This window comes from Papio anubis, chromosome 19, assembly GCF_008728515.1.
Source record: "Papio anubis isolate 15944 chromosome 19, Panubis1.0, whole genome shotgun sequence".
In the NCBI taxonomy this organism is placed as follows: domain Eukaryota; kingdom Metazoa; phylum Chordata; class Mammalia; order Primates; family Cercopithecidae; genus Papio; species Papio anubis.
In genome coordinates, this window is record NC_044994.1 from 71,855,725 (window position 1) to 71,925,424 (window position 69,700).

The following is a 69,700-nucleotide window of genomic DNA, read 5'->3' on the forward strand; positions in this document are numbered from 1 at the left end:
CCGCCTCTGTCCCTGACCCCCCATGGAAGGGTTTCTGAGTGTGTGGTTCAAGGTCAGGTCACATCAGAATTCCCTGAGGGGCTTCTTTAAAAAGCCATTGCTGGACTTCACCCTACACCCACAGACTCAGAATCACAGATGCATTTTAGCACTCCAAGAGATTCTTGTAATAACTAAAATATAACAACAGTTCCTAACATCACGCCTCTCCTACTAAATAAGAAACAGCAAGAATTAATAAATGGCAGGCCAGACAGTCTTTTCCTTTACTCTTTACTCAAAGGAGTTATTTTAACCCAGCCTACTTTAGCATCTGTGAAAGAAAAGATAGCTTCAATGTTACTTTTACTCTTCATCAAAATGAATAACCGCTCAAATTACTTACGGAAAATTAATATGGCAAATACTTTATTAACACCCTAGTATTTGTGCCCTGTGCCCTATTGCTACAGCTGCAAACCCTAAATAAACGCCATCCTAAAATCGCTGTGAGGAACCACAGAAAGAGTGAAACCTGGTTATAAAATAGTGTCCCACAACTTTTATTGTCGGCAAGTAAGTGCCAAGACCACTGAATGTACTAATACTAGAAATTCAGAAAACTAGTTCTAACAAAGCATAGTTCTATTTTCTCCTGATGTTTCCTGCATCTTAATCACGCTAAGCTATAAATCACATGATTTACAAAAAGCGCGGTGGAAGAAAACACCAACAGAAAAACAGGATTTCTTATGCTATCAACATGAAGGTTCTGCTTTACACATACAACAAACAAGGCACCAAAAAAGGGCATCCTTTTAAATTAAGGATCTGCGCTCTCAAAACGTGCAAGTGTTATTTTGTTCACTGCACTGTAAGTTTGGGAAAAACGCCTTATCAACAGAAATAATGAATGCCTTCGAGGGGAGGGGGATCATAAACCCTTTAAAATGTGAACAACTACAGGAGCTCCCTGCAGAAAAAGGCGCGAAACGCCGGCACAGTCCCCGAGAGCGCTCGCCCGCAGCGCGGGAGGGAATCGCCCGGACCACGGCGCCGCGGCCCCTCCTCGGGGAACGGCTCGCGCCCCCAGGCGAGGCCGGCGGGGCAGAGGCGCGGGGCCGCTGCGGAAGCACAGCCAGCAGGGCGGGAGGGCCCGGCGCGCTACCTTCTCGGCGATGCTGTAGAGGACCTCGTCCATCTTCATGCAGGTGGGGTCCCAGTCGTGGCCGAAGCGGATGACGACCACGCGGTCCTCCTCGGAGAGAATGGCCTGGTCCACCTGCCAGCCGTTGTGCAGGTGCGGGAGCATGTACGACATGGCGACCCGCGCGCTCGCCGCCGCCCGAGGCGGGGCGCCAGGGAGGGCCCAGCGAGGTGGCGGGCTCAGCCGGCCCCTCACTCCCCGGCCCCCGCCGCCCCCGGGCCCACGGACGAAACGCGGTCCCACCCGCACCCGCAAGCTCCGCTGGCACTGCCGCCGGGCGGAACCTCTGGGCGCGCACGCACCGACGCCGTGCGTGCTGACGTCATGCGCACGGGCTGGCGCCGTGCGTGCTGACGTCACGCGCGTAAGACGCCGCGCTAGCTTGTCGTTGGCCGGCGGGAGCGGCGGCGACCTGGCCACGGCGGAGCGCGGTTGGTGCCCTCTTAGCAGGCGTCGGGGTTGGGGTTCCTCCCCAGCGTCCAGGCGGCCTGGTGGTCCCGAGAAGCCCCGGGCTCGCCGTGCCCTGCCCCGACGCACCCGCCCCGAGGCCGCCCGCCGCCGCCCGGGCTGTCCTCCAGCCACGGATGGGGACGTCTTCAGAAAGGGCCGGCATGCCCGGCACTGCGGCTCGTTTTTTTCCTTTCTGGTGTCTGTTTCGGGTCCTCGTTTGTGCTGTGTGTTAGCGAGACAGTTCGTGTGTGTCATTTGTGAAACTTGACCATAAAAATGTGTCGTTGTTGCCATACCCAGCCACGGCAGAGCCGAGCGGCGGGGTGGGGGGAAGCACTGGGCAGGCCGTCCTGGAGGAATGTCACCATCAGGCCGGCTGCTGAGCTGCCTGTTGTAAGCCGAAACCAGAGTTTTTATTTGTCTTTTTATAAAGAAAAAAGTTTGTTTGTTTTTTTTGAGACGTTGTCTCGTTCTGTCGCCCAGGCTGGAGTGCAGTGGCGTGATCTCGGCTCACTGCAGCCCCCGCCTCCCGGGTTCAAGCGCTTCTCCTGCCTCAGCCTCCCCGTAAACTGGGACTACAGGCGCCAGCCCGGCTAGTGTTTTTTGTACTTAGTAGAGACGGGGTTTAACCATGTTGGCCAGGCTGGTTTCGAACCCCTGACCTCAAGTGATCCGCCCGCTTCGGCCTCCCAAAGCGCTGAAATTACTGGAGGAAGCCACAGCGCCCGACCTGAAGCCAGTTTTATTCCATAGCTTCAGCATAACTTGCACCTCCAGGACTGATCTGACTCCCCTGGCTTCGCTCCCCAGTCAGAGCTCCCCAGACCCTTACTAGTGCCTATGAACTTTCTCCAAGAGAAGTAAGTTAGTATTTCTCTTTTTTTTTTTTTTTTTTTTTTTTTTTGAGACGGAGTCTCGCTCTGTCACCCAGGCTGCAGTGCTGTGGCTGGATCTCAGCTCACTGCAAGCTCCGCCTCCCGGGTTCACGCCATTCTCCTGCTTCAGCCTCCCGAGTAGCTGGGACTACAGGCGCCCGCCACCTTGCCCGGCTAGTTTTTTGTATTTTTTTAGTAGAGACGGGATTTCACTGTGTTCGCCAGGATGGTCTCGATCTCCTGACCTCGTGATCCGCCGGTCTCGGCCTCCCAAAGTGCTGGGATTACAGGCTTGAGCCACCGCGCCCGGCCGTAGTATTTCTCTTTTTAAAATAAAACCTCTAATCTCTGTTCTGAGAGAGCACTTTGGGTTCATGTTAGAGACTCCCCCTGGTTTGCAAACTGACATTGACAGTAAAACTCTTGTCTACTATCCAGCCATCCTCGTGGTCCTTTGGATGACAATTTTACAACAAATCATGCCCGGGCGCGGTGGCTCAGGCCTGTAATCCCGGCACTTTGGGAAGCCGAGGCCGGTGAATCGCCTGTGGTCGGGAGTTCAAGACCAGTCTGACCAACGTGGTGAAACCCCGTCTCTACTAAAAATACAAAAAATTACCCGGGCGTGGTGCCGCGCGCCTATAATCCCAGCTACTCGGGAGGCTGAGGCAGGAGAATCGCTTGAACCTGGGGGATGGAGTGAGCTGAGATCGCACCACTGCACTCCAGCCTGGGTGACAGAGTGAGACTCCATCTCAAAAACAATGACAACAAAAAATCACCATGCAGATGCTGTGGTGTCTCTCAGATGGGCTGTGGCACAGTGAGAACTGCAGTCTGAGGAGCCTGCTGGCCTGGGGATTGAAATGGGTTCCATGTTTGGTTTCCTCTGGGACACAGCACTATAAGGTGCTTTGATAATATGCACCCACAATTTAAATAGAATCACAAGTGCAGCTCACTGCCAGATTAAATTTTTACATAATACAGAATATTTCCCAATTATATACGAAATGCTTTCTTGTAATGAAACAAGAATTTCAGGTTGGTAGGATATTAGAGGTCATCTAAATCTCTCATTTTATAATTAAGTAAAGCAGAGAGGCACAGAATATAAGCATAGTGGTTAACAGTGAGGGTTTTAGTTACATAACGGTGTGTTCAGGTTCCTCTGTGCCTTGCATAAGTTATCTCAATAAACTTCAGTTTCCTCATCCGTGAGATGGGACGAAAAAACAAAATATTCTGTACTTCATTGGCACAAGGTACACGCCAGATAAATCGGAGCCCTTATTAAGGTCAGGCTATTGACTTCTAAAAAATTCCTTACTGTCATTTTGGAAGTCACTCATGTCAGATATAAACACAGTTGCTTAACACATCACAAGCATTTTATTCACAGGAGAGTTGTTCCAAGCTAAGGCATAAGACGCAAATGTCCCCAAATAATTTATTGAAACTCATTTTTTTTGTTATTTATAACAAGATTTATCACCTTAATGTTTAAGGACATTAAGTATATTCATACTATGCAACCATCACCACTCTCCATCTCCAGATAAATCTTTTCTTCAATAAAGTTTTTGTTGAGATCTAATCCATGTACTATAAAATTCACCAATTTAAGGTGAGGTGGTTTTTCAGTGTTGTGGAACCAATACCACAATCTAATTTTAGGAGAATGTTATCATCCCGAAAAGAAACCCTATACTCATAAACAGTCATTTCCCACTTCCATTCCCTCAGACCCTGGCAACCACTAATCTATTTTCTGCCTCTATAGATTTACCTGTTCTAGACGTTTCGTATGGATGGAAACACAAAACATGGAGTCATTTGTGACTGCTTTCATTTAACAATGTTCTCAAGGTCCACATTAGAGCAGACAGCAGCAGCTAGTTCTTTTTTATTGCTGATGAATATTTCATTAAATAAAACCAAAAAATTAACTATTCCATTATATGGGTATACTACATTTTATCCATCAGCTGATTGACATTTGGGTTGTTTGCATTTTTTGACTATTATGAGTGATGCTGCTATGAACATTCATGTACAAGCTTTTGTGTGGACTTCAGTTTTCATGTGGTAACTGTTTAACATTTTTAAGTATTGCCCAGTTGTTTTCCAAAGTGGCTACACCATTTTACATTCTCACCAGCAATGTATGAGGGTTTCAATTTTTCCACATTCTTGCCCTTACTTGTTTTTTATGTACCTTGTGAACCCTGAAAACCTGAGACAGGTCTTAATTTAGAAAGTTTATTTTTCCAAGGTTGAGGATGCACCCGTGACACTGCCCCAGGAGGTCCTGATAACACGCACCCAAGGTGGTCGGGGCACAGCTTCGTTTTATACATTTTAGGGAGACATGAGACATCAATCAATATATGTAAGAAGAACATTGGTTCAGTCTGGAAAGGCGGGACAACTTAAAGCAAGGGCAGGAAGACTCAAAGGGAAGGGGGCCTCCAGGTCACACATAGGTGAGAGATGAACAGTTGCATTCTTGTGAGTTTCTGATCAGCCTTTCCAAAGGAGGCAGTCAGCTGTGCATCTGTCTCGGTGAGCAGAGGGCTGACTTTGATGAGAATGGGAGGCAGGTTGAAGGGACCCCAGATACCTTCCTCTCACAGCCTTGTATTATGGTCATCCTGGTAGGTATAAAATGATATTGTGGTTTTGATTTGCATTTTCCTAATGGTTAGTGATTGTTTCTCAGTGGCCAGGCCTATACAAATCTGCTCCAAAGTCAGAGGAAGCTGAGAGGCCAAAGAAAGAGGCTGGCAAAACTAGTTCTTTAGAGAGAAACATTTAATAGGGACTTATGAACAGAAGCCACATCTGTGTGTCTGGCAGTGGTGATACAAGATAGTGGATTCCCAACCATCACCCTCAGGCCCAGGGCCCCCCTAGACCCAGGGCTCCCCCAGACCCAGGGCTTACATACTGTGAAAGGAAAGTAAATCTTGCCACCCCCAACTCATTAAGCCAAAGGGAAAAGTTAAGCTGGGAACTGGGTCAGGCAAACCTGCCTCCCCTTTTGGTTCCTAAACAAGAGGGCTACACGATGAAAACCTACACACCTCCCCCATATTTTGCCCACAAGGAAATTCCTGGTGAGCTCCAAGATTTCTACCCTAAGGTGTTTCTGTTAACATTTCGCCATGGTAATGTAAATCGATAGCTTATCTTTACAGGTGCAGTCATCCCCTGCCTACCGGATTCAAATGCATATCTGATTGTTCCCCTGCCCTTTTGTTATGTTTTGTCTATGTTACCTTCTGTAATAATGCAGATTCCTCTGCCCCATTTGTCTGTCATCTTATGTTAAAAAAAAAAAAAAATGCAGATTCACTGAACCAGACAAAGAAAATGGCTATTTTCCCCTACCCTCCTCTTATTTGAAATTTGTGTACTTCTCAATATCCCACCCTTTCCCCTTTACATTTGGAGCCCTCGAAATAATCTTTGGAGAAAGGTATAGACCTGTCTCCCAGGCACGAGTCCTTACCTTTGGCAAATAAGCCTCCTAAAATGATTGAGACTGGTCTCATCATTTTTCTCGACTGACATCTGGTAACCACTAAGGGAACCTGAGTGAAGGCGGCCCAGCCTGTAGCAGCTCTCCTATTGGTGCTTGACACTGGTCTGGGCACCTTGTAACCCAAACTAATAGGACAATTTGCTGAAGTCTGGGACCTCTTTTTTCCAGGGATCCCTGATCTTCCAGTGTTTTTCAGTTGGGGGTCAGAGGTTTATTTGCTCTTCAAAAAAAAAAAAAAATCTCCTTTTCTCCTGGGAGTTTCCAATCGCTTCCATCAAGGAAGGCAGCCTGTCTGCTTCTGCATCTGTGGAGAGCACTGTTCAGCTTGGGCTCCTATCACTAGGTAAGGAACTGGTTTGGGATTTTGTCTTACAAATTCTTTTTAAATGACTAAAGTTAGCATTAACAACCCGCTGTTGTTAATTTCTGCTTACGCTTGAGTGCTCAGAAATCATGTAAGTTGTGTGATCATTGTTAGTTTTGCTTAGCTGTTTCCGTCTTGTTGTGTGTGTGTGTTTCAATCCTTTCCGCTACCGGATTTGACCAATTCCAAACCCTCTAGCTTATGAGTGTGGAAGTTTCTAAGGAAATAAGAGCACTTTACTCCCCTCAGCCCTTCAGGGCATTCTCAGGTGACTGAGAGGAGGGTGTCTGGGAGGAAAGCTCCTTAGGACGTGCAGCAGCTTTGAGCCGGTGAGGACCGTATTTAAGGTCTAATCTCATCTGGTTTCCCTCAGAAGACCGTACTTAAGGTCTAATCTCATCTGGTTCCCTTAGAAGAAAGTACTTAAGGTCTAATTGCATCTGATTTCCCTCAGAAGAACGTACTTAAGGTCTAATCTCATCTGGTTCCCCTCAGAAGAATGTATTTAAGGTATAATCTCATCTGGTTTCCCTCAGAAGAACATACTTAAGGTCTAATCTCATCTGGTTCCCTCAGAAGAATGTACTTAAGGTCTAATCTCATCTAGTTTCCCCTCAGAAGAACATACTTAAGGTCTAATCTCATCTTGTTCCCCTCAGAAGAACGTACTTAAGGTCTAATCTCATCTGGTGGGTGCATATAAGGAGCTGACCCCTCCCACACCTGGAGCCCCTGACACACTTTACCAGGTAGCCGCGACAAGGGTGAACTGAACTGATTCAAGGAATAATGGCCCTGAAAAGCCAGGTCCCCAAGCAACACACTTTGGGTCTCACACACTTCCCAACTTGATTGAATCCGAAGGGGAACCTTAAATTATAGGGAATGAGGCCTCTAAATTAGCTAAAACCCCAGCAGCTGAGGAACATGAAGTTCCACCTTTAGAAACTCCGGCAGGGTACACGCAAAATACTTATGGCAAATCGTCATGCAAATATTTAACCAAGTGGACCACCACAACCAAAGGAGATTCCAAGTTACATAGGCCTAAATGGGGATCTTTTGAGATGCCCAATTTAGTGTGCCCACAAACCAGAATGGAAAACGTGGGCACAAAAACTAAGAAACCAGAATGGGAGAGCTACTTTCATGGTACCTGGAGAGTACCAAATCTCTCTATGCAAAGCTAAAGGATCTTTCCCCCGACTTGCTACTCTCTAGGTACCATGAAAGTAGCTACAGGAAGCCAACAAATAACTTAAACTGCCAATTAAGAACTCTCTATAATCTTTTATCTCTCTTAAAGAAATCCTCCAAATCCCTTCCCCCTTATTGCCTCCCCTACCTCCACCTACACCCCCACTCTACCCTTACCCCTCTGAACTTCCTGGACCAGACCTCTCCCCTCCTTTTCCTTCAGGTTCCAATTTACCATATTCTCCTCCTTGCCTGCCACTCACTGAACCGAAGGCAGTAGGGACTCTAACTTCCAAGACCCTACTTCCTGCCGATTCTCTGGTAACCCCAGTGGCAGCCTCTCATCTGGAAGATGTGGAAAAGGGGGACACCATAGGGACGTCTCTCATGATCAACCTGTTTCGGGAACAACCATTAACAGTTAGGGGAACCCCCGTGATTGTCTATGAACCCTGGTCAACGGCTGAGTTGCGAAGCACAAAGAATTTCCTGCCTCCCGTAAGATCCAGTTGGGTTTGCTCAAGAGTTTGAGCTGATTATCAGAACCTATGACCCAGGTCATTCAGACCTTTATCAGCTGGTCCACATACTGGTCTCAGAAGCTAAAGCTAAGTGGCTGGAAAAACACAGTGGTCAGACATTGTAGCAGACCTGACCCCTAAAGGGCCAGGAAGACCAAACGAACCAGCCTCCCAGAATCCTGAAGACAGGTGCAAAGATGCTCAGGAACTAACTACTGTTCTGTTAAATATCATTCCTTCAGTGTCCCAAAGGGTTGTGGATTGGAATAAAATCCAACAATGCTGCCAGAACCCAGATGAATCAGTTTTAGATTATTTCACATGTTTTGATAAAACCTTTAGACAATATTGCGGGATGTCAGCTGATTGCTATGAAAACAATACAAATGCTACATTATTAAATGCAAATTTCTTAGACTAGGTGATGATTTAGCCACCCTTATAAAATGTAACATGATAAATTGGGCCACAGCCAGAACTAATGAACTAGTTAACTTAGCTGACCAATTATCCTGCACTGTGATAAAAAGGAAAAACTAAAGATCACCCAAGTTATGCATTACAGTTAAAGTAATTAACTTTTCAAGCATCTCAGGCCCAGAAAGATTTTAAGCTCTTAGGTCTGAGGACTCTTCCCTCCCAGTCTGTTACTACTGTAAAAGACCAGGACACCTAAACAGGGATTGCATTAGGCTGAAATGAAAGAAAAGGCAAGAAAATGCAACTCAGGAAGACTAGGGATGCTCCCAGGAAGTACAGGGGTTTCACTGCTCCAAATATTCTACCCTGACAAATTGGGAGAGATTAATATAATATGTTTATCTTTATTATATTGTTTTATATTATATATATTATAAAAAACATGTTTATCATTATTAATATAACAATAAACCATGAGCTTCCAACTGCCTGAATTGACACAGGCAGTGACTATATCTATTATAAATCCCACCTAATTTAGAAACCCCGTACCTCAGAGTAATGAAAGAATGAACAAGGTGGTGTGTCTATAAAACTATCTCATGTTTTAAGTCTAAACCTAAAACTTCCCGTTTCTTTGGGTTCAGATCCCCCGCCCTGGGCTTCAAGTGTGACATGCTCAGTTGGTCCCTTGTGTTTCTAATGTGCCTGCAGCCCCTGTCAGTCTTTTGGGCTGTGATTTCCTCAACATCCATAATGCTCATATCTCTTTTTCATCAAAAGGTGAACTTTTTCTAGAATTAGAGCCAGGGACTAACAATATCAAATTAAAAAACATCCTGATAGCCAGACACAGTTGCTCATGCCTGTAACCCCAGCACTTTGGGAGGCCGAGGCAGATGGCTCACATGAGGTTAGGAGATCAGCCAGGCCAACATGGTGAAACCTCGTCTTTAGTGAAAATACAAAAATTAGCTGGGTATGGTGGCGCATGCCTGTAATCCCAGCTACTTGGGAGGCTGAGGCAGGAAAATCACTTGAACTCGGGAGGCAGAGGTTGCAGTAAGCCAAAGTTGTGCCACTGAACTCCAGCCTGGGCGACAGCAGGAGACTCCATCTCGAAAAGAAAAAACAAGTCCTGACAATGCACCACGATTTAGTACTAGTAATATTAAGACACCATCTTGTGACTGGGAAAGGGAAATGAGAGAGAAGGAAATACTAGAAGAGAAGAGAACATTGGAATACAGAGCAGAAAACAGTAAAACTTCTAGCTTCCCCAGTCTTCTGTTAATTCCAGAAGTGATGCATTTGCTTAAGGATGTCCCTTCCCACTTACAGTCTCAGTCAAATACAGATACAGGGAAAATATTCTGAGCCACTCCAATAAAGGTAGCGATAAACCCGAAGAAACCCCTCCCCAACCTTAAACAGTATCCTCTATGACGGGAAGTTATAGATGGAATCGCCCCTACCATACAAGATTAACTGAGAAGGAGACTCACTATTCCCTGCACAAGCCCCTGCAACAGCCCTATATTCTCTGTAAAAACAAAAACAAAAATAAACAAGCCAGAGGGGATGGACATTTATACAGGACTTGAGGACAGTAGGTAATATTGCAATACCCAGACACCCAATAATCCCCAACCCACATATCCTTCTATCAGCTAGACCCACTACCAGCCAGTATTTCTCAGTTGCAGATCTCTGCCGTGCCTTCTTTAGTATTCCTGTAGATCCAGACAGCCGGTATTTGTTTACCTTTACTTGGAAAGAAGGGCAATATATGTGGACTGTAATGCCTCAGGGGTATACAGAAAGTCCCACTTACTTTTCCCAAATATTAAAAGCTGATTTAGAGGGTTTAATTTTTCCCCAGGGCTCAACACTCATTCAGTATGTAGACGACCTTCTCCTTTGTTCAGACACACCATCTTCCTCCCATGAAGATAGTCTATATTTACTCAAACAGCCACCAAGGGACACAAAGTGTCCAAAGACAAACTTCAGCTATGCTTGCTGCAAGTTAAGTATTTGGGGGCATATTATCTCAGTCAAAGGACTGAGGATTAACCCTGACAGAGTGAGAGGAATTTTAGCTTTCCCAATGCCTGTCACAAACAACTTAGAGGATTCTGGGTCCTGCCTGGCTATTGTAGAAACTGGATACCAGTGGCCAGGCGCAGTGGCTCACACCTGTAATCCCAGCACTTTCGGAGGCCGAGGTGGGCAGATCACGAGGTCAGGAGATTGAAACCATCTTGGCTAACACAGTGAAACCCCATCTCTACTAAAAATACAAACAAACTAGCCAGGCATGGTGGCAGGCGCCTGTAGTCCCAGCTACTCAGGAGGCTGAGGCAGGAGAATGGTGTGGACCCAGGAGGTGGAGCTTGCAGTGAACTGGGATCGCACCACTGTACTCCAGCCTGAGCGACAGAGCAAGACTCCATCTCAAAACAAACAAACAAACAAACAAACAAACAAAAACTGGATACCAAATTTCTTCCTTATGGCTCAATCTCTGTAGGCATACCTAAAAAATGTACAACCTGATCCTTTCTTGTGGAGTCCTGAGGGACAATTAGCTGTACAACAAATAAAGGAAATTCTAACTAATGCCCCAGCCTTAGGGCACCCAAACTACAAACTGCCTTTCTCCCTTTTCATACACGAAACTGGAGGTACTGCCTCCAGGGTATTGATCCAGAAGCACGGTGATCATCAGAGACCTCTAGGCTATTACAGCCAACACCTGGACCCGGTGGCGCGAGGGTTGCCTCCTTGTGTGAGAGTAATAGCAACCATGGCCCTTCCGTACAAGTCTGTTGGAGAAATAATTATGGGTTCGCCCCTTACCATTTCTGTGCCACATTCTCTTGAGACCCTTCTAAACTCTCATCATACTCAACGTGTGTCTGTCAACCGGTTAGCTTCTTATCAAATTTTGCTTGTACTATCTTCCAATATTACTACTTCCCAGTATAATAATCTTAATCCGGCCACTCTCTTGCCAGGCCCTTCCCACAAGACCCCTCGTGACTGTGTTCTGATGACTGACTGACTTCTCACCTCCAGGACAGACCTGCAAGAGATGCCACTGGATAATGCTAAACTAGAATGGTATACAGATGGCTCTTATTGAAGAGGAGAGGATGGAAATTTTGGAGCAGGATATGCTGTGGTTTCCTCACATGAGGTCAGGAGTTCAAGACCAGCCTGGCCCACATGGTGAAACCCCGTCTCTACTAAAAATACAAAAATTAGCCAGGTGTGGTGGCGGGAGCCTGTAATCCCAGCTACTTGGGAGGCTGAGGCAGGAGAATTGCTTGTACCTGGGAGGTGGAGGTTGCAGTGAGCTGAGATTGTGCCACTGCACTCCAGCCTGGGTGACAAGAGTGAGACTCCATCTCAAAAAAAAAAAAACCTATTCAAAAACCAAAATAGTTGGCAACTGTAAAAATCCCACGTCACTGTAAATTAAACAACACAGAAGGTCAGGGTAACCAACTGGCTGACACCACAGCTAAAAGAGCAGCATTTGAACCAGCCCCAATCCAGGAAATGACCATAAAACCCAAAATGCTTAAAAACATGTGATAAGGTTTGGCTGTGTCCCACCCAAATCTTATCTGAAATTGTAGCTCCCATAACTCACATGTTGTGGGAGGGACCCAGTGGGAGATAATTGAATCATGGGGGCAGAGTCTCCCACGCTGTTCTCATGGTAGTGAATAAGTCTCATGAGATCTGATGACTTTATAAGGGAAACCCCTTTTGCTTGGCTCTCATTCTCTCTTGTCTGCTGTCATGTAAGATGTGCCTTTCCCCTTGCACCATGATTGTGAGGCCTCCCCAGCCATGTGAAACTGTGAGTCCATTAAACCTCTTTTTCTTGATAAATTACCCAGTCTTGGGTATGTCTTTATCAGTAGTGTGAAAATGGAGTAATACAGTAAATTGGTACCAGTAGAGTGAGGTGGTGTTGTAAATATACCCAAAAATGTGGAAGTAACTTTGGAACTGAGTAACAGGTAGAGGTTGGAACAGTTTGGGGGGTTCAGAAGAAGACAGGAAAATGTGGGAAAGTTTGGAACTCCCTAGAGACTTGTTGAATGGATTTGACCAAAATGCTGATAATGATGTGGACAATGAAATCCAGGCTGAGGTGGTCTCAGATGGAGATAAGGAACTTGTTGGGAACTAGAATAAAGGTAACTCTTGCTATGTTTTAGCAAAGAGACTGGTGGCATTTTGCCCTTGCCCTGGACATCTGTGAAACTCGAACTTGAGGGAGATGATTTAGATATCTGGCAGGAAATTTCTAAGCAAAGAAAAGCATTCAAGAGGTGGCTTGGGTGCTGTTAAAAGGATTAAGTTTTTGAAGAAAAACAGGGTGTAAAAGTTCAGAAAATTTGTAGTCTGACGATGAGATAGAAAAGGAAAACCCGGCTGGGTGCGGTAACTCACGCCCGTAATCCCAGCACTTTGGGAGGCCAAGGTGGGCAGATCATGAGGTCAGGAGATCAAGACCACGGTGAAACCCTGTCTCTACTAAGAAATACAAAAAATTAGCTAGGCGCGGTGGCGGGCGCCTGTAGTCCCAGCTACTTGGGAGGCTGAGGCAGGAGAATGGCGTGAATCCGGGAGGCGGAGCTTCCAGTGAGCCAAGATCACGCCACTGCATTCTAGCCTGGGTGACAGAGTGAGACTCCGTCTCAAAAAAAAAAAAAAAAAAAGGAAAACCCATTTTCTGTGGAGAAATTCAAGCCAGTTGCAGAAATTTGCATAAGTAATAAGGAGTCAAATTTTTTGTTTGTTTGTTTTTTGAGACAGAGTCTCCCTCTGTCACCCAGGCTGGAATGCAGTGGCTATGATCTCGGCTCACCACAACCTCCCCTCCTGGGTTCAAGTGATTCTCCTGCCTCAGCCTCCTGAGTGGCTGGGATTACAGGTGCCCAACTCCACTCCCAGCTAATTGTTGTATTTTTAGTAGAGACGGGGTTTCACCATGTTGGCCACGATGGTCTTGAACTCCTGACCTCAAGTGATCTGCCTGCCTCGGCCTCCCAAAGTGCTGGAATTACAGGCGTGAGCAAGGAGCCAAACGTTAGTCATCAAGACAATGAGAAAATGTCTCTAGGGCATGTCAGAGACATTCGTGGCAGCCCCTCCCATCACAGGCCTGGAGGCCTAGTAGGAAAAAATGTGTTTTTTTTGTGCCTGGCCCAGGGCCCCCCTGCTGTGTGCAGTCTAGGTAAGGACTTGGTGCCCTGTGTCCCAGCCACTCCAGCCGTGGCTAAAAGGGGCCAAGGTGCAGCTTGGGTTGTGGCTTCAAAGAATGCAAACCCTAAGCCTTGGCAGCTTCCATGGGATGTGGAGCCTCTGGGTGCACAGAGGTCAAGAACTGAGGTTTGGGAACCTCTGCCTAGATTTCAGAGGATGTATGGAAATGCCTGGATGTCCAGGCAGGAGTTTGCTGCAGGGGTAGAGCCCTCATGGAGAACCTCTGCTAGGGCAGTGCAGAAGAAAAATGTGAGGTTTAAGCCCCCACACAGAGTCCTCACTAGGGCACTGCCTAGTGGAGTTGTGAGGAAAAGGCCACTGTCCTCCAGACCCCAGACTGGTAGATCCATCAACAGCTTGCTCTATGGCCCTGGAAGAGCCACAGACACTCAACTCCAGCCCATGAAAGCAGCCAAGAGTGGGGTATACCCTGCAAAGCCACAGGGCAGAGTCCACGGCCATGGAAGCCCACTTTTGCATCAGTGTGACCTGGATGTGAGACATGGTGTCAAAGGAGATCATTTTGGAACGTCAAGGTTTAATGACTGCCCCACTGGATTTCAGACTTGCGGGGCCTTTAGTCCCTTCGTTTTGGCTAATTTCTCTAATTTCGAATGGCTGTATTTACCCAATCACTATACCCCCATTGTATCTAGGAACTAACTAACTTACTTTTGATTTTACAGACTCATAGGCAGAAGGGACTTGCTGTGTCTCAGATGAGACTTTGGACTGTGGACTTTTGAGTTAACGCTAAAAGGACTTTGGGGGACTGTTGGGAAGGCATTATTGCTTTTGAAATATGAGGACATGAGATTTGGGAGGGGCCAGGGATGGAATGGTATTGTTTGGCTGTGTCCCCACCCAAGTCTCATCTTGAATTATAGCTCTCATAATTTCCATATGTTTTGGGAGGGATCTGGAGATAACTGAATCATGGGGGCAGTTTTTCCCCATACTTTTCTCCTGGTAGTGAATAAATCTCCCAAGAGCTGATGGTTTTAGAACTGGAAACCCTTTCATGTGGCTCTCATTCTCTCTTACCTGCTACCATGTGACTGGAGAAGCCTCATAAAACATGCAAACAGTGCAGATTTCAACAATCCTGAACCAGCAAACAGATGGTCAAGCAATCTGCAAACCCTGTGGCACATCTTAATCTGTTAGGTCCTCGTGTCCAGGTGCATGCTGATGAGAATACTTTCCACCAAATCCGGGCTGCCCTCCTAGAGTGATGGGAAAGCAAAGGGGTTACGTATGGCACAACCTGCAGTTCCGTTCACCGGTAAAGATGTGAGTAAAATGCTAGAAACAGAAAGCCACTGAAGAGTTGCCTATAGAGTCCAAACTCAGTAGAAAAGGCCTTGTCCCTCAAGGCTTTCATTGTCAGCAACAAATCTGGTATTGAGATTGCCAAGAATGATTACTCAACCATTAATTTTGCAGAGTAAGAGGAACCAATTTTTAAAATGAGGCTGGGTGTATGGCAGCTCTGAGCATGCCCACATTTAGTATGAAAATGAATGGCACCCCCATTCTAGGAGACCTCCGCCTTTTCCCTAGAATACCACATGATTATGAAAATTGATGGCACCCCCATTCTAGGAGACCTTTGCCTTTTCCCTAGAAAACCACATGATTCTTAATTAGAAGAGCACATAAAGTTAGAAACCCAAATTCCTTTGGGCACGACTTCTGTCCTAAGTGTGTGCTTTCGCTTTGCAATAAAAGCTTCTGTTTTTTCACTTCATTGACTCGGTCCTGAATTCTTTCTCACCATGGTGCCAAAAACCCTGGACACCAGCTGTGGCTGGCATCTCACAGGCATCGGTAGACCTTCTTGAACCCTCCAGCAATAGGTGAGGGACAGGAAGATGGCAGGGAGGGAGGCCAGGATGTCCTCAGGGGAGTCCAAGTAGGAATGCCCACTGCTGGGAAGGGGGCCTATTGTCCAGTTGGTCACCCGTGAGCTGTCCTGGGAGATGGACATGTCTGTTCAGCTTCAGCCTGGCCAGGCTCGCGCACTGAGTGCTGCTTTCTTTGCTATCTTGGCCCCCGGGTGGTCGTCATATTTCATCCTCTATGGAGGACATTTCCTCAAGTCCAGCGCTGGGTGGCCTGGGATAGGCCTAGGATGTCCATCCAGTTGGCTATAGCATCCCTCAAGAGCCTATGGGCCCAGCAATGGTCTGAGGGGCACTTCAAAGTGTGTCCAGCACAGGTCCTGTGCAGTGTGACACCCCACCAGGTGACTTCAGGGTGTATGCCTGCGGCCTGGACCCTGAGGGCAAGCATGCGAAATGACAGCTCTCTCTTTGGGAACAAAAGGAGAAGCAGTTTTGGCATGACTTAGTTCCCAAGCTTAATTTTCCGTTTGGCATTGTGAGTTTGGGGTCTTGAGATTCTATTTTCCTTCCACAGCTTCTTTCTCTTTCCTCTTCCTTGTCTCTTCAGTTATAATTTTTTTATTGTTAATATTAACTGTCAGGAATTTCTGTTTCCAGAACTTGGCTGATTACATGGTCAGTGATTTCTAGGGCAGCAGGAGAAATATTTTAAAAGCTACTTTTAAGAAGCATTATTTTATTGGAGGTGGTGTATTAGCTCATTCTCATGCTGCTGTGAAGAAACACCTGAGAAGAGGTAATTCATAAAGGAAAGAGGTTTAAGTGACTCTTAAGAGGTTTAAGCTCCACATTGCTGGGGAGGCCTCAGGAAACTTACAATCAAGGCAGAAGGCAGGTCCCCTCTCCACAGGGCGGCAAGATGGAATGAATGCAAGCAGGAGAAATGCCAGACACAAAACCATCAGATCCCATGAGACTCACTCACTATCACAAGAACAGTGTGGGGGAGGCCGGGCGCGGTGGCTCACGCCTGTAATCCCAGCACTTTAGGAGGCCGAGGCGGGCGGATCACAAGGTCAGGAGATCGAGACCACGGTGAAACCTCGTCTCTACTAAAAATACAAAAAATTAGCCGGGCGCGGTTGTGGGCGCCTGTAGTCCCAGCTACTCGGGAGGCTGAGGCAGGAGAATGCCGGGAACCCGGGAGGCGGAGCTTGCAGTGAGCTGAGATCCGGCCACTGCACTCCAGCCTGGGGGAAAGAGCGAGACCCCGCCTCAAAAAAAAAAAAAAAAAAAAAAGAACAGTGTGGGGGAAAACCACGCCCATGATCCAGTCACCTCCTCTCGGTCCTGCTCTTGACACACGGGGATTACAATTCAAGATGAGATTTCGGGTGGGGACACAGCCAAACCATGTCAGATGGGTCACTGGTCTCAAAGTCCTGACTTCAAGAAATCCTTCCTCCTCATCCTCCCATATTTCTGGGCAGGCACGAGCCACCATAAGCTACTTAAAAAAAAAAAAAAAAAAAAAGCTTGGCAGTGTTGGCAGGACAGTTAAGGGATTCCTTGGGGGCACGGTTGGCAGGTAAGTAGAGGAATTCCGAGGCTTACGTTTCCCCCAGGGCTGTTGCCTGCCAGGTGTTTGATGTGCCTGCCCTGAGGGCAGCCTGAGGCCTGACACCACTACCCAAAGCCTGGACTCTGGGAGTGTGGCACGAACTCAGGGGCTCTGGGAGGGTGGCTCTCAGCGCACGAACTCAGGGAAACCCTCCCTTCAGAGAAAGGTGGGTAGAGGTGGGTGCCTGCTCCCACCTTACCTGTGGATGGGAAGGGGGCTGCATCTCTCAAGCCAGAAACCTGAAGCTGGCACCGGGTGCTCCCTGTCTCAGCCTGAGTGGAAGGGCAGAGACGTGTTCCTGAGAATTCCCAGCGATCTGGGGGAGGGATCCGCACTTCCTCTCAGTGGGAGCTCTGAGTTACTTTGCTGGTTGAAGAAAAAAGGAAGCGCCAGGCCCTCGCTTTGGCTTTGTGAAAGGGGTGGGTGGGCAGGTCAAGGTGGGCTGTGGAATTCTTCTGTGTACACATTGAATTTAGAACTTTAGTTTTGACCCATGCAGAAGTGAATGTGCATGCTCTGAGAACTCATGAGAAAATCACCAGAGAAAATGAGCCTTGAGCAGAGTCCCAAGAAACCACAAACAAAACATTGAGTGCACAGTGGCTGCCGGTCCTGAGATGATGAGACACAGAATAGGAATACGTCTGTGTTTAAAGGAATGAAAAGCAGTAAGGAGGAGAAAGCATCAGAACTGTTAGACAGTACAGAACAGAAGCCAGTGAAACTCCCAGAAATGAAAATCCGGATAACTAACATTAGAAACAGGATGAATTGGCTAAAAAGGTTAGACATAGCAAAGAGCTGCAGTGATAAGAGGGCTGGACTGAATGATCCCACTTACGTGAAGTTCAAACAAAGGCAAAGCCAAATGTGACCTAGAGACAGAGGCGTGCAGTAGAACCGTGAGGAAGGGCAAGGGACAGTTAACATGAGAGTCTCATGAGATTGTGATGATCTCCTGGGGAACCAGCATGCAGTGGGAAGGCCCTGGTGACACCTGAGGCCAGTGGGGCATTCTGGACTCGAAGGGTGTTGAGCAGCGGCCCTGGCCTCCACCCACCAGATGCCAGTGGTGGCCCCTCCCTGTGGTGATGACCCAGGCTGTCTGTGGACTTGGGAAGTTCCCCCGGGAGGAGAAAAATTGCCCCCAGATGACAGCCATTGAATTAGAGGTTAAGAGTGTTTCAATTGCTTATACTGTCTTTCTTAGGGTGGGCAGTGCATATGTAGGTATTAACTTTTTATTATTTAAAATGTCTACATATGCACCCTTTATTTTATGATACTTTTTCAGGAATAAAATAATAACATACATTCTCTGGCCTAGTAACAGAATCCTACTGGATAAATGAATATGGAAAATAGTTTTCCTGGGAGCTTATAGCAGGGCTTCTCAATGTTGTTATTTAACTCCATATGGAAAAATGTTGGCCGGGCACAGTGGCTCACATCTATAATCTCAACACTTTGGGAGGCTGAAGCGGGCAGATCACTTGAGGTCAGAAGTTCAAGACCAGCCTGGCCAACATGGCAAAACCCTGTCTCTACTAAAAGTACAAGAATTAGCCAGCATGATGGTGTGTGCCTGTAATCCCAGCTACTTGGGAGGCTGAGGCAGGAGAATTGCTTGAACCAGGAGGCAGAGGTTGCAGTTAGCCGAGATTGCACCACTGCACTCCAGCCTGGGAGACAGAGCAAGATTCTGTCTCAAAAAAGAAAAAAGAAAAAGAATAAGAAAAAAGAAAACTATCTAGGAAGAAGAACTTTCCAAAAACAGCTTTATCTAGTGTGGAGACACACTTTTGTAGTCCCAACAACTCAGGAGGCTGAGGCAGGAGGACGACTTGACCTTGGGGGTTTGAGGCCAGCCTGGGCAACATAGACCTTGTCTCTGAAAAATAAACAACAAGGTCAGGCACGGTGGCTCATGCCTGTAATCCCAGCACTTTGGGAGGCTAAGGCAGGTGGATCATGAGGTCAGGAGTTCAAGACCAGACTGGCTAATATGGTGAAACCCTGTCTCCACTAAAAGTACAAAAATTAGCCGGGTGTGGTAGTGTGCGCCTGTAGTCCCAGCTACTTGGGAGGCTGAGGCAGGAGAATCACTGGAACCCAGGAGGCAGAGGTTGCAGTGAGCCAAGATCATGCCATTGCACTCCAGCCTGGGCGATAGAGTGAAACTGTCTCAAAATAAAAAAAAAAGGGGGGGCTGGGCGCGGTGGCTCACGCCTGTAATCCCAGCACTTTGAGAGGCTGAGACGGGCGGATCACAAGGTCAGGAGATCGAGACCATCCTGGCTAACACGGTGAAACCCCGTCTCTACTAAAAGTACAAAAAACTAGCCAGGCGAGGTGGCGGCGCCTGTGGTCCCAGCTACTCGGGAGGCTGAGGCAGGAGAATGGCGTAAACCCAGAAGGCGGAGCTTGTAGTGAGCCGAGTTCGTGCCACTGCACTCCAGCCTGGGTGACAGAGCAAAGACTCCGTCTCAAAAAAAAAAAAAAAGGGAAGTATATTAGGAAGAACGCTGCAAAAGAGTGCAGCGTGGCACCTGAGACAGGACTGAGCGCCCGGTGGTGGATTTTCCTTAGGAGCATTTATGGACCTTAAGGTTGGAGCTCAGGGTTGTAAACTGAGTTTCAGCGTGGTATTCCAGAGATGTTTAGGAATTTTATTTACTTATAAAAGTTGAAAGAGGCCTGGAATTGAAGCGGTGTCATTTGTCTGCGGTAATACCCGAGGTTTGTTGCCTCACACCAAGGAAATTGAGGACGTAGACACACGAGTGAGTTTAAGAGCGGCAGTTTTATAGGCAAAAGAGAAAAGTTCCCTTATGCAGAGTGAGGGGGTTTCTGAGAGGATTTCCCGCTTCACAACGAGATGGTTTCATAGATGAGCTTGAGAAGGCGGTGTCTGGTTTACACAGGCCACAGAGGATTGGCTGGACCAGGTGTGTCGTTGACACAGCACTGGAAGAAGCCGGTCAACTCATCCTTTTATTATGCAAATCTTTTATGCAAATGGAGTCTCCACCTAGGAGCACCACGTTGCCTGCTTTTTTACTGCACATGTGACGACAAAGAAAAGGAAAGGGGGAAAAGAAGTTCCAGGGCCCGCGCTGGGAAAGGGGTGGGGGGACCAGGGGAAGACTCAGGGTGCGATGGCGGCGCAAATTCCAGTTGTGGCACCACTTCCACTCCCGGAACAGTCCGAACAGCAAGAAGAGGCCGGCCGGCCCTTCCCACGCCGGCAGCAGCCAGAAAGCAGAAAGCAGTGTCCGCCTCCAGCTTTGTGCAGGGTATCAGCATGGAAGCCAGGAGTGAGAATAAAGTGGTGCCCTCTGAGTTTAGCACAGGACCTGTGGAAAAAGCTGCCAAACCTTTGCCATTTAAGGATCCCAACTTTGTGCACTCTGGCCACGGTGGCGCAGTAGCTGCCAAGAACACGACCTGGAAGAACCTGAAACAAATCCTTGCTTCCCAAAGGGCACTGCCGTGGCAACTGAACGATCCCAACTACTTCAGTACTGATGCTCCTCCACCCTTTAAGCCAGCTAAGAAGTATTCTGATGTTCCGGGTCTGCTTGCCAACCACACAGACCCCCAGAGCAAACTGCGGCTGGGCACCGTTGAAGAGTTTTCCTACATTCGGAGGCTGCCCTCTGACCGGCCACCGGCCACCTGGCCCTGAGGAAGGCCTCGAGCATCCTTCCCTGAGCCCGAGAAAGGGAGATGAAGTGGAAAGCTGTTTCAAAAACAGACTCTGGACTCGTGAATTTGTTTCACGGAAACAAACTCGTTCTGCTGTCAATCTGAAAATGCCAGTGCCGTGCCTTGGAAAGAACGTTTGGCTTTAATTTAAGGGTTTTTTTGAGTGTGTGTTTTCCCTCCAAGTGTCATATTTCCCGCTGAATTAAATTATACGTCAGTTGTTGCCTCAAGGTGTTTGACAAGAAAATACAATAAAACTATTCATTTAAAAAAAAGAAAAAAGAAAAGGGAAGGGGAACTTGCATGTTGAACATACCTGGCTTCCAGCTATCCCTTTTCTATCCGCACAGCTGCCAGCATTCGCCTGTGCAGGCTTCCAGCTGGCTTCTCCGCGTCTGCAGCTCGATTTTACAGGCTGCTCTTTGTTGGAAAAGAAATAATTTGGGGGCTGCTTTGTGTTAAAAGGAAAGCCTCACTGAGGACTCTCTTACCCTAACTGCCTAAATGATTTCTTTTTAGTCCCTGTAACAGAATCAGATGCTGTCTTTAGATACTAGGGAAGTTCGATTACTTCTGAATTCCCCATATAATGAGTTTTGCCTCCAGATGGCCTGTTTGATGGTCACCAGGTGGTCTTTGCTCCCTTCTGAATTGCTCAGGTAAGAAGATTTGTCTCTGGAGCCTGTTCAACGGTCACCAGGTGATTTTTGCCCTCCTCACAGCCTGGGCAACATAGTGAGACCCCCATCTCTACAAAAAATACAAAATGGGCTGGGCATGGCAGTGCACACCTGTGGTCCCAGCTACTCAGAGGGGCTAAGACAGGAGGATCGCTTGAACCCAGGAGGTCTAGGTTGTAATGAACCATGATTGCACCTCTGCACTCCAGCCTGGGAGATGGAGTCTCAAAAAAAAAAAAGTTTTTCCGTGTGTTATGAATGTGCTCTCCAGCTGCAGTGTGACTTTGCTCGTTGGAGACTTGGGTATCCAAATTGTTTTTCAGATGTAAATGCTAGCAGCTCTCATGCATGGCAAGTTTATGGTCTGCTCTTTAAGTTCTATGGGGTTATCGTCACATCTGTGGCACAAGGCTGGTTAGTTTTACATTTGAGAAAAGTGCATCTGGGGAAGTGCCGCTGCCATCCATCCCACAGCAGGCAAGCAGCCTCCTCCACACTCTCCTCTTCCTCTTCTCAGGCCTGGTCCTCTCCTTTTGCCATCTTTTCTTCCCTCACCCCATCTTTATTGTATCTGTCTGTCTCTAAACTAAACAATATTTTAATTGGTTGCATTCTGTTCTTACGTTGCCTGTTTTTAATATTCGTGACATTCCCTTCCTCTCCCCCTTCCTGTCTTCTCCGCATTAAGTTCATGCTCTTTGTACTTTTACCCAAGTGCTTCCCCCACCCCGTTCTCCCCCACCCCACCCCACTTCAGGCAATTCTGAGTGGTGCAGAGGTGTCACGTCCATCTCCTGGGACTGTATAAGAGTCTGTCTCACTTTCTTTTGAAGGAAGCAGTTGGAAGTTCATTCTACTTTCTTTTTTTTTTTTTTGAGATGGAGTCTTGCTCTGTCACCCAGGCTGGGGTGCAGTGGCACCATCTGGGCTCACTGCAACCTCTGCCTCTCGAGTTCAAGCGGTTCTTCTGCCTCAGCCTCCCAAGTAGCTGGGATTACAGGCATGCGCCACCACACCTGGATTTTTTTTCTTTGTATTTATAGTAGAGACGGGGTTTCACCATGTTGGTCAGGCTGGTCTCGAACTCCTGACCTCGTGATCCACCCGCCTCAGTCTCCCAAAGTGCTGGGATTACAGGCGTGAGCCACCGCACCCAGCCTACTTCTGTTAAATATTATATAAGGGTCCAGGATTTCATGTGTGGGCATCTTTGGGAAGGACTGTATCAGTTCATTTTCATGCTGCTGATAAAGATGTACCTGAAACTAGGAACAACAACAACAAAAAAGGCTTAGTTAGACTTACATTTCCACATAGCCAGGCAGGTCTCAGAAACAGGGAAGGAGGTGAAAGGCACTTCTTACATGGTGGCAGCAAGAGAAAATGAGGAAGAAGCAAAAGCAGAAGCCCCTGATAAACCCATCAGATCTCAAGAGACTCATTCACTGTCGTGAGACTAGCACAGGAAAGACCAGCCTCCATGATTCAATCACCTCCCCCTGGGTCCTTCCCACAACATGTGGGAATTCTGGGAAATACAATTCGAGATTTCAGTGGGGACAGATCCAAGCCATATCATTCTTCCCTGGCCCCTCCAAATCTCATATCCTCACATTTCAAAACCAATCATGCCTTCCCAACAGTCCCCCAGAGTCTGAACTCATTTCAGCGTTAACCCAAAAGTCTGTACTCCAAAGTCTCATCGGAGACACAGCAAGTCCCTTCTGCCTATGAGCCTGTAAAATCAAAAGAAGCTAGTCACTTCCTCGATACAATGGGGTACAGGTATTGGGTAAATACAGCCATTCTAAATGGGAGAAACTGGCCAAAACAAAGGGGTTACAGGGCCCATGCAAGTCTGAAATCCAGCCAAGACGATCCAAATTTTAAAGCTCAAATGATCTCCTTTGACTCCAAAGTCCTCACATCCAGTCAGCTGATGCAAGAGGTGAGTTCCCATGGTCTTAGGCAGCTCTGTCCTAATGGCTTTGCAGAATTTTAGCCTCTCTCCGGCCGCTTTCTTTTTTTTTGAGGCGGAGTCTTGCTCTGTAGCCGGGCTGGGAGTGCAGTGGCAGGATCTCAGCTCACTGGGCGCTCAGCACCTCCGGGTTTCACGCCATTCTCCTGTCTCAGCCTCCGGAGTAAGCTGGACTACAGGCGCTCGCCACCTGGCCGAAGCTGGATTTTGTATTTTAAGTAGAGGCAGGGTTTCGCAGCGTTAGCCGGATGAGTCTCGATCTCGACCTCGTGAATCCAGCCGTCGGCCTCCCAAAGTGCTGCTGGGATTACGGGCTTGCAGGAACTGCACAGCCGGCTGCAGGCGGCACCATGGGCTGGCATTGAGTGTCTGCCTAAAGCGTGCACGTTTGGTTTCCAGGTGCCGCGGTACCCAGACTGTGGGGTGGATTTCTACCATTCTGAGGTCCTGGAGGATTGTGGCCCTCTTCTCACAGCTCCCGCTAGGCGAGGTGCCCAGCAATAGTGGGGGCCCTGATCCCATATTTCCCTTCTGCTGCCCTAGCAGAGGTTCTCCACGCGAAGACCCTGCCACGTAGCAGACTTCTGTCTGGGCATCCGGGCATTTCCACTCCACGTCTTCCGGAAATCTAGGCGAGGCTCCCAAACCTCACTTCTTGACTTCTGTGCCACAGGCTCAGCACCACATGGAGCTGCTGCCAAGGTTTACTTGGCTTCCAGCCTCCTAGAGGGAATCACAGCGAGAGCTGTAGCATTTGGCCCCTCTGCCACAGCTGGGTAGAGGCTGGGACCGCAGGCACCAAGTCCCTGGAGACCTGCACACAATAAGGAGACCCTGGGCCCAGCCCTCAAAACCATTTTTTCCTCTCAGGCTTCTGGGTCTGTGATGGGAGGGGCCACCATGAGATAGCTATACCCTGGAGACATTTCCCCCATTGTCTTGAGGACTAACATTTTGGCTCCCTCGTTACTTATACAGATTTCTACAGCCAAGCTTGATATCTCCTCAAACAAATGGATTTTTTCTTGCTTTCTATTTCATTTGTCAGGCTGCAAATTTTCCTGAACCTTTGTGCTCTGTTCCCTTTTAAAACAAAATCGCGGCGAGAGTGGCTCAAACCTGTAATCCAGCAGCACTTTGGGAGAAGGAGATGGGGCGGATCAAGGTCAGGAGATCGAGACCATCCTAGCTATGGTGGCTCCTATCTCTACTAAAAATACAAAAAACTAGCGAGGCAGTGCGTGAGCGCCTGTAGTCTAGCTACTCCGGGGAGGCTGGGGCAGGAAAATAGAGGCGTAAACCCGGGAGGTGGGAACGCAGTGGAGGCTGAGATCCAGCCACTGCACTTAGCCTAAAATGACAGGCGAGACTCCGTCTCAAAAAAAAAAAAGAAATTTCTTCCATAGGCCGGGTGCAGTGGCTCAAGCCTGCATCCCAGCACTTTGGGAGGCAGAGATAAGTGAGGATCCGCGAGGTCAGGGTCTGAGACCATCCCTGGCCTAACACAGGTGGAAACCCCCTCTCACTAAAATACAAAAACTGAAAAGCAAGAAGTGGCCAGAGCCTGTAGTCAGCAGCTGCACCGGGAGCTGAGGCAGGAGGGAGTGGCATAAACCTGGGAGACAGAGCTTGCAGTGGAGGCTGAGATCAAGCCACTGCTCAGCCTGGGTGACAGGGAATGAGACTCCGTCTCAAAAAAAAAGAAATTTCTTCCATGAATACCCAAAATCATCTCTCTTGAGTTAAAAGTTCCACAATTCTCTCTAGGGCAGGGGCAAATGATACCGCAATCTCTTTGCTAAAACATAACAAGAGTCACCTTTGCTCCAGTTCCCTACAAATTCCTCATCTTCATCTGAAATCACCTCTGCCTGAATTTTATTCTCCCTTCTACCTTCAGAATTACCCAGGGCTCCTGGATGGCCAGCTTGTCCGGAACCACTGGAGCCAGGGAATTGATCCCTGGGACCCGTTAGTCTACTTGGGAGACTGGTTCTGGACCCAGTGACCTATGTCTCTGGGAACAGTTTGACTTCCAGTGGTTTCCACCACAGGCTGGACAGGCTTGAGGTGGCTGCTGCTTGACGTCTGGGCAATCCCTTTTGAAGTGCCTTGGTTTGCCACATTGGTAGCAATTAGCAGATGCATCTTGAGGGTTCTGGATTTTATAAGTCTGTAATGCAGCCACTAAAACCTCTGTTTTTGTCTCATAGTTCCTCTCCTTCTCCTGGGCCTCCTCCAGGGTTTTATTGTAAAAGACTGAAGTAGCCGCTTTGAAGAGGTTCTTTAGAAAAGGTTCCATTTGAACCTGTGGCCAGTTTTTGCAATTTTCTTTCGATATTAGGGGCTGCCTGAGTACTAATTTGTTTTTTAACATTAACTGTCTGTTAACAGAATCAGGAGGTAGGGAGGTGTTTTATAAGCCTTTTCGTATGCACATCAGAAAGCATTTTTCCCCTCTGCTCATTTATAGAATTGTTGGGATTCCAATTGGAATTTTCAAGGGGTACCGCCTCCCTCCCTATTGGGAATGGAGGTTCTGCTATCTGCTCACCCTTCTTTCTTTTAGACTTCTTCCTTTAAGACTTTTAGACTAGCTATAGGAGATGTGGTTATCTCCAAATGTTTCTGCTGCCTGTAAGACTGCTTTTTTCCCCCCTCAACAGTTAGGTTTTGGCTTAAAAGTAGCATAGCATCTTTTTAAGTTAGATTAAACACTTGCACTAAATTTTGGAAAGCTTCTATATATTAATTAGGGTTATTAGAGAACCTCCCCAGGTCCCCCTTTATTTGTTTAAGGTCCTGCAATGAGCAGGAAACTTGAACTCTAGTAGCACCATTGGGCATTTCCTGCAGGGGCAACAGCAAAGTTGGGAGTTTCTTGAAGGGCACTACCAGGGGAGCTAATGATCCGGCTATTGTGGGGCAGGCAGGGCACCCAGAAGTTGTGTTTGAGGGTTCCCCAAGGGTTTTTCTTGACTCTGGGGAACCATCCTTTGCAGGCTTGCCTGACGTGGCTGCCAAGAGGGCAAGGTTAACTGTACAATGCTTATAAAGATTTAGGATATCTTGCAAGGCAAAGAAAACCTGTACACTGGGAACCTTGGACCATTTGCCCTTTTGCCTACGGAAGAGTTTTAGTTGTTGATAGTATAGGAATCAAGACTTTCCTTGGGCCAAGTTTGTTTGTTCCCAAGATGGTAACAAGGCCAGCGCCCGTGTAACAGAATATACGCCACTTTCTCTTTAGAGTCTTAAGATAGGCAGCAAGGCCGCCCTGTGTAACAGAGCCTCATACACTTTCTCTTTAGAGTCTTAGATGGTAACAAGGCCACGCCCTGTGTAACAGAATATACGCCACTTTCTCTTTAGAGTCTTAGATGGTAACAAGGCCGCGCCCGTGTAACAGAATATACGCCACTTTCTCTTTAGAGTCTTAGGGTTAAAGGAATTCCAGTGATTTAGAATGCATTCAAGGGGAGTACAGAATGCAGATGGTTTGTTACCCATCTAGAAAGAGTGGGAGACAAGGCACTCCTTAGTCCCCTTCCTCCCTTTGGCGTGACCAAGTGTGGAAGGAAATAGAGAAAAGGCATTGCCCTTTTGCCCTTCTCCTCTTTCCTCCTCTCCTCTGGGTCCTGGCAACCATTATAGGTGCCACCCCATGGATACAAGTGTGACCTTTACTCATGGATCCAGAGGAGGTAGTAGGCAGGACTAGTCACACTTACCTGTGCAAGACCCTAGCTTTCCGCCCTGTTGGATTCTTAGACCCACTCAGCCCAAAGCCTCCCAAGGTATCCAACAGGCCTGGGAGAGATTATGTAGTAGCTGGACTTGGGCAAGACTCTTTAATGGAGAAAGTGTTTTAATGCCCTATTTGGCTTCCCTTGCTATGTCCCCAGTGAAAAACTGGAATCCCACAGAATGGGACTGATTAACCTCAAATGCAAAATTCTTTTTTGTTTAAATCCCAATGTCATTGAATGCAGAACAGGCGCCTTAAAAGAACACAAGAACTGAATGGCTGCCCTTCCTTTGATGGGGACGGTATTGAAGCTAAAACCTGTTTTATTAGGATAGCTTCCTCCTGGCAGTTGAAAGTGGAGTTTTTTTGTTTACAAATAGGACATGTTGCCTGATCACTGATAGAGGGATGTAAAAGGAAAAATAATTAGGAAACTAGAAGTATGGCGAACAGGGCGGACAGGGCGCCCCACGGAGGAAAATCCTATTCCACTAAGTGGCGCCGTAGGGTTGCAAATGTTAGGTAAAAACTCTTGACTCCAAATTCTTTTCAGGCAAAAGTTAGAGAGGTTTGGGGTTTGATAGGATGTCTCCATAGCATGCTCCCCACCCCCCATGCAACCAGCATAAGAAAATTACCTTGTCTTATAAAGGAACTGTTTAAAGTTATTGAACAATGCTGAAATTTTATATGAGGGAAAAAAGAACCAAACGGAGAAGAGGATATTCACACATGTTGAAATATCCTCCCATATGTTACCATGAATATTTATTGTTGAGGGATAGAAGGGACCTTACTAGGTAAAAATTTAGACTAAAATACTGAATTCCCTGCTTCTAGGAAGTTACAAAAACAATAACTTTTTGAATTACATTCCTGATTACGAAGACACTGACTAACTTTACCCAGCAAGATCTCAGCATTCTGTGCTTCTCAATATCCCACCCTTTCACCTTTTAATTTAGAGCCCTCAAAGTCAACTTTGGAGAAAGGCATAGGCCTGTCTCCTGGGCACATCCTTAACTTTGGCAAATAAATCTTCTAAAATGATTGAGATTTGTCTTGTCACTTTTTTTGTGAGACAGAATCTCGCTCTGTCGCCCAGGCTGGAGTGCGGTGGCGTGATCTCGGCTCACTGCAAGCTCCGCTTCCCGGGTTCCCGCCATTCTCCTGCCTCAGCCTCCCGAGTAGCTGGGACTACAGGCACCGCCACCACACCCCGCTAATTTTTTGTATTTTTAGTAGAGACGGGGTTTCACCGTGTTCGCCAGGATGGTCTCGATCTCCTGACCTCGTGATCTGCCCACCTTGGCCTCCCAAAGTGCTGGGATTACAGGCTTGAGCCACCGTGCCCGGCCTGTCTTGTCACTTTTTTTGATTGACATCTGGTAACCACAAAGGGACCCGAGTGAAAGTGGCCGGGCCTGGGGCAGTTTTGCCTTTTAGTACTTGGTACTGGCTCAGGCACCTTGTAGCCCAAACCAACAGGACAATCTGCCGAAGTCTGGGACCTCTTTCCTCCAGGGATCCCTGATCTTCCAATGTTTCTCAGCTGGGGGGGGTCTGAGGTTTATTCGCTGTTAAAAAGAAATTCCCTTTTTGTGGGAGTTTCTCCACTGGCTTCCGTCATGGAAGGTGAGTTCATCTGCTTCTGCATTGGCAGAGAGCACTCTCCAGCTTGGGTCCCATCCACGGGTGAGAAACTGGTTTGGAATTCTGTCTTGCAAATTTAAATGATGAAATGACGAAACTTAGCACTAACAACCAGCTGGTGCTAACTTCCAACTTAAACTTGGAGTGCTCAGAAATTGTATATTTTGTGGATCGTTGTTAGTTTGGCTTAACTATTTTTGTTGCTTGTCTCTGCTTTGCGTGTGCGTTTATGTGTATATGTTTTGGTTCTTTCCCCAATCAGATTTGACCAACTCTGAACCCTCTGGCTCATGAGTGTGGAATCTTCCATGCTGAAGAAATAGAGCACCTTGCTCCCCTCAGCCTCTCAGGGCAACTGAGAATCACCTGAGGGTGTCTGGGAGAAACACTCCCTAAGACGTGCAGCAGCTCCAAATAGGTTTCCTCTTTCAGAAGAGCATATTTAGGGTCTCATCTCAGCCAGCAGGTGCATATAAGGAACCAACACCTCCTGCAACTTGAGCCCCTGACACACTTGTGCCAGGTAGCCGTGACACAGGTAGACCAAACTGGTTCAGGAGGTAACGGCCCGGAAAAGCTAGGTCTGCAAGCAGCACATTTTGGGGCAGCCACATGTCCTGACTTCATCATATCTGAAGAGGAGCTCTAAATTATGGGGAACAAGTCCTCTAAGACCCCAGCAGCTGCAGAACACAAAATTCCCCCTTTAGAAACTCTGGCCGGCTATATGCAAAATACTTATGGCAAATCATCATGCAAATATTTAAATAAGTGGACCGCTATAACTAAAGCAGATTCTAAGTTACAATGACCTAAATGGGGATCTTTTGAGATGCCCGAATTAGTGTAACTGAGAACTAGGGTGGAAAATGCAGGCACAACAAATAAGCAACCAGAATGGGAGAGTTACTTTCAGTGGTATCTGGAGAGTAGCAAGAGGAGTGAAGACCACCTCATCTCCCTATAGGAGGCAAACAAGCAACTTAGAAATGCTAATCAAGAACCCTCTAATCTTTTCCCTCTCTTAAAGAAATCCTTGAAATCCCTTATTCCTAGCTGGCACCTCCACCTACACTCCCACTCTACCCTGACCTCGCTGAACCTCCCCACACCAGGTCTGTCCCACTTTTCTCCTGCATGTTTAACACTCGCCCAACAAGGCCGTCAGGACTCAGACGTCAAGGGCCCCAGCTGCTGCCGATTCCCCGACAGCCCCAGTGGCAGCGTCTCACCTGGAAGATGTGGAAAAGGGGACCCTGCGGGGACTTCTCTCATGATCGCCCCATTCTGGGAACAACTGGTGACAGGTAGGGGAGCCCCAGTGATTGTCTACTAACCTTGGTCAAAGGCTGAATTGTGAGGTATAAAGAATTCCTGACCCCCAGAAAGATCCACTCAGGTTTGCCCAAGAGTTTGAGCTCATTATTAGAACCCAGGACCCAAGTCATTCAGACCTTTATCAGCTGGTCCACATGTTGGTCTCAGAAGCTACCGTGAAAGAACAGCTAGAAAAAGCACAACGGTCAGACCCTGTAACAGATTTGACCCCTGAATGCCCAGTATAGCCACAACAACCAGCCCCCACCACATCCAGAAGACAGGCGTAAAGATGCATGGGAACGAGCAATGACTGTTAAATACTATTCCTTCCGTGTTCCAAAGGGTTGTGGATTGGAAAAAAATCCAGCAATGCTGCCAGAACCCAAATGCATTCGTTTTAGATTGTTTCACATGTTTTGATAAAACTTTTAGACGGCCGGGCGCGGTGGCTCAAGCCTGTAATCCCAGCACTTTGGGAGGCCGAGACGGGCGGATCACGAGGTCAGGAGATCGAGACCATCCTGGCTAACACGGTGAAACCCCGTCTCTACTGAAAATACAAAAAACTAGCTGGGCGAGGTGGTGGGCGCCTGTAGTCCCAGCTACTCAGGAGGCTGAGGCAGGAGAATGACGTAAACCCGGGAGGCGGAGCTTGCAGTGAGCTGAGATCCGGTCACTATACTCCAGCCCGGGCGACAGAGCGAGACTCCGTCTCAAAAAAAAAACAACTTTTAGACAATATTGTGGGATGTCAGCTGATTGCTTTGAAAACAATAAAAATGATACCTTATTAAATGTAAATTTATTAAACAGACTAGATGATGATTTAGCCATGCTTGTAAAATGCCACATGATAAATTGAGCCATAGCTAGAACTAATGAACTAGTTAACTTAGCTGACCAGTTATCCCACACTGTGATAAAAAAGGAAAAACAGAAGATTGCTAGATTTATGCATGTACAGCTAAAGCAATTAACTTCTAAACCTATCAGCCCCAAAAAGATTTTTAAGCTCTCTAGATCTGAGAACCCTTCCCTCTCAGTCTGTTGCTGCTGCAAAAGTCCAGGACCCCTTAAAAGGGATTGCCTTAGCCTGAAATGAAAGAAAAGGCAGGAAAATGCAACTCAGGAAGACTAGGGATGCTCCGAGGAAGTACAGGAGTTTTATGTCTCCAAATATTCTACCCTGACAAAAAAAAATTGCGGGAGATTAATATAGTAACCATGAGCTGACAACTGCCTTTATTGACACAGGCATGACTATATCTCTGAAAAATCCCAGCGTATTTAGAAACCCCAGTCCTCGGAGTAATAAAAAAGTTAACAGGGTAGGTACTAAACAATCTTACGTTTTAAGTACAAACCTGTACCTTCCTGTTTCACTGGGTTCCGCTCCCCCACCACAGCTCTAAGTGTGACACGCTCAGGAGGACCCACATGTTTCTTATACGCCCTACGGCCCTTGTCAATCTTTTGGGCCATGATCTCCTCAACATCCGTAATGCTTTTCTCATCATATATCTTTTTCATCAAAAGGTGAACTCTTTTTAAGAATTGGAGCCAGAGGACCAAAAATACCACATTAAAAAAATGTCCTGACAGTGTACCACAATTTACTACCAGTAATGTTAAAACATCATCTTGTGACCAGGAAAATGAAATGGAGAGAGAGGAAGAAATATTAAGGGAGAAGAGAAGACGTTGGAATAAAGAGTGGAAATGATAAACTTCCTCTTAGCTTCCCCAATTTTCCTGTTAACACCAGAGCAGAACACTTGCTCAGCGATGTCCCTCCACTTACGGTCTCAGTCACATACAGACACAGAGGAAATATTCTCAGCCACTCCAATAAAGGTAGAGATAAACCCGAGAGACCAAGAAACCCCTACTCAACCTCCAACAGTATCCTCTAGGATACTACAGAGGAAGCCATAGACAGAATCGCCCCATCATATAAGATTGTCTGAAAAAGGGACTCACTGTTCCCTGCACGAGCCCTATAGTCCCTGTAAAGAAACCAAGTGGGAGAGGACGGAGGTTTGTACAGGACCTGAGGGCAATCAGTAATATTGTAATACCCAGACACCCAGTAGTCCCAACCCACATGTCCTATCAGCTAGACCCACTACCAGCCAGTATTTCTCAGCTGCAGATCTCTGCCGTGCCTTCTTTAGTATTCCTGTAGATCCAGACAGCCGGTATTTGTTTACCTTTACTTGGAAAGAAGGGCAATATATGTGGACTGTAATGCCTCAGGGGCATACAGAAAGTCCCACTTACTTTTCCCAAATATTAAAAGCTGATTTAGAGCCAGGCATGGTGGCTTATGCCTGTAATCCCAGCACTTTGGGAGGCTGAGGCGGGCGGATCACCTGAGGTTGGGAGTTCAAGACCAGCCTGACTAACATGGAGAAACCCCATCTCCACTAAAAATACAAAATTAGCTGGGTGTGGTGGCACATGCCTGTAATCCCAGCTACTAGGGAGGCTGAGGCAGGAGAATCGCTTGAACCTGAGAGGTGGAGGTTGCTGTGAGCCGAGATTGTGCCACTGCACTCCAGCCTGGGCAACAAGAGCAAAACTCCGTCTCAAAAAAAAAAAAAAGGCTGATTTAGAGGATTTAATTTTTCCCCAGGGCTCAACACTCATTCAGTATGTAGATGACCTTCTCCTTTGTTCAGACACACCATCTTCCTCCCATGAAGATAGTCTATATTTACTCAAACAGCCACCAAGGGACACAAAGTGTCCAAAGACAAACTTCAGCTATGCTTGCTGCAAGTTAAGTATTTGGGGGCATATTATCTCAGTGAAAGGACTGAGGATTAACCCTGACAGAGTGAGAGGAATTTTAGCTTTCCCAATGCCTGTCACTAATAAACAATTTAGAGGATTTTGCGTCCTGGCTGGCTATTGTAGAAACTGGATTCCAAATTCTTTATGACTCAAACTCTGTAGGCATACCTAAAAAATAAACAACTCGATCCTGTCTTGTGGAGTCCTGAGGGACAATCAGCTGTACATCAAATAAAGGAAATTCTAACTAATGCCCCAGCCTTAGGGCACCCAAACTACAAACTGCCTTTCTCCCTTTTCATACACGAAACTGGAGGTACTGCCTCCAGGGTATTGATCCAGAAGCATGGTGATCATCAGAGACCTCTAGGCTATTACAGCCAACACCTGGACCCGGTGGCGCGAGGGTTGCCTCCTTGTGTGAGAGTAATAGCAACCATGGCCCTTCCGTACACGTCTGTTGGAGAAATAATTATGGGTTCACCCCTTACCATTTCTGTGCCACATTCTCTTGAGACCCTTCTAAACTCTCATCATACTCAACGTGTGTCTGTCAACCGGTTAGCTTCTTATCAAATTTTGCTTGTACTATCTTCCAATATTACTACTTCCCAGTATAATAATCTTAATCCGGCCACTCTCTTGCCAGGCCCTTCCCACAAGACCCCTCGTGACTGTGTTCTGATGACTGACTGACTTCTCACCTCCAGGACAGACCTGCAAGAGATGCCACTGGATAATGCTAAACTAGAATGGTATACAGATGGCTCTTATTGAAGAGGAGAGGATGGAAATTTTGGAGCAGGATATGCTATGGTTTCCTTACTAGAGGTAATTAAAGCTGGTCCTCTTCCCCAAGTCAGATCATCTCAAGTGGCCCAGTTGATTGCCCTGACCCAAGCTTGTCAACTGGCAAAATATAAGGCTGCAAACATTTACACTGACAGCTGCTATGCTTTTGGGGTTTGCATGACTTTGGATGCTATGGAAAGACAGAGGATATTTAGCCTCCTCAGGCCAACCCATAAAAAATGTACAGTAAGTATCAGAGCTGTTAGAAGCTATTCTAAAACCCAAATGTTTGGCAGTTATAAAAATCCCAGTCACTCAAAATTAGACACCACAGAAAGGGTAACAATCGGCTGATGCCACAGCTAAAAGAGCAGCCCCCGAGCCACCAGCCCCGATCCAGGAAATGGCCATAAAACCCGAAACACTTAGAAACATGGTGAAAGAAACCCAGAGCATAGCTCCTACAAAGAGAAATCTGCTAGGAAACGGTCAGGGAGATACTTTTCTCCCGAAACTGAAATATGGTATGGACCTAATAACCCATTATTCCAGTGGGATGCCAGGTGCCCCTTATGGAATATGTCCATAATCTAACCCATTGTAATCCAGATAAAATGATATCCCGCTATAAACGGTATTACTGGAAACCGCCCTTCACCGTGGTATAAACGGTACTACTGGAAACCGCCCTTCACTGTGATATAAACGGTATTACTGGAAGCCGCCTTTCACTGTGGTATAAACGGTATTACTGGAAGCCGCCCTTCACTGTGGTATAAATGGTCCTTCACTGTGGTATAAACGGTATTACTGGAAGCCGCCCTTCACTGGGACACAAAAGTTTTACTCCTGATGTGTTATTTGTCCCAAATATAAAGGAAAGCCGCCCAGGGTCATTTTCCCCTTCCAGCTGGACCTTTTGAGGTATGGCAGCTTGATTTTATTTGGCTGCTATCACCTCAAGATTACAAGTATGTTTTAGTAATGCTCTGTGTGTTTTCCCATTGGGTTAAAAAGCTTTCTCTGCAGGCAAGCAACAGCGGTAGCAGTTGGAAAATCCTACGAGAAAAAACTATCCCACTGTGGCAAGTCCCTTGTGAACTTCACAGCAACAGGGGAACTTACTTTACTGGCCAGGTTATTCAAAATATTTGTAAAATTTGGCCCATATTTTAACATTTCCATTGTGCCTACCATCCGCAATCCCCAGGCCTAGTGGAGAGGCACAACTGGCTAAATTTGCCTCCAGCATTTCACCTCCCCTGGACCAAAGCACTCCCCCTAGTGCTGCTTAAACTCCAATCCACCCCTTTTGGAAAACGCCTGTGTCCTTAAGAAGTAATAATGGAGGCACATGTGTATGGGAACAAACATAACCCAACTTTTCTCAAGGGAGATTATATTGCAATATTGTGAGGGACTTATCGCCTTAAAGAAAAGCCAAGATTTGGTAAAGAATTCCTTTCATAGTGTGCTCCATGAAGATGGGGTGCCTGGTCACAGTCTGCAACCCAGAGATTTTGTCTATGGGAAAAGCCATCTAATAAAGAATTCCCTTCAACCCCAGTGGAAGAGCCCATACCAGGTACTATTGACTAATCTACATCCCATAAAATTAGAGGGTGTAGACTCATGGATTCACATCTGTCATCTTAAGGCCCAACCTCCTGAGTGGACTGTAACTCCCACCAAAGACCTTTGCCTCCATTTCACTAAACATTGACCTTCAACCCAGGATGAGAAGCAGACAGCAGGTGTTGTGGACTGCTTAAACCCAAGACACAGGACCAGGCCTGTACACAAAGAAATGCCTATGTTTACTGTACAATAACCATTACAATCATTGTCGTAGATATACTGTCATCTGCTGTCTAATAAAGAACAGGGGACTTGCCTTGTCTGATTTAACACCCTTTAGTAACTAAGATGAATTTCGAAACCCTGCTATTAATCATGTATCCCTTCACCGTCTTGCCACTGCCACCCATGAAACAAACCTATTTCTACAACGGGCTCAGGATTATGCAGACAGATTACATAACACCTGCTGGATATGTGGAGTCACGCCTCTTTCCGGTGGCTCCAGCCTCCCATAGTGGGTATCCTCCTTCCAAGGTCAGGACTGGATAGAATACCAAAAATTTATTACATCACAAACACAGTCTGGTATTCCTTGTGCTGGCATAACAAAAGACAATATACATAGTCGGCCCATTAAAAAAACTCTTGGCCAGGCGCAGTGTCTCACGCCTGTAATCCCAGCACTTTAGGAGGCCAAGGCAGGTGGATCATTTGAGATCAGGAGTTTCAGACCAGGCCTGGCAAACGTGGTGAAACCCCGACTCTACTAAAAATACAAAAATTAGCCAGGTGTGGTGGCGCATGCCTGTAATCCCAGCTACTTGGCAGGCTGAGGCAGAAGAATTGCTTGAACCCGGGAGTTGGAGGTTGCAGTGAGCCAAGATCACGCCACTGCACTCCAGCCTAGGCGATGGAGTGAGACTCCATGTCAAAATAAATGAATAAATAAAAATACTCTTAAGAACAAGGGACATGGGAAAAGTTTTTCAATGGAAAGAACCAGCTCATTAGCTCTTACTTTAGCATTTCCCCAACTAAAAGTGGTGACCATGCCCCAAACAATGGCCTTTTCAAAATGGAATAATGCAAACTTGGGACAGATTTAGCTGGTTCACGCCTTCGTTTGGCCAACCCAGCCAAAATGCTCCTTTGTGCTGGGAGCAAAGAAATCCCACCCAAGACCTGTGGCCAAACAGTAGGAAGAGATATGTGGTGGACAGCAGGAGAAATGTTGTGACTACATTACCATATTACGAGACACTGCCTAGCATACCACCGACTGGGTGCAGCAACCAAGTATTTACTGGCTAGCTCCAAATGGGACATATTGGCTATTTGGCACTAATTTATGGCTGTGGTCACCTCCAGGGTGGTTGAGACGATGCTCCCTAGGTTATGCTTGGGCACAAGGATGAGTAATGCAGACCCTGCCAAAAACAGCAAACCTTTTTCATTTACAATCTCATTGGACACATTCAGTATTCCAACAGTATGATCATTTAACTTCAATCTTTGTACCACAGATCGCTATTGAAGATGTTATATGGGATACAGAAGCCTTAACAAATTGCACCCAAAAGGCCCTAAACGATGGGGTCATGCTTATGAGGAAAGCTGTGCTGCAAAATCATATGACTTTAGATATGTTAACAGCAGCACAAGGGGGCACATGCACCATCATAACAACGGAATGTTGTGTGTATATTCCAGATATCGAAGAAGATAACCCGGCTTATGACTGATGTGAAAACCCAGATAATCAACCTGTCAGATCCAAAACCCTCACTGATTGGTTGAGCAGTTGGTTTGGATTCTGGGGAACTTGGTACTTATAAGAATAATTTCTGATCTGTCCTGTTTTTGCTTATAATGTTGTTACGGTATATGTTTGCAAATAAGCCCACGTGTAGCTGAAAGGGCTAGGATAATGATTGCCCAGAGAATTGCTGTAGTTGAGGAGGTAGTAATATAGCCTGACCCAGCTTCCAGTTTTGCCCTCCTTTTGTTGCTATAGGTCTGGCCTAGGTCCCTATACATTTTTCTTGTTTTCCTCTTTCTTTTTTCCTTTTCTCTCTGTTTTTTATCTTCGTGGGACGTGACCTCCTAGGAATGAGCATTCCTAGTGATGTAGGACCGGAACTTCTAGGAATAAACCATCCTAGCAACGACAAACCAGCAGGTGGGAAAAAAGAAGGAAGCAGCAACCTGAGGCCAGGAACCCAATTCGTTTTTAAAATGCTTTTCTCAAAAGATTTTAAAGAAAAAAAGGGGGGAAATGTGAAAGGAAATTAAATTTTGGGACCCCAAACTCATGTAGCCAAAGGGAAAAGTCAAGCTGGGAACTGGGTCACGCAAACCGACCTGCCTCCCCCTTTTGGTTCCTAAATCAGATGGCTACAAGATGAAAGGCTACAGGCCTCCCCCATATTTTGCCCACAAGGAGATTCCTGGTGAGCTGTTCAAATTTCACCATGGTGGCCAGGCGCTGTGGCTCACGCCTGTAATCCCAGCACTTTGGCAGGCCGAGGCGGGTGGATCACTTGAGGTCAGGAGTTTGAGACCAGCTTGGCCAACATGGGGAAACCCCGTCTCTACTAAAAACACAAATATTAGCAGGGTGTGGTGGCACTCACCTGGAATCCCAGCTACTCAGGAGGCTGAGGCAGGAGAACTGTTTGAACCCGGAAGGTGGAGGTTGCAGTGAGCGGACATTAAGCCCTCCAGCCTGGGCGACAGAGGGAGACTCCATTTCAAAAAAATAAAAACAAAAATAAAACGTAACCATGGCAATGCAAATTGATAGCTTATTTTTACAGGTGCAGTCACCCTAGCCCATCTGATTGTTCCCCTACCCCACTTTGTCTGCGTTATCTTACGTAAAATGCAGATTCCCCACATTTCTCCTCTGCCCCCTTTTGTTTGTGAAAAATCTATGCTTGTCAATACTCCGCCCTTTCCCCTTTAAATCTGAAGCCCTCAAAATCTTATCTTTGGAGAAAGGCATAGACTTGTCTCCTGGGTGCGTCCTTAACTTTGGCAAATAAATCTCCTAAAATGATTAGAGACTTGTCTTGTCGTTTTCTTCCATTGACAATATATACACACATACATACAATAGATACACACATACACGTACATACATACACACATACGCACACATACACATGCACACCTCCACACGCGCCCACACATACACGCAGACGTGTCTCACACCACAGCAGCCGCCTCGGGACGTCACGGCCCACACATCCCCAACGCTGCGGGCGCGCTCACTTCTCTGTCCACACCCGGGGGGAGCAGCTTCCCCGCCAGGCCCCGCTGACTCCGGGGAAGCGGGCGGGGCGAAACCACGTCTGGGGCGGACGCCCAATCTGGGGTTTTTCTCTGGGTGCCCGGGGAGGAGGCGGCGCAGGAGCAAAGACCTGGAGGGCCCAGTGGCGGAAACAGGGACGCCTCGCAGCCTCCCGCCGACAGCGGCCCTGCCCAGGTCTCCAGGCTTCGATGCCTTCGTTGCTTTGTGCAGCGAACCCGACTACGTCAGTTCCCAACATTTAAACAAAACGCGTTCCCTAGCTCCGCAGTGCCAGGCAACCGAGCGGTTCCCGCGCTTCCCCGCGGCGCACACCCTCCGCGCAGCCCGTGTGGCCTCCCCACGCCCAGCACCCGCCGGCCCCGCCTCGCGCCCCGCCCCCTTTGCCGCCCGCCCCCTGTCTCCAGTCTAGCACTTGTCGCCCCGCCCCACGCCGTCCCCCGCCCGCACACTGCCGTCCACCTGGGGTTGTCTTCACGCCCTGCCCTGCACCATCGCCCCGCCCACACGCCGCCTGCCCGGCGTATGTCGCCCACCTCACGCTGTCCTCGCTTCAGTCTTCGCCCCGCCCATTCACCGCCCGCCTCGCGTCCGTCTTCGCCCCGCGTCTGTCGTCGCTCCGCGCCTGCGCCCGTTGTCTCCCTGGTTGCGCCGGGTCTTCGCGCCGCGCCATGTGGGCTGTCGCGGGCGGGCTGTGGGGCTCCCGCGCGGGTCTCCGGGGCCTGCTCCGTAGTCCCTATGCTGCGCTCCTTCCGGGCTGCGCGCGGGGAGTGCACGGCTCTGCTGTCCTCTGCAAGAACTGGCTCAAGAAATTTGCCTCGAAAACCAAGTAATGCGGCGGGGTTTGGTGTCCTCGGGCGGGTGTTCACTGGGGGGCGGTGTCCCCGGGTTGTGGTGTCCGCCCACCCGCGTTCTTGCGCCCACGCGGCTTGGGTCGCCAGTTCCTGACTCCTGGGGTCTGCAGCAGTTCAGCTCTCACTGTCAACATTCGCAGTTTTTCTGTTCGTGGACGTGTGTCGGGTTAAAAAAAACAAAGTGACAATGTGTGTTTATTTTGATTCTTGTCACCGGACGTATTTTTCGGGAGATTAGTTTCAGGAAATGAGGAAAAATGAAAAAATATAAGAATTTCGTTGCTAATGTTGACTTTCTGTGTGGAGTTAATTTGAAGACTAAAGCTTGTCATGATAATTAGTATTTTTAAATGATGAAAGATGAGTACAATAAAATATAATGACTTTTCACGCTGCTTTTAGTTATAAGTATGGTAGATGGGTGTATGTTTTCTACTTTAATACACTACTTTTAAGACAGTTTTAGACCCTGCAGAAAAATTGCAAAAATAGTACCGAGATCATGTGTGCTGGCACCCAGCTCCCCCTGTATTAACGTCGGACTTTAACTTCTCCAGTTAAAGAGCCGATATTGATTGATTGTTGCTAACTGAAGCCCGTACTTTATTCGCTTTTCCTTGGTTCTGCCTGCCGTCCCATCCTGTCCCAGGTCCCCACCCAAGGTCCACGTTACATTGAATTGTCTTGTTTCCTTAGGCTGGAGTAGTGTGCCAGACTGTCCCTGTTTTTGATGGCTGTGCCAGTTTGGAGGGGTACTGGTCAGGTGCTTTGCAGGATGCCCCTCTGTTGGAATGTGCCTGTTTTTTTAATGCTTAGATGTGGATTATGGATTTTGGGGAGGAAGACTAGAGGTAAAGGCCATTCTCATCACAGCGTATCCAGGGTCCACGTTGGCCGTGATCCCCTGCGTGAGGTGCTTGCCAGGTTTCTCTACTGTAAAGTTACTCTTTTTGCCCCCTTACTGTACTCTAGGAGAAAGTCGCTGTGTGCAGCCCATGCCTAAGGAGCGGGGAATTTTGTCCTAAGTGATTTGCATTCTGCAGAGAGGATGTGTCTCTTCACCCCATTTATTAATTCATTCATATCACCAAGAACTTGTGGGTTATAATCCTGTGTTACTTAGTTTTGTTCAAATGTTTCCAGCTCTGGCCCTTAGCAGCTCTCTAAGCTCCTATGTGCTGTTACCATACCCTTGTCATTATGGCATTTTGCTGGGTTTTTGTGTGTGTTAAACACTTTCCTGCTTTCTGGCACTACAAGATGCTCCAGGCTCATCTTGTGTGTTTCCTACCGCAGCCCTAAAATCAGCCATTTCTCCAAGGAGCCCTCGTTCCTTTTATTGGAGAGAGAGATTAGAAACCATGGGTGCTGGGTGTGTTCATTGCTTCTGGGGTGTCTGTCTTTAGGCCATCTCATCTGATGAAAGGATATATGTGTTCCTGTTCACCCTCGTGTAAATATGCACCTCTAAACATTTCTATGTATAACCATCTGTCTCCAACTCCAGAACGTACTGTGTGGATCATTCTAGCCTCCCCTCCTTGCTTATCTGTAAGTCCCGCTCCAGTAGTGAGCGTGGCTGCCACCTTTCATTTGCTTAACTGTTCAGTCTCAGTCTATGCCTGTGACACCATCCGAATCCTTTACCTGAACTTCCATGGGAAACGTCTTTATCAATTAGAGTAGAGTGTTTCTGTGCAGTTTGGTAGGTGTCTTTCTCTCAAACCTTGGGACTAGAAGTAGAATTTAGGTGAAAATATGAGGTTGAATTAAAACCATCTTCAGCCTCTTCCCCACAACCCATGTTGTTACCAATTAAATACTGAAATTTTTTAAGATGGCCAGTAACGTAACGTCTAAGTTTAGCCCCTTACAAACAGTTATGGTATCATAACCTCTTAAATTAGCTTATGTAACTTTTTGACTTTGCCATCACTAACATAATGCTTATTTTCTCCCCAAAGAAAAAAGTTTTGGTATGAAGGTCCTTCCTTGGGCTCTCACTTGGTGAGTATAAGCCATGAGCCACTTTATAATCTTGATGGGAGTGAGGGTTTAGAAGTTGGCAAAATTCTTACCTGGAGGTCTTCCCGTTTCTGTATTGGAGGGGACAGTGTCTGTGTGGATGCGACTGGATGCCATTGGCAACATGGAGTTTTTACCTTTTCAAAAAAGAAATGTACCGACATTAATGTTCTCTGGAAATTCATATCTTTTATCAAATTATAATATAGTAATATCCATTTAGTTTTTAATGTGTGTGTACCATAAAAGTTTATGCAATATATGGCTCCCATTCTGAAAAATAAATATATCACTTATACTGAAAATTACTGAATTATTCCCTTTAGCAGGGTGAACTTTATGGTATGTGAATTATATCTCAACAAAAACTTTTTGAGAAAATATTTACTTGCAGTACTTTTAATCTTGGAGGGTTACCAGGTAAAAATCTAAAAGGATCCCGGTTTATCCAACTTTATCTTAATGAAAGCTGAGGCAGCTAAGAGTGATAGCTGGTCATCCAGCTGAGAGGTTGCCCATCCAGCCCTCGTGAGTTGGTGAGTTTGGAGTTGTAACGCTGACCTTGGGGTGTGCTCTTCTTCTTGATGGAGACTTACAAACCATCCAAGTTGGAACTCCTCATGAAGACCACCTCAAAGAAAACCAGGAAGGAAGACCATGTGCGTGTGAGGGCCCTGAACGGTCTCCTCTATAAGGCACTGACAGACCTGCTGTGCACCCCGGAAGTGAGTCAGGAGCTGTATGACCTTAACGTGGAGCTTTCCAAGGTAGGCTACATGGCCAAAGAGAAGAAATGGGTTGAGACAGCAGGCCTGGCACTCACTTTACCTGGCCCAGTCTTGCCTGACAATTAAAAAAAGATGCTTTAGGCAGGTCGCGGTGGCTCACGCCTGTAATCCCAGCACTTTGGTAGGCCGAGACGGGTGGATCATGAGGTCAGGAGATTAAGACCATCCTGGCTAATACAGTAAAACCCCGTCTCTACTAAGAATACAAAAAATTAGCCGGGCGTGGTGGCGGCGCCTGTAGTCCCAGTTACTCGGGAGGCTGAGGCTTGAACCCGGGAGGCGGAGGTTGCTGTGAGCCGAGACCACGCCACTGCACTCTAGCCTGGGCGACAGAGTGAGACTCCGTCTCAAAAAAAAAAAAAAAAAAAAGCCACTTTAGCACTTACAAAGTCTTAGTTCTGGGTTGCAGAGGTGATACTCAGTCTGGTCATTGGAGCCCTGAAGACAGATGGTGGGTGTCTGCTGTGCAGAGGCAGATGTCTCACTGGAAGGCGGGAGTCCTGTGACCAAACAGCACCTGGCATGTTGTCAGATAGTAGAAGGTCTAAGCCTACCTTGGGAAGAGGATGCGTCTGCCTGTACCTCAGTACAGAGGTACAGGAGATGACTTCCTCTGGCCCACTCTGAGTTGTGAGGAGAAAAGGCAGCATCAAGCATTTTTGATTAGCGTCCCAGGGCAAGTGGCTGTGAGGCAAGCGTGGGGTCAGGATTCCGGTTTGGTTTGTAGGACCTGGTGAAGAGGGGAGGGAGGTTTTGGGTTCTGGGGCCCTGCTTCACATGGGGGCGTGGGCGGCAGCAGGTGGTGGCCTCCAGCAATGTGCCAGAGCCCTGACTTGGGTGGGAGGGGCGTCTGCAGCTGTGGTTTTCATCTCCTGGATGTTGTTTGTCTTGAAAACCCATGAAAACTAAAGAGTGACCTGTGGGGGGTGGGGGTCTCAGGTTTCCCTGACTCCAGACTTCTCAGCCTGCCGAGTGTACTGGAAGACAACGCTCTCTGCTGAGCAGAACGCACACATGGAGGCTGTCCTGCAGAGAAGTGCCGCGTCCATGAGGTGACGACCTTTGCTTTCTGAATGTACTTGCTTTCTGCTCACACCCTCAGTGTCTCAGCTGTTTCTCTTGTAGGTGGACTTTAACTTTTCATTGAGTATTTTTTCTTTTAAAGAAAATTTTGGAAGCATTTTCTTGAAGTTCATAGTATAATTTCCTTTCTCATATAAGCCGTAATGTAGGTTAGCGTTTCTCAAAGTGTGCCAGGATCCCTAGGGATCTGGAGATCTTGTCAGGGAGTTCATTAGGGTGAGACGTTGTTTCACCTCTCCTGCTGTGTTGACATTTGCCCTGTGGATGCAGGAACCGTGAGGGAAGACTGCTGGTGCCATGCTGCCAGCCAGGGCTGTGGGGCGCCACGCCACAAGCCTAGAGTAAAAAACGATGTCACTTTTACTTAAGAATATCCCAGATGAGACTCGACATGGTGCCTCTCACCTGTAATCCCCGCAGCTCGGGATGCCGAGGCGGGAGGATCCCTTGAGGCCAGGAGTTCAGGACCAGTTTGGGCAAGATGGCGAGACCCCGTTCCTACAAAACATTAAAAAGTTAACCAGGCACAGTGGCAGCACACACATGTGGTCCCACCTACTCGGGAGGCTGAGGTGGGAAGTATCCCCTGGATTCCTGTCACCCCAGGAATTTGTGGTGGCAGGAGGATCACTGGAGCCCAGGAGGTGGAGGCTGCAGTGAGCCGTGAGAAGGTACCTGCTTTCCAGCCTGGACAGTGGAGCAAGACCCTGTTTCTCCAAGAAAAATTAAAATCCGAGACAGTTTGTAAAACATTATTAATTGTATTAAATCTTGACCCTTGAGCATGTCTTTTTAATATTTTCTGTAATAGGAAGTACATGTAAGTGACTTGCTGTCTGGAGAGTGCTGAACAGAAAAGCACAGTGAGCAGACTGTTCAGTTTGGGTGTCTGTCAGACATTCCTTCAGAAATGAGTGAGTGAACCTACCACTCCAGAGCCAACAACGGACCATATCTGTTGCCAGTGATAAAATTTAAGCTTTCAAGTGAAAATCAGAATTTTAGGGAACTTGTATTCACCACTGTGAGCCTAACAACGTCTAGGTACTTGAGACTCCTCTGATGAGATTGGCAGTCACTGACCTTAACAAACGTGCTGTTGTGTGATAAACCGCGTCAACGCTTTTAAAATCTGCATAACTAGGTGAATTGTTGTTTTCCAAATGACCAGTGCATGAGGTTACAAAACCGCACGCGGAGAGGTAGATTCACAGTGTGAGCCCGATGGTGAGTTTTAATGTAGCAGAGTGCGACAGGTTCGTTGGTGTGGTTTCAGATTCCTCATTGCAGCTGTTTATGTATTTATTTATTTGAGATGGAGTCTTGCTGTGTTGCCCAGGCTGGAGGGCAGTGGAGTGATAGTGGCTCACTGCAACCTCTGCCTCCTGGGTTCAAGTGATTCTCATGCCTCAGCCTCCTGAGTAGCTGGGATTACAGACGCCCGCCACCATGCCCAGCTAATCTTAGTGTTTTTAGTAGAGATGAGGTTTCACTATGTTGGCCAGGCTGGAACAATTGACCTTTAATAAAGTACTTTTGTTGAATTTTTGTGACAAAGATTCATACTTTTCTCAGAGCTGGTAAATTCTCTCTTCCCAACACATATCTGGGAGGCTTGATTTTTTTTTTTTTTTTTTTTTTTTTGCTTTTTTTGAGACAGGATCTCATTCTATCTCCAGGCTGGAGTGCAGGGGCACAGTCTTGGCTCACTGCAGCCTCAACCTCCCAGGCTCAAGTGATCTTCCTGCCTCAGCCTCCCATACAGCGGGAGCACAGGTGCTTGCCACCATGCTTGGCTCATTTTGTATTTTTTTTAGAGATGGGCTCTCCCTATGTTGCCTAGGCTGGTCTCCAACTCCTGGGCTTAAGTGATCCTCTGGCCTGAGCTTCCCAAAGTGCTGAGATTACAGGCATGAGCTACTGTGCTGGCTCTTCTTATATTTCAGTGAGAGGAGGGACAGAGTGCAGAAGCAGCAATGAGATCCCAGCTGCCTTCCGTGAAGCTGGCCTTGGAGAATGTGCAAATATGTAAACAATGCCATGCTTCTCATTGATTTTGTGGGAGGAATATATACTTTTTGTTTTTGTTAAAAATGTCTATGTAAGCATTTAGTGGGTTTTTAAGCGACTTTAAAAGGACATAGCTTTTAGATTTCTCAGTTTTAGTTTCTAGTATAGTAAATATTGGTAGATAGAACCCTAGTAAAGTAAATATTGGTGGATAGAACCCACATAAGCAAACGCTCTTTGGGATCTTCAATAATTTTTAAGACTGTAAAGGATCCTGGGACCAACAATTTTGGGAATTGCTGAGCTGGGTGATGATAAATAAATTATTCAGTTTCCTCCTCAGTTTAAAAAGTGCAGAAATCTAGCTCACTGACCAGCTCTCTCAGAACTGGAATTCCTCCTTTCTGCCTCCCTTATCATGCCCCATGTTTAGGGTGGGGACAGACGTAGACAAGGTGGCCACGTGTGGGCTTCGTTCCAGGCGCCCTGCCTGGCTTCCCTGCATCGTTACCATGCATGATGATGCCCGGGGCTCTGTGAAACTGCATATCAGAGAACGTTCATTTCATTTCTTACTGTTTAACAAAACCAAGAAAATGGAGATTATTGACAAGTGTTGAGACAGCATTGTTTTCCGATTTTTAGGTATCAGAAAATTCAGTTGAGCTGAAGGTTGCTCTTCCCAACTCCTGTGGGTCACCCAAGATTTAGGGTCAAGGTTTTCCATAGCTGTGTACCAAAGATCTGTGGTCACGGCTTTCACTGGTTATATGTGCCATGCCTACATTGGCCTTAGATCTGTATTATGTAATGTGCGTGATGCAAATATCACTTCTGTGTCTAGTATCTGGGAACCTGAGGGTCGTGTCGTGCCAGGGCATGTCCACTGAGCGCGGGAGGACAGGCTGTTAGTGCACAGACGCTGGAGCCCACGGCCATGGTGATGAGTTCAGATCGGGTGATTTATACGGATCTCACAAGTTGCATTGAGAAAAGTAAAGGAAATTGCAGTTAGGATGCATTTTGCATCCCTTTTGTGATGTGGTAGTTGTCTAAAGATGACTCTTCTGGGCTGATGTTTTCATTTTTGAGTAATACAATAAATCTCACTCCTGCCTCTTAGTGACATCTTGAATCTTGTGTTCAGCACTGTCACACCTCTCCACTGAGCATCACGGCACAGCTGTGAGGCTCTGTGCATTCTCTCCCCCAGGCACCTCTTGATGTCCCAGCAGACCATGAGGAATGTGCCACCTATAGTGTTTGTTAAAGACAAGAAAAGTGCAGCTCTCGCTGAGGTAAGGTTTCAAAAAAACTTTTTAAACTTTTAAAATTTTTATTTTTTTTATTGGAGACAGGGTCTTGCTGTATTGTCCAGGCTAGTCTTGAACTCCTGGCCTGAAGTGATCCTTCTGCCTCGGCCTCCCAAAGTGGTGGGAATTATAGGTGTGAGCCACCGGGCCCAGGTAATAATTAACTTTTTATAACATAAATGCTTATATGAATAAAATTTTAAATTTAAATTTTAAATCCTGAAAAGATAATGCACAGGTAAAGAAGAGAAGAGGCGGGGTGCAGTGGCTTAAGCCTGTAATCTCAGCACTTTGGGAGGCCGAGGCAGGTGTATCACAAGGTCAGGAGTTTGAGACTAATCTGGCCAATACGGCAAAACCCCGTCTCTACTAAAAATACAAAAAAATTAGCCAGTCATAGTGGCGCGTGCCTGTAGTCTCAGCCGCGCGGGAGGCCGAGGCAGAAGAATCGATTGAACTGGGGAGGCGGAGGTTGCAGTGAGCCGAGATTGCACCACTGCACTCCAGCCTGGGCGACAGAGTGAGAGACTCCGTGTCAAAAAAAAAAAAAAGGGAAGAAACCACTGAGAAGGGAACAAATGAAAAGTCATGAAAGAAGGGTGCAAATGAAGAGGCTTTCCCTTGCTCCTGTGCCCCTGTTCCCAGCTCAGGTCCCCAGAGGTAATTGCTCTTTCTGGTTTTAATTTTTTAATGCTTATCACTGTAGCTCTAACTAGGGTATAAATTCGACACGGCCAGAGTTTCCCTCCCACACCTGTCTGTCCCTCCCACCTCTCGACATGGATCGGTCCACTCTTGTTTCACACCATCAGGGCTTATGAGACTTAGGTCTGTCCTATAACTGTAAGTGCTTTTATCATTTTCCTTGCTTTAGAGATGGGTTAGCTATGCAGATTAGAAACACGTAAATATATACTTCCCTGGGTGGTGGTTATCTGGTAGTTATTAAGGTATGTTATACCTTCAAAAACTCCATCAAAAATCAGCGAATAGCGTTTGCAGTATTATAGGTAACTGTTATTCAGTATACGACCAGACAGTATTTGGATCCCCAGAAGAAAAAGATGCAGTTTGACATTTTTGGTTTTTGTTAATCAGTGTATAGGTAACACTAAAAACTTTGTACAAGTAATAAGCTTGACAGATATGTGATTTCCCTTGCTAGCAAAAGAAGCGAAGGAGTGAAGTTATAGTCCCTGCTGTAAGGAATCAAGGACAGTGCTGCGAGGGCATCAGCAAGGCATTCCCTGGGGAGGACGTGCCAGTCTCTCTGAGCCCAGCACCCCAGGCTCCTGTCTCTGGGAGGGAGGTCCCATCAGGTGTTGCGGGTTCACTTCCAGAATAGTCACTGGACAGGGGAGGGTGCATGCTGTGCTTGGAGCAGGATGAGGACAGCCCCGGAGGCCGGGGACAGGCAGGCCAGGGTTCGGGTGCAATGCAGTGTCCAGCAGGGCTTGTGGGCCATTGCCATGGTGTGGATGGCATCCCATGAGCCTGGCTGAGGAGCAGTTTTCTCTTGTAGTTTAGGCTCCTGGCTTCGTGACTGTCCCCATCATCTTTTACCTTGTCTTGCTTGGAGGCTTTTTCCCCCCAAGCACACAAATTCTGTGGCAAAACTGAAGCATTTTGCAAAACTACCTTGGAAACCAGATAATGGTTAGTTATTTAATTCAACTAATGCTTAACTGGTTTCTTCATAAATTTGACTAACATTTACAAGTCTAAAATGTAGTTTTTAAAAAGCCTCACTTTGTCATCAGAGAAAATGTGTTACGTAAAAGTAACAGTAAGGTATTTGAAAGCACGGGCTACTGAACAGATCCTAGTATTTGGGAAGAGTCGATAGAAGAAATTGTGCAAAGTCTGATCAAAAGCTCTGCAGTTAACAACACTGGTGTTACATGGAGCCCAGCTGTAAGTATGGCGGTGGGGATGTGGCTAACTGGTTTACCCTCTGTGTTCCTCTGTAGCTTGACAAGTTACTGGCAGTCGCAGACTTTGGACCCCGGGATGAAAGAGACGACTTTGTACAAAATGATTTCAGGTGATGCATGTGGACATATGTTTTGATTCCCTGGGGTGGATTCCTGGGTGTGGAATTGCCGTTTCCAGAGCAGCTGCACAGCTCCACATCCCTAGTAGCCTGCATGGACCCCGTGGCACTTGCCCCCAGGGCTGGCAGCCCATATTCATAGACCTGTGCTGTGGCCTGGCCACGTTTACACAGTGGGGGCCTCAGGGGCTACCAGAGGTGTCTGCTATAACTCCTTCAGTGAGGAGAGGGCCTCTTGTCCTCTTCATTCATTCAACATGTTGTTATTGAGTGCCCCCTGTATGCCAAGCCCTGGTCTAGCTTTTAGGATGCAGCTGTCTTTGGAACCTGCCTTTCACTAGGGGAAGCTGACAGGAAGCAGTAAACATCATAGATGGGTCAGTCGTGTGTGAGGAGGGAGGTAGAGGGAGGTGGGGCTTGGGAGAGCAGGTTGGGGGCACAGAAGTTTGGCCTGTGCATGTGCACACACATATACATCTTTTCCAAACTTGTGGTGCCTGACAGAGCCTGCGGGTACTGGGGTGTTTGTGGAGGGCCCCATTGCAAGCATGCAGCTGCTAGACAGGCCTTGCCTGTGGGCCTTAGACAGCAGCGTCAACATCGCCTGGGCACCTGCCAGAGTTAGGTTTAACCAGCCTGCCAGGTGCATCCCTGAGCTGGAAGCAAAGCTCCATGCTGTAGCGGGCCTGGCCTGATTGGGTCAGCAAGGGGCAGTGTGGGGGTGGCAGGTCAGGGAGCTGAGCCCAGGGTTTGGAGACTTTCCAGAGTGGAGCCTTGGATGATACAGGGGCCGTGACATGGCCTTGATTAGGTGCTGTTCACCAAGAATAGACTCTTCATGAAGGCTAATAAGTGGCAGATCTGATAGACCTCACCTGTAATTCTACTAGTTTTAACTGGCCCGAGGCCCTGGCCATGCTTAGAGAAAACAGTTGCAAATGCATTTTTTTTTTTTCTGGAGACAGAGTCTCAGTCTGTTGCCCAGGCTGGAGTACAGTGGCGTGATCTTGGCTCACTGCAACCTCTGCCTCTTGGGTTCAGGCGATTCTGCTGCCTCAGCCTCCCGAATAGCTGGAATTACAGGTGCCTGCTACCACGCCCAGCTAATTTTTGTATTTTTAGTGAAGACGGGGTTTCACCATGTTGGCCAGGCGGGTCTTGAACTCCTGACCTCGTGATCCGCCCACCTCAGCCTCCCAAAGTGCTGGGATTACAGATGTGAGCCACCGTGCCTGGCGCAAATGCATTTATTGCATACAGGATGGTGCATCTAGACTGTGCTGGCCAAATGCTTCTGATGCTGGAGAACGCTGAAACCACAGCCCACCTTCCTTCACTCCTATCTCCAGTTATCCTCAGACAGACGCTGGGAGGGTTCTCAGGCGAGTAGACGTAGGAAGTGTGATGTGCTGTTGTGTTGTGGCGATGACACTGTGGATTGGGGGCTCCGTTTGTGCTTGGTGTGAAGGCTCCTCTTCTCCCTTCCCAGGGACGCCGATGCCCCGCAATCCTGTGGCACCACAGAGCCGGCCCCCAGTGTATGTGGTATCAATCATGAGGCGCTCAACAAGCAGATTATGGAGTACAAAAGGAGGAAAGATAAAGGGCTCGGGGGCCTGGTGTGGCAGGGGCAGGTGGCTGAGCTGACAACGCAGATGAAAAAGGGAAGGAAGAGGGCCAGGCGCCGCCTGGAGCAGGACAGCTCCCTCAAGAGTTACCTGTCGGGCGAGGAGGTGGAAGATGACCCGGACCTCGTTGGTGCCCCGGAGTACGAATGCTACGCCCTGGACACAGAGGAGTTGGAGGCAGAGAAAGGAGGTGGCACAACGGAGGATGGCCACGGCTGCAATGCCAGCAGGGAGTAGATGGAGAGGCGTCAGCTCTGCCCGTCCCGCGTTCGCAGGGAAAAGCATTGGCACATGACGCAGCATGTGGCTTTGTTGAGGCAGTTGATGGAGTTAAAACCATCTGCTCTTCTGTTACGTCGACGTTTTCTAGCTTTTCCCTGTATCTAAACACAGTTTGCTACAGAAGTCACTGTTGTTTTTTTTCCATACACCGTGTGTAATGTAAAAAATAAATGGCCATCTTACCACAGATTCTCACAAAAAGAAAATGGTAAAATAGTGTCTCTGAGATGCTGGCGTGGCCACCTCCACCTGCAGAGCCCTGCCAGGTGCCAGTGAGTGCTTGGCCCGAGGGGTCAGGCCACAGCAGTGGCCGGGGTGAGAACTGAACCTGCAAACCTGGAGAGAGCAGAGGGTCCCCAGGGCCTCCCAACCCCCTGGCGCTGCTGAGTAGGCACTTGGACTTTGTCCGCGACTGGCCTCTTTAGCACGGCTTTGTGCAGCGGGTTCCACCTTCTGGTTCAGGCCAAGGTTGGGCAGAAAGTGAGTTGGTGGGTTTACTGGGGCTTCCTGGGTGACCCTGGCTCTGGCCATGGTTCCATCGCACCTCCTGGGTGGCCCTGGCTCTGGCCGTGGTTCCATCACACCTGAAGTAGTAACACTTTTCCCCTGGTGCCTGTGGCCACCTAGTGTATTTTCTAATCCGTCCCAATGTGCAGCAGACTTGGTCTTTGCCTTCTGAAGAGTGTGACTCGGTTATACTGAATTCTTTGTGTCACCTCTGACACAGGGATTTATCAGAGGAGAAAACAGATTCTATACCTCGTCAGCTACTATTTAGTTCGGCTTCCCTCTTAATGCCCCAGCCCCTGTCAGCTGTCAGGTTCTAAATTCAGAATTCTCTGGATTCTGTCAGGTTCTGCACTATGAGTCAGTGCCATCCCATCCACCGGGTTTCTGCCGGTGCAGCAGGGCTGTGAGAATCAAGACGGCACAGGGAAGGCGCCTGTCCCAGCATTTGCACATGACAGGTGCCCATGGTGCAGGAGCAGAATCTGGAAGCAGCAGGGGCTTTAGGTGCTGTGCCCTGCCAGCCTCCTCCCCAGAGGAGAAATCTCCCAGGGATGGCAGATCCGCAGCACTGAGCAGCCTGCCGTGCTGACCGCCGGATCCAGGCCACGTGCCGCAGACAGTGGCTGTGGGTGAGTGATGAGGCCACTACCCAGAAAGCTGCATGTGCACTGTGCAGAGGAACGACGGTAGGAGATGCTGCTGCAGGAAGCTGACTCCCTTGTCTTTTCATTTGTGCTCTGGGACTAAGCTGTTCTAAGTCATCAAATGGCAGAAGCAAGATTTTTTTCAGATCTAGGAAATTCTTTGTTTATACTCCACATCAGAATGGAGAGGCCACTGCCTCAGGCCAGTTAAACTAAGAAGGAAGGATTTAAGACAATTTGTAAGAATAGATAAAATCCCCCATGATAGTATGGGTAGGAGAGAGAGGAAAAAAGGGAGCCAGAAATTAGGCTACAAAGTGTCCACACATAAAGGCTCATGTCTCCATTACACCGTGAGCCAGATGTTTAGCTCTAGAGTTTCTGGTAGCCAGTTAAGGGGTGTCCAGTTAAGGGGTGTACGTGTCTGTGGTTAATCATCATGTAGGTCAGGATAATGAGGTGAAACTGCAGTGACCAACGGCACATCTCCCTGACTTCCAACAAGCAGTTTGCTGCTTACTTTTGCTGGGGGACCGTCATGGGCTGGGGTCAGGCCAAGGCCTTTTGTATCTGGTGTTACTGGAACATGGCTGTGTGAATTCGTTTGTGTGCAGGAGACCTCCCCGTCCTGATGTGGGAAATGCATGGTGATGATTTACGAGCACAACATCCTAAAAAACGTTTTTGTATTTCCCTAGCGAGATAACCTCAGGTTACAAGGCTCTGGTACTTGACCATGATGACTCCATGAGAAAACAGCAGAATGCCAGCTCTGCAGGTACCTCCACGGCACTGCCGGGCGGGGAACAGGGCCAGTGCTTGTGCCAGCGCCTGAGGGGCTATGTCAGCAGAATGCCAGCTCTGCAGGTACCTTCACGGCACTGCTGGGCGGGGAACAGGGCCAGTGCTTGTGCCAGCGCCTGAGGGGGCCATGTCAGCAGGATACCAGCTCTGCAGGTACCTCCACGGCACTGCCGGGCAGGGAACAGGGTCAGTGCTGTGCCAGCGCCCGAGGGGGCCATGTGAGGGCTTCACATCGCAGCACCACCCGTGGACGTCAGGCCCTGGAGCACCCAAACTGAAATGAAGACTCAAAATGAAGACTGAGCCAGGCACGCGCATGGGAGGCTGGGGTGGGAGGATTACTTGTGTTGAGACGCTTGGGGCCAGCCTGGGAAACATAGCAAGACCCTGTCTCTTAAGAAAAAAAAGGAGATTGACTCAAATAATAATAATAATGTATTAAAAGTGTACAAATAGCTCTTATTTGAAGATCTCAACAAAGACAAACCTGTCATCTCATTTACATTTATATCACTTCTGAAAAGTATACACAGGTCTGCAGCCCCTTATCTGAAGTCCTGGGGGTCGGGCAGCGTGCTGTATCAAAAACATTAATATTTATGCAGGTAAATACTGAGTGGCTTAATTAAAGAAGGCCCTTGAGGAAAAGGAGACAATGCTAAGAAGAATGGTGGTAAAAGCTACTGCGTGCCAGTGTGTGCCGGGTGCCAGACACTGTGGGGCCTGTCTGTGCAGACTCATCCTCACAGCCACCCTGTGAGGTGGGTACTGGCAACCCCATTCTATAGATGAAGTTGCCAGAGCTTGGAGGACTCAGGAACTTGGCCGAGGTGCTCAGGACTGGGACTGTCTGTTGTTACGATGAAGGTTCCACTGTTCTCCACGCACTCCTTGGGGTCTGAGGCTCTATGGCATGGAGGAGACTGGTCACCCACTTCTTCCTTGCTAACCGAAATCCAGCTGGGCAGCAAATGTTCACGGACCTGGTAGACACAAGGTCTTCCCTCACAGCACAGGCATCAGGGAACCTCCATTCTTTCCGTTTTGAGAGAGGGTTTTTTGTTTTGAGACAGGTCTGTTGCCCAGGCTGGAGTGCAGTGGCATGATCACGGCTCACTGCAGCCTCAACCTCCCGGGCTCATGCCATCCTCCCACCTCAGGCTCCTGAGTTCTTGCCAACACCAGGTGTAGAAATGGGCACTTTGGCCTGCGAGAAGCGACTGCCGCTTTTGCTGCCTCTCAATACTTGCTTCAAGGTGTGCCAGCGAGGTGTGAGACAGCACAGAAAGCTGGGCCTGGTGCCAGTGAGGTGTGAGACGGCAGAGAAAGCTGGGCCTGGTTCTAGTGAGGTGTGAGATGGCTTTTGCCGGGCCTGGTGCCAGTGAGGTGTGAGATGGCAGAGAAAGCCAGGCCTGGTGCCAGCGAGGTGTGAGATGGCAGAGAAAGCCGGGCCTGGTGCCAGCGAGGTGTGAGACGGCAGAGAAAACTGGGCCTGGTGCCAGCGAATTGTGAGTCGGCTTTTCCAGGCCTGGTGCCAGTGAGGTGTGAGACGGCAGAGGAAGCCGGGCCTGGTGCCAGCGAGGTGTGAGACAATCTCCTGCCCCTTTTCTTCTCTTGGGTGGGATGATGAGGGTCTTCGTTGTTAAAGATAAGTTCACTTAGTCCTTTTGTTAGTTGCAGGCAAAGCATCCTGACAGATAAAATCACTGAGAATTCCCCAATTGAAATCCAGATGTGGCAGGATGGGTATCAGGTTAACTCTGTTAGACATTAACACCTCAATGGTAGTGAGTTTATCAGAGGACAGCCTGTCACCTTGGAAGACAGAGACTGAGGCAGGTGCACAGAGGCCACAGCAGAGTAAAGACAGAGTCTGCCATGCAGTACTGCTTCACAGGTCAGGCACTGCTCTGAGTGCTTTGTGTTCACAGGTCAGGCACTGCTCTGAGTGTTTTGTGTTCACAGGTCAGGCACTGCTCTGAGTGTTTTGTGTTAACTCCCCCCCTGGGAAAGGTGTTAAACAAGGAGAGAACGCCCTCAATGGTGTGCCCTTTGCATGCATCTGATGTGCCCAGGCTGTGTTTTATTGTTTTTAGCAATTTATTGTTATGAAACAGGTTGTTGCCATCAATTTGTCTCAGGTCCCTTCTAGCACATCTGACAGGGACTAGTGTCTGGAGCCATGAGGACAGAGACCAGAAGGGACAAAAAGGAGTGGGCAGAGGGAGTGGAAGGTAGTTAGGCCCAGAGAGCGCCAGGCTGCTTCCCAGACCTCCACGCCTGTGCCAGATGTGGTATTGGCATCCCTAGCAGTCTCACAAAGTTGTTCTTATTTTTCAAATAAGGAAACTGAGGCCCAGGGATAGGTGAAGTGCCTGCAGGGAATCCAACCAGGCGTCAGCTCAGTGCCTCCTAGAAAGTGGAGTGTGGGCACGTTTCAGAGAAAACTGGCTTAGGCCTCCAGATTAGGGACACGGAAGCTCACCCCCTCTTGAATGGGCCCACTCATGGGGATTTCCGCAGCTCCCCGGTTGACGTGCACGCACACTGAACACCCAGAAGTTCAGGAGGCACCGATCCAGTGAAGTCCTCAGGTCAACCTTGTGAGCTTTTACAAGTACCTGATCCAGTGAAGTCCTCAGGTCAACCTTGTGAGCTTTTACAAGTACCTGATCCAGTGAAGTCCTCAGGTCAACCTTGTGAGCTTTTACAAGTACCTGTCAAGGTGAAACTGCTGATGAAACATGAAACGACTTCACAGGTTTTCAATCTGAGAAGCTCTCCTGAGTCACTGTCTCTTACCTTGTTAGTGTAGGTCAATGGATCCCAAACCTCAGGGCACATCCCCTGAGGGCTGCTGAAACCCGACTGTCGGCCACTTCAAGCTTCTGGTTCACTGTTCCTTGGTAATGCAGATGGCCTAGTAAGCAACTCTACAAACAGGACATTTTGAGGTAGACGGGGGAACGTAATCACCCCTCGTAGGCCCCCAGAAGACCGGACTCAGCATCCAGCACGATGTCAGCCTTGGCTACGCATCTGAAACGCCTGCCGTTGGAAGACACCTGGGCCTGGAGACGGGCCAGAGCCCCCTTGGTGGTCTGAGGATGAGGCCAGCATTAGAACCTCTGCTCTACAGGTGACTTCCCTGGGCTGATTTTTTCCAGTGTTATGTTTAGTACAGAATCTCTAGCTCCTCTAAGGGCCTGAGACCCTCTTGTAGGAATAGAAGGCCAGTTTTCTTCCCCACTCCATTTGTCCAGAAGGAAAACCTGGTTTTACATCAGAAACTTCAGGTACTTTGAAAATTTGCCAGCTGCCTTGAAGGAGAGAGGGCTTGAGTGTATTTTGGGGGAAGAATGAGGGGACAGAGGGGTAGGGAGGCGGCCGGAGCTAGAGGAAGGACAGGCCGGTGCCACCCAGACCAGGGTAAGGGGAGTAGATACCTTTTGGTTCCTGGCTTGTGACATGGCAAGGGAGGGAACGGGGGAGGGTGGGTCATGATCAGTGTTTCCTGATTATAATTTTTTCAAATTTATTTTTATTTATTTATTTTTTTTGAGACAGAGTCTCACTCTGTCACCCAGGCTGGAGTGAGTGGCGCCATCTCGGCTCACTGCAAGCTCCGCCTCCCGGGTTCACACCATTCTCCTGCCTCAGCCTCCTGAGTAGCTGGGACTACAGGCGCCGCCACCTCGCCTGGCTAATTTTTTGTATTTTTTAGTAGAGACGGAGTTTCACTGTGTTAGCCAGGGTGGTTTCGACCTCCTGACTTCGTGATCGACCGGCCTCGGCCTCCCAGAGTGCTGGGATTACAGGCGTGAGCCACCGCCCCCGGTCAATTTATTTTTATTTTTAATTATCATGGGCACATAGTAGGTGTATATATTTAGGGGTACATGAGATGTTTTGATACAGATGTGAGAAAGCACATCATGGAGACTGGGGCACCCGTCCCCTCAAGCATTTATCCTTTGTGTCAGAAACAATCCAGTTATATTTCTTTTAGTTATTTTTAAATATACAATTAAATTATTATTGGCTGTAGTCACCCTTCCGTGCTGCTCCTCTACTGTGGACTCAAAGATCATAAATACATGTGGACGCTGGCAAGATACTGAAATAAATTCACTCTGTATTTCTAAAAATGATTTCATACTTTTTCTTTTTTACAGAAGGAATACATATTGTTTGCTGAAAAATGTAAAACAGATGCCAACAGAATGAAGGAAACAAAAGCCCCCTGTAGTCTCAGCTCCCAGAGACACCCACTGTTAAATTTTGGTGTAGTGTCAGGTGCAGTGGCACGTGCTGTTGGTGCTCAGGAGACTGAGGCAGGAGGATCACTGGAGTCTGGGATTTGAGGCTGCAAGCACAGTGATTGCACCCGTGACTGGTCGCTGCACTCCATCCTGGGCCACAGTGATTGCACCCGTGAATGGTCACTGCACTCCATCCTGGGCCACAGTGATTGCACCCGTGACTGGTCGCTGCACTCCGTCCTGGGCCACAGTGATTGCACCCGTGACTGGTCGCTGCACTCCATCCTGGACCACAGTGATTGCACCCGTGACTGGTCGCTGCACTCCATCCTGGGCCACAGTGATTGCACCCGTGACTGGTCACTGCACTCCATCCTGGGCCACAGTGATTTCACCTGTGACTGGTCGCTGCACTCCGTCCTGGGCCACAGTGATTGCATCCGTGAATAGTCGCTGCACTCCATCCTGGGCCACAGGGAGGCCCTGTCTCAAAAAAAAGATGGTAACAACAGAATGTTAACCGAGCATGAGGCCCCCATGCCCACATGGCAGCACACTTGGAAAGCCAGCCCTGATGTCAGTTCATCCTCAGGCCTCTGTGAGGTGTGCCATTTGCCCCAGGGATGTCCTTTATGGCAAAGGGTCTGTTGCAGAGGCACTTGTTATGTTTACCGGTCACCCTCAATCCCATGGCCTGGAGCAGCTCTTGGGCTTCCTTGAGCCTTCATGGCCCTAATTTTGAGGAGTACAGCCGTTATTTTGTGGAACGTTCCTCAGTTTGGGCTTGTCTGGTGTTTCCTCGTGATCACATTTAGGACTTGCTTTTTTTTTTTTTCTTGAGACGGAGTCTTGCTCTGTCACCCAGGCTGGAGTACAGTGGCGCCATCTTGGCTCACTGTGAGCTCCCCCTCCCGGGTTCACGCCATTCTCCTGCCTCGGCTTCCCGAGTAGCTGGGACTGCAGGTGCCCGCCACCACACCTGGTTAATTTTTTGTGTTTTTAGTAGAGACAGGGTTTTGCCATGTTAGCCAGGATGGTCTCAATCTCCTGACCTCGTGATCCGCCCACCTTGGCCTCCCAGGACTTGCTTTTTTTGGCAGGAACATCACAGCAGTGATGCTGTGCTCTCAGTGTTGGGTTGTACGTTCCTGGTGATGTCCACAATGTCAGTGATGCTGTGCTCTCAGTGTTGGGTTTTACGTTCCCAGTGATGTCCACAATGTCAGTGATGCTGTGCTCTCAGTGTTGGGTTGTACGTTCCTGTGATGTCCACAATGTCAATGATGCTGTGCCCTCAGTGTTGGGTTGTATGTATCTGGTGATGTCCACAATGTCAGTGATGCTGTGCTCTCAGTGTTGGGTTGTACGTTCCTGGTGATGTCCACAACGATGAGCTGAAGAAAGGGGTGTCTGTTGGGCTTCTCCCCGTGAACTTACTCTTAAGTATTTATTTTTTGAAACAAATGAAAACAGAGACACAAGACACCAAAATCTGTGGGATACAATAAAAGCAGTGCTAAAAGGGAAGTTTATACCATTAAATGCCTACATTAAACATACAGAAAGATCACAAATTAACCACCTAACATTGCACCTCAAGGAACTAGAAAAATAAGAACAAATCAAAGTCAAAGCTAGCAGAAGAAATAACAGATACGAGGGCAGAACTAAATGAAGTTGAAACCAAAAGAAAAATACAAGGATCAATGAAATGAAAAGTTGGTTTTTTGAAAAAGTAAGCAAAATTGACAAACTGATAGCTAGATTAAGGAAGAAATGAAGACGCAAATAAACAGTCAGAAGTAAAAATGGAGGCAGTACAACTAACACCACAGAAATGCAAAAGATCCTCAGAGACTACTGTGAATACCTCTACGTTCACAAACTAGAAACCCTAGAGGAAATGGGTAAGGCCTAGAAACATACAGACTCCTAAAGTTGAACCAGGAAGAAACAGAAATCCTGAACAGACCAATAGTGAGTGCTGAGCTTGAATCAGTAATAAAAAGAATCTCCCAACAACAAAAAAGCCCAGGGCTAGACAGAATCACAGCCAAGTTCTACTAGACATGTGAAGAATTGGTACCAATCCTACTGAAACTGTTCCAAAAAATCAAGGAGGAGGAAATCCTCCCTAACTCAGCCTACAAAGCCAGTATCACCCTGATACCAAAGCTAGGCACACAACCAAAACAACAACTACAGGCCAATGTCCCTGATGAACATAGGTGCAAAAATCCTGAACAAAACACTAGCAAACCAAACCCAACAGCACATCAAAAAGATAACACACCACAATCAAGTGAGTTTTATTTTTCAGGGATGTAAGGATGATTTAACATACGCAAATGAATAAATGTGATTCACCACATACACAATTAAAAACAAAAACCATGGCTGGGCACAGTGGCTCATGCCTGTAATCCCAGCAATTTGGGAGGCAGAGGCAGGTGGATCACCTGTGGTCAGGAGTATAAGACCAGCCTGCCCAACATGGGGAAGCCCCGTCTCTACTAAAAATGCAAAAATTAGCCAGGCATGGTGGCACATGCCTGTAATCCCAGCTACTCGGGAGGCTGAGGCAGGAGAATCGCTTGAACCCGGGAGGTGGAGGTTGAAGTGAGCCGAGATCATGCTACTGCACTCCAACCTGGGCTACAGAGCAAGATGCTGTCAAAACAAACAAAAACCATAAGATCATTTCAAATGATGTGGAATTGCCCTTCATGATAAAAACCGTCAACAAACTAGACATATAGAAACATACCTCAAAATAATAAAAGCCATGTACAACAAACCCATAGCCAACATCATACTGAATAGGGAAAAGTTGAAAACATTCTCCCTAAGAACTGGAACAAGACAGGAATGCCCATTTTGACCACTCTTATTGGACATAGTTTTGGAAGTTCTAGTTAGAGCAGCCAGGCAAGAAAAAGAAATAAAAGGCATCTAGCCAGGCACAGTGGTTCATGCCTGTCATCCCAACACTTCAAGAGGCTGAGGTGGGTGGATTGCTTGAGCCCAGGAGTTTGAGACCAACCTGGGCAACATGATGAAACCCTGTCTGTACAAAAAAATACAAAAATTAGTCGGGCATGGTGGCATGTGCCTGTAGTCCCAACTGCTCGGGTGGCTGAGGTGAGAAGGTCACTTGAGCCCCAGAGGTTGAGACTTCAGTGAGCCATGAGTGTGCCACTGCACTCCAGCCTGAATGACAAAGCAAGACCTTGTCTCAAAAACAAACACAATCCAAATTGGAAAAGAGAAAGTTAAATTATCTGTTTGCTGATGATACGATGTTATATCTAGAAAACCCTGAAGACTCCTCCAAAGGACTCCTAGATTTGATAAATTATTTCAGTAAAGTTTCAGGATGGAAAATCAATGAACAAAAACAAGTAGCATTTCTATACACCAATAATGATCAAACTGAGAACATAATCAAGAACTCAATTCCATGTACAATAATTATAAACAAACAAAATCCTAGGAATACATTTGACTAAGGAGGTGAAAGACCTCTACAAGGAGAACTTCAAAACACTGATGAGGCCGGGCGCGGTGGCTCAAGCCTGTAATCCCAGCACTTTGGGAGGCCGAGACGGGCGGATCATGAGGTCAGGAGATCGAGACTATCCTGGCTAACACGGTGAAACCCCATCTCTACTAAAGAATACAAAAAACTAGCCGGGCGAAGTGGCGGGCGCCTGTGGTCCCAGCATCTCGGGAGGCTGAGGCCGGAGAATGGCGTGAACCCGGGAGGCGGAGCTTGCAGTGAGCTGAGATCCGGCCACTGCACTCCAGCCTGGGCGACAGAGCCAGACTCAGTCTCAAAAAAAAAAAAAAAAAAAAAAAAAAAAAAAAAAAACACTGATGAAAGAAATCATAGATGATGCAAACAAATGGAAAAAATCTCATGCCCATGGCTTGGAAAAATCAGTATCAATTAAAATGACCATACTGTGTAAAGCAATCTACAGATTCAATGCAATTCCTATCAAATTACCAATGACATTTTTCACAGAATTAGAAAAAAAAAAATCCTAAAATTCATATGGGTCCATAAAAGAGCCCATATAGCCAAAACATCCTAAGCAAAAAGAGCAAAGTGGGAGGCATCGCATTACCTGACTTCAAATTATACTACAAGGCTATAGTAACCAAAACAGCATGGTACTGGTATAGAAATAGAAACACAGATCAATGGAACACAATAAAGAACCCAGATAAAGCCACATACCTACAACCAACTGTCTTTGACAAAGTTGACAAAAATATATACTGGGGAAAGGACACTATTCAATAAATGATGCTGGAAAAATTGGATAGCCATGTGTAGAAGAATGAAACTGGACCATATCTCTCACCATATGAAAAATTAACTCAAATGTATTAAAGACAAATGTGAGACCTCAAACTATAAACATCGTAAAAGAAAACCTAGGAGAAATTCTTCTGGTCATTGGTCTAGGCAAAAATTTATGACTAAGACTTCAAAAGCAAATGCAACAAAAACAAAAATGGACAAATGGGACTCTAAAAAGCTTCTGCACAGCAAAAGAAATACTCAGTGGAGTAAACAGACAACCTGTGGAATGGGAGAAAATATTTGCAAACTATGCACCTGACAAAGGACTAATATTCAGAATTTACAAGGAACTCAACAAGAAAAAAACCAAATAACCTCATTAAACAGTGGGCAAATGACAGGAACAGAAGTTTTTCAACATATAAGCAGCCAATGAAATATGAAAATAAGGCTCAACCTCGCTAATAGAGAAATGCAAATTAATACCACAATGATATGCCATCTTATACCAGTCAGAATGGCTACTATTAAAAAGTCAAGAAGCAACTGATGTTGGTGAGGAGAAAAGGGAATGCTTATAATCTGTTGATGGGAATGTGAAATTAGTACAACCCAAAAAACTAAAAATAGAATTACCATTCAAGTCAGCAATCCTATACTACCCAAAGGAAAAGCAATCACTGTATTAAAAAGACAGTTTCACTTGTGTGTTTATTGCAGCACTATCACAATAGCAAAGTCATGGGCTCAAGTTAGGTGTCCCTCCACTGACGATTGGATAAATAAAATGTGCTTTATATAAAAATGCTAAAAAATTTAGGATATATGTATACACACACACATGCACCCTGGAATACTATAAGAACGAAATGTTTTTTGCAGCAACATGGATGTAACTGGAGGCAGAAACAGAAAGCCATGTTCTCACTTATTAGTGTGAGCCAAACAATGTCTACATATGGACATAGAGAATGGAATAACAGACATTGGAGACTCCAAAAGGTGGTTGGGTAGGAGGGGCATGAGAGATGAGAAATTACCTGTTGATTACAATGTAAACCATTTGGGTGATGGTTACACCAAAAGCTCAGACTTCATCACTGCGGATATATCCAGGTAACAAAAATGCACTTGTACCCCTAAATCTATTTTTCTAAGTATTTCTGTGGAGGTAGTTGCAGACTATGTACATGTCATGTCCCTTATCAAACTTTCATTTTATTTAACTGTGTAATCAACCTGATGCCAACGTTTCCTATTTGAATAGTTATATTCTGTTACTATGTTAATTAATTAATTTTTTAGAGATGAGGTCTTGCTATGTTACTTAGGCTGATCTCAAGCTCTTGGGCTCAAGCAATCCTCCTGCCTCAGCCTCCCAAGTAGCTGGGACTGCAGGTGCACACTGCCATGCCCAACTCCTTAATTTATCTTCATGCTTAAGTCGTCCTCAGTTTGGCACAGGAGAAACTGTATTAGTTTCCTGTAGGTGCTAATTACCACAAGCTCGGTGGCTGAAAACAGAAGTTTGCTGCCTCACACTTCTGAAGGCCAGATGTCCAAGATGAAGATGTCAGCAGGGCTGCATTCTCACCTAAGGTGCCAGAGGAAACTCTTCCCTTGTTCCTGCCAGCTTCTGGTAGCCTCAGGCATTTCTTGGTTTGCGAATGTCGTTGTTGTTTTTGGAAATATAAGCAAATATGTGTGTGTGTTTGTATTTCCTTCCTGTAGTGCAGCATGTTATGCATGTTGTTCTGAATGCTGCTGTTTGCACTTTGCATTATATCCTGAGTCTCAGTATCAGCAGAAAGTGTCCTTTGAGTTACCGTATGGAGTCATTTCCTTAGCTCAGTACACTTTTGCTCACACCCTTTTCCTTCGTACCATTAAATTGTCAAGTATATTGCATTTCTATACATTATAGGCTCAACAATACATTATATACATTGTTTTGTACAATTGCATTTTAAATCATGTGATGAGAGAAGAAAATACGAATTTATACTGTATTTTATAATTACATGATTACCTTTACTGATGCTCTTTGTGTGGTCTCAGATTGTCGTCTCTAGGGTGGACCCCCAGCCCTCTTTTAGCCTGAAGAGCTTCCTTTAGTATTTTTGTAAGGCAGGTCTACTAGCAGTGAATCTCTCAGTTTTTGTTTATCTAGGAAAGTCTTTATTTCACTTCTATTTTTGAAAGATAGCTTTGCTGAATGTAGGATTCTTGAGTGACAGGTGTTTTTTCTTTGAGCACTTTGACTATGTTATCCCACTGCCTTCTGGCCTCCATTATTTCTGCTGAGAAGTCAGCTGTTAATCTTATTGAGGGTTCCTGCCTTATTTTTCTCTTGCTGTTTTCAAGACTTTCTCCTTGCCTTTGCCTTTTGGCATTTTTATTGTGATGTGTCTTTGGAGTTTTTCATGGTATATAGATTACTGAGTTTTTGTTGTTAATTTTGGGAAATTTTAGGCTATCATTTCTTTGAATATTTCTCTTCTCCTTTCTCTTTCCTCTCCTTCTTTCCGTCATATGTATGCTGGTGCATTTAATCATGTCCCACATTTCTCTGAGGCATCATTCATTTTTCTATTCTTCTGATTGCGTAATCTCTATTGATCTATTTTCTTTTTTATTTTATTTATTTATTTAGAGACCGGGTCTCTGTCACCCAGGCTGGAGTACAGTGGCATGATCATAGCTTACTACAACCTCAATCTCATGGGCTCAAGTAACCTTCCTGCCTCAGCGTCCAAAGTAGCTGAGAGTACAGGCATGCACCACCACACCTGACTCACCTTTTAATTTTTTGCTGAGACAGGGTTTTGCTATTAATGGGGTTTGGTTCTGTGTCCCCACCCAAATCTCACCTTGAATTGTAATAATCCCCACATGTCAAGGGACAGGAGAAGATGGAGATAATTGAATTATGGGGGTGGTTTCTCCCATACTGTTCTTGTGATAGTGAGTTCTCATGAGATCTGATGCTTTTATAAGGGACTTCCTTCTTTGCTCGGTTCTCATTCTCTCTCCTGCCACCCTGTGAAGAGGTGCCTTCTGCCATGATTGTAAGTTTCCCAAGGCCTTCCCTGCCATGTGGAACTGTGAATCAACTAAACCTCTTTTCTTTATAAGTTACCCAGTCTTGGGTATTTCTTTATAGCAGCGTGAGAATGGACTAATACAGCTATGTTGCCCAGACTGATCTTGAACTCCTGGCCTAAAGTGATCCTCTCACCTTGCCTCCCAAAATGCTGGGATTACAGGCATGAGCCACCATGCCTGGCCTGATCTATTTCCAAATTTGCTAATTCTTTCCTTGGCCAGGTGAAATGTTTTGTTGAGCCCTTCAAGTGAGGTTTTACTTAGACTATTATAATTTCCATCTCCAGACTTTCCATTTGGTACTGTTTTATATTTTCTGTGTCGTTATTGATATTCTGTATTTGATTAAGTGTTGTCATCTCATCTTCTTTTATCCTGATTTCTTTTAGTTCTTTCAACAAATTGTAATGGCTACTTTGAAGGCTTTTTCTATTAAGTCTGACATCTCTCACAGAGAGTTTCTGTTGTCTGTTTTATTTCTGGTTTAGAGGTCATGCTTTGCTGTTTCTTTGTATGTGCTGTGATCTTTTTGGAAACTGGAAATTTTAGATCAGGGGTCCTCAACCCCTGGCCTGTGGGCTGGTACCTATCTGTGGCCTGTAAGGAACGGGGCAGCACAGCAGGAGGTGGATGGCAGGTGCCCAGCCAACATTACTGCCTGAGCTCCGCCTCCTGTCTGATCAGTGGCAGCATTTGGTTCTCATAGGAGCATGAACCCTTTTGTAAACTGTGCGTGGGAGGGACCTAGGTTGCATGCTCCTTATGAGAATCTAATGCCCAATAATCTAAGGTGGAATAGTTTCATTCCAAAAGCATCCCCCAACCCCTTCCCAGTCTGTTGGAAAAAATTGTCTTCCATGAAACCAGTCCCTGGTGCCCAAAAGGTTGGGTACTGCTGTTTTAGATGATACACATAGCAACTCTGGGTATGGACCCTTCTCTCTAGGCTTGTTACTGTGATTTACTTGTTTGTTTGTTTAGTGACTGGCTGGCTTATTTTACTGGAGTCTACCTATGCCCAACCCCAGATTCCCAGTGTTAAGTATCTAACGTTGTTCCTCAGGGAACTCAGCCTTGGCCATGTCCATAGTCACCCTGGGATTTAGTAGGAGCTCTCCTTTGATCAGGGCATGGCTCACTTTGACTCTCTTTTCCTGGCCGTACCCAGCTGTCTAATCCGCTAATCACTCTGTTGTTTTAACAACACTCTGGAGCATAAATCACTCCACATCCTAAAGAATCAAATTCAGGATCCTTTGAAGGGTAGTTCCTGAGGCCTGTGTTTGAGATTTGTTCTGACTTCAGGCAGGCTCCTCGGAGCTCTTTTACCAGTTTTCCTAGGCAAACTAGCAGGTGTGCGGCCAAGCCTGCATCTGCTCCTTTCCCTTTAGCCATCACCTTCACCGTTTTTTGAGAGCGCCCTTAGGCTTGTACCTCCCCACACTTTGTTTCAGTGAAATCAGCTCCTTTGGGAAGAGATTCAGAGTTATCTGTTTTACAGTGTTCTACCTCCAGGCAAAATTCCTGGAGCTTGGTGGGTGGTGGGGAGGGAACCCTGGCAAATTTCCTTTTGGGTGACACCCATCATCACCCACCTAGGAGTTGAGATTGGGGGGCAGGCAGTAGCCTGAGGTCTTCTTGGCTGGCCTCTCCTGTGGTGAAACCACCACCAGGACCCCAGTATTTTCAGCGCCAGGTGCCCAAGAGCCTTTGTCCCACAGAGGCCAGTGTGGAAGGGGGCCCTGCCCTTCCCAGGAGGGAGTGCCCTTGCAGCCAGGGAGAGGGTGTCGTGTGGGTGAGGAGGAAACACAAGGCTCTGCGCACATCCCTGTGTTTCTAAAACAGCACGAGTGCCCGCCCCTCTGTTGGTGCATGGTTGGGGCCCCAGAGACTGGGACAGGGAGACCGGATATCCCTCCTTGGCGCGAGTCTTGAGGTGGGGTGGGTCACCGGCCTTTCCAGGGTTCTCTGCAGATCCCAGAGTGTGGGGGTCATAGCTCACTGAGCCCTGCCCCCTGGCTCTGCAGAGCAGACCCCCAGCCCTCAGCCCCATGCCTGGACCCCTGTGGGTGCGACCAGGAGAGACAAGAGCTGTGTGACCCACATTTTATAGGAAATTGTCTTCACCTTTTCCAGTGCATTTGCCAAAACCACAGCTTTATCTACACCCAAAGCACGGCACCACCAAAACAAGAAAGAAAGCCACCTGGTCCCCTGGAATCCCCCACCCTCCCAAGGCACTCAGGGCCTTTCCTGGGAGGCTCAGGGCTGCCCTTGGAGACTCAGCTCCTTCCCAGCTTCCCCAGGCGTGCAGTGCTGAGGGCTGGACCATGGATGATTCGGGTTTTCTGGGATTTTAGAAATTCTTAAATGTGGCCTAATGGGAAAGGGAGAAACTAACCCACTGTGAGAATGTCTGGTTTCTCTTTCAGCGGCTGTTCAAGTGGTGTTTGCAATGTTTTTTATTCACTTCGCAGTGTTTCTAAGAATGTGCTTCTCCTGTGCAGCTTCTGACAAACAGCCAGAGATAAACATTCATGGGTGTCTGGTCTGCATGAAGGGTGTCCTGCAGGAAGAGGGGGCGGTGGGGCCCTGTTTCTGCAGGTGGCCGGGGGCTCTCTGGCTTCAGGCAGGAGAGAGGGTGGTGACTTGAGATGTGTTTTAGAGTTAAGTATTATAATTTATTTTTATTATTTGTGTTTCATGGTGCTTACTCAGCATTGGGCAGCATAGATACAGCTGGTAAACTCTAAGCGTCAGCAAACCCAGTGTCTTATTTTTAAGCGAATGTGTTACAGGAAAGGGGTCCTGATCTAGACCCCAAGACAGGGTTCTTGGATCTCGTGCAAGAAAGAATTCAGGGCGATTCTATAGGGTAAAATGGAAGTGAGTTTATTAGGAAAGTAAAGGAATAAAGAATGGCTTCTCCATAGACAGAACAGCCCCAAAGGCTGCTGGTTGCCCATTTTTATGGTTATTTCTTGATTATTTACTAAACGGGGTGGATTATTCATCCCTTCCCTTTGTAGACCGTATAGAGTAACTTCCTATATGGAAACCCCTATTTAAGATGGAAATGCTCTGCTTCAAATGCCTCTGACATTTCCCCCCTCCCTTTTACAAGAGAACCCTTAATCCTAAGACTTGCAGAGGGACAAAGATCCATCTTCTGTAACTACTTCAGGCTGGATAGAGGTGGTGATATTCCTGCCTTCAGGGCATTCAGGGTGGCGAGGCGCTCAGTCAGAAAGCTCCAGTATGGTGAGAGCCATTCATATCTCCAAGTTCTGGCAAATTTAAGAATTTAAGAAATTTAAGAAAACATTCAGTAAGCTTATCCTGCAACCCTACACAGAGCACGACAGCAATATATTCCACAACAGTAAGGCAAAATAAGTAAAATTATCCCAAGTAAACTAAATAAGAAGGCTCTCCATGAACTGGGCAACTGCTGGAACCAAGCTCATAAGGGGTCACTAGCTGATTCCAATGTGCCTAGAATTAGAATCTCGAGTCAGATTTTTACATTACCCATCCCTCTTGTTTCTTCTGAGCAGCAGCCAGAGTTCACTGGTTGGTTCACAGGAATAAGCAGGGTTATTCTAAATTGCAGGAAAATATTATTAAAAACAACGGATGAGACTAGAATCTAAAAATAGGTGTACCATAGTTTTTGAAAAATAATTTCTCTCTCTCCAGTACCCCATTTTCACTAAGGACAAATCATTGTAAGACTGATGTGCTTTGTTACACTTGGCCTGATTATTTGTATAAAGTGCAGCAAGAATAATTATTTTTCACATAGACTTTTAAAATAGGCTTTGATGGAACTGTGTTCCATAGAAGGAATCTCAGATAAGACTTTTTTCTTTTATTATTATGATTATTATTATTTATTATTATACTTTAAGTTCTAGGGTACATGTGCACAACGTGCAGGTTTGTTACATATGTATACATGTGCCATGTTGGTGCGCTGCACCCATTAACTTGTCATTTACACTAGGTATTTCTCCTAATGCTATCCTTCCCCCTTTCCCCCACCCCATGACAGTCCCGTGTGTGAGATGTTCCCCTCCCTGTGTCCAAGTGTTCTCATTGTTCAGTTCCCACCTATAAGTGAGAACATGCAGTGTTTGGTTTTCTGTTCCTGTGTTAGTTTGCTGAGAATGCTGGTTTCCAGCTGCATCCATGCCCCTGCAAAGGACATGAACTCATCCTTTTTATGGCTGCATAGTATTCCACGGTGTAAATGTGCCACATTTTCTTAATCCAGTCTATCATTGGTGGACATTTGGGTTGGTTTCAAGTTTTTGCTATTGTGAATAGTGCCTCAATAAACATATGTGTGCATGTGTCTTTATAGTAGAATGATTTATAATCCTTTGGGTATATACCCAGTAATGGGATTGCTGGGTCAGATGATATTTCTAGTTCCAGATCCTTGAGAAATCGCCACACTGTCTTCCACAATGGTTGAACTAGTTTATACTCCCACCAACAGTGTAAAAGTTTTCCTATTTCTTCACATCCTCTCCAGCATCTGTTGTTTCCTGACTTTTTAATGATCGCCATTCTAGCTAATGTGAGATGGTATCTCATTGTGGTTTTGATTTGCATTTGTCTATTGACCAGTGATGATGAGCATTTTTTCATGTGTCTGTTGGCTACATAAATGGATAAGACTTTTTAAAAAAAACCGAGCCCAGCTATGGGTTTGTGCCCTCAGATATCTATGAGTTAGGTAAATTCCTCTCCTCTTGAGGTCCCAAGATAACTTGGGGCTCCTGAGCCTGTCATAAATGACGTTTTTTACTTACCACAGGTCAGGCCCCCTGTCCAGGGACCATATAGACAAGGTATGTTTTCCTGAGGGGCTTTTATTGACTCTACAAGTCAAGTTTGATTCCTTAAAGGAAAACATACCATTCCAGTCAAATCCTTGGTAAAATAACCAATTTGGTAAAATAACCATTCCAGTCAAATCCTTGGTAAAATAACCAATCCAATTGTGTCCTGTTACAAATGAAAACAGATTCTTATTGCAGTTATGCAAACAACTATATTGCCATGAATTAAGAATACTCACAAATAGTTTCCAAATTCTGGAGAAATCAAGTACAAAGAAACAAACATGCACAAAA

The 69,700-nt window shown here is 46.9% G+C and overlaps 2 protein-coding genes, 1 long non-coding RNA gene and 1 pseudogene across 7 annotated transcripts in view; 2 read left to right on the plus strand and 2 right to left on the minus strand.

Moving 5' to 3' along the window:
* The window catches only part of TXNL4A (thioredoxin like 4A), a 15,830-nt gene extending 14,333 nt beyond the window's left edge, over positions 1-1,497 (minus strand). Inside the window, exon 1 of one of the 2 annotated variants that reach the window (XM_009192963.2) lies at positions 1,148-1,497. In XM_009192963.2, coding sequence (XP_009191227.1) covers positions 1,148-1,300 — 153 coding nt within the window. In that variant the 5' untranslated portion in view covers positions 1,301-1,497. The remainder of the gene's footprint in view (positions 1-1,147) is intronic. The other variant, XM_017951891.2, reaches the window with a different exon arrangement.
* Positions 1,498-4,759: 3,262 nt separating this feature from the next.
* Positions 4,760-38,258, minus strand: LOC103879869. 3 transcript variants are annotated; one of them, XR_002518776.1, is made up of 3 exons: positions 38,207-38,258; positions 14,894-15,075; positions 4,760-5,165 (listed from the first exon to the last, which is right to left on the minus strand). It is a non-coding gene; the product is annotated as an uncharacterized LOC103879869 (long non-coding RNA). The 3 variants fall into 3 exon arrangements; XR_001897507.3 differs by lacking the exon at positions 4,760-5,165 and adding an exon at positions 10,134-10,324; XR_001897506.3 differs by lacking the exon at positions 4,760-5,165 and adding an exon at positions 10,134-10,329.
* Positions 20,476-21,031, plus strand: LOC101001160 (annotated as a pseudogene).
* Positions 38,259-39,394: 1,136 nt separating the features above from the next.
* Positions 39,395-51,120, plus strand: RBFA (ribosome binding factor A). Of its 2 annotated transcripts, XM_003914521.4 has the most exons (7): positions 39,395-39,712; positions 41,702-41,744; positions 42,353-42,529; positions 43,490-43,602; positions 46,857-46,941; positions 48,927-49,000; positions 50,499-51,120. In XM_003914521.4, the coding sequence occupies exons 1-7, from the start codon at positions 39,555-39,557 to the stop codon at positions 50,872-50,874; spliced, it is 1,026 nt and encodes a 341-aa protein (XP_003914570.3). In that variant the 5' UTR covers positions 39,395-39,554; the 3' UTR covers positions 50,875-51,120. The 2 variants fall into 2 exon arrangements, with proteins under 2 accessions (XP_003914570.3, XP_009191229.2); XM_009192965.3 differs by lacking the exon at positions 46,857-46,941 and having other exon boundaries at positions 50,499-50,656.
* Positions 51,121-69,700: the final 18,580 nt, after the last annotated feature.

Excerpts from the sequence above, each read along its gene's own strand:
- RBFA (XM_003914521.4), top strand. The coding sequence starts at position 39,555 with ATGTGGGCTGTCGCGGGCGGGCTGTGGGGCTCCCGCGCGGGTCTCCGG. Across the intron at positions 42,530-43,489 it reads TTAACGTGGAGCTTTCCAAG|GTTTCCCTGACTCCAGACTT; the intron begins GTAGGCTACATG and ends TGGGGGTCTCAG. Across the intron at positions 46,942-48,926 it reads AAAGTGCAGCTCTCGCTGAG|CTTGACAAGTTACTGGCAGT; the intron begins GTAAGGTTTCAA and ends GTTCCTCTGTAG.